This window comes from Pistacia vera, unplaced genomic scaffold, assembly GCF_008641045.1.
Source record: "Pistacia vera cultivar Batoury unplaced genomic scaffold, PisVer_v2 Contig891, whole genome shotgun sequence".
NCBI lineage: Eukaryota > Viridiplantae > Streptophyta > Magnoliopsida > Sapindales > Anacardiaceae > Pistacia > Pistacia vera.
In genome coordinates, this window is record NW_022196769.1 from 87,533 (window position 1) to 159,621 (window position 72,089).

Genomic DNA, 72,089 nt, shown 5'->3' on the forward strand with positions numbered 1-72,089 from the left:
TCTTTTCAAACTTTTCTTGGTTTTTTTTTTTTTTTTTGGGATATTATGTATACCTATGGGTAAAGGAAAAAATTGAAATGTATGTAGTTTATTGAATTCAGGCCAAATGTATAAGTCAAATTGGACTTATAATCTTTGATATATATGGGACTATGGGTTTAAGCCCAAAATTTATACTCATATAGCAAGAGAAAGGTTATTGGGTTATATTAATTCCTTAATTACAATATGCAGTATATAAAAAAAAATGATGAAAATGTGCAATTGATGATAATATTCTCCTCGTCAACTTAAATATTTTATAATTCATTAAGTAATTACGTGGTACAAACCCGACCTGTGTATTTTCTTAGTGGGCTGTCAAACACCTTTCGCATACACGTATAGATGTTAATAATCAGTATACCCAGAGTCCTTCTGCGGGTAAGTATACAACATATGAGTCATTTTTGCATTTTAATATTGTAGATGCAAAAATCTCCCTTACGGAAAGAGGGATTGATCCCGTAAGGTTGAGATCACTAGCGATATACTGCATCTGCATACGTAAGAAAACAAGCATAAAGCAGACAGAAAACACTGGGGTAGTGTTTGCCATAGGCACTCCGATGCTCAAGTCAGCAAGGCTGAGTGAGACTAGTTTAGTGAGGGTTAGGGAAAGGAAATGTTACCAAAAATCTAGTCAGAGAGACTGTGACTACGACTGTAATGCAAAGTTCTCAAGAGTGGAAACTCCAAGGTCTGAAGGTGAAATGTCTCTGTCCCTTGTGAGAGGGTTGAACTCTGTTTAAATAGTGACTATAGGGTCTTCGAATCCTGGTGGGACTGGGAGTCCTTGCAGCGGTGGTTTTTTGAAAGAGTGGAGCCTTTGGCTCCCTTATCGCAGTAGGAATGCTGAGATACGGACCTTAGATGAATTAGGATAGTGATTGACTTCTTTAGTAGAGTTCAAGTAGTACTATACTTCATAGGTGATTGTGGGCTCCAAGTTGACCGTAAGTTCAGAAGGTGTTTTAGGATTAAAAGGCCTGGGTCCAGATGGTGAAAAACTGGGAAAGTATACCGAACGGGCCTCATTTACAGAACTCTGTTATAGACCCAATCAGATTTGGGCCTGGGCTTCCCGCTTTATTGAAGGTATTGGATAAGTTCCCGTGGAGTTTCATTTTAAACTCGTTTAAAATAATTCCACCCATGATGAAAGGACGTGAGAAGTGGAAACTGCCAAAGGCAGTTTCTCATGAACCGCTCCCATATAAAAGGAAAACTTTTCCTTTTAGATGAAGTTACTCACTGTCACTCTCAAATAAATACACAAAGAAAAATACGCTTTCTCTCTCTAGAATTTGGAAAACAGAAATACACTTCGTGGTTTTCTTCCAGATTAACTTTGTTGCTTCAGAGATAAGGAAAAGAGGTATTTATACTGTGTTAATTCATTGTAGTTCATTTATATACAAATGTGATTGCAATGGTGACTATGATCTTGGGATTATGTTAGGATATATGTTATTCTATGTTATTTCCAACATTGGTATCAAAGCCATGGTTCATATTGTTTTAAATTCATACTGTTAATGTTGAAGCATGTTATTGGTTTATCAAATGCAGTTCTGATTTTGTTTTTCAAATTTTGTATTTAAAAAGTTGTCTTTCTGGTAATGATAATTAGATCATTAAATTCCTTATGAAATTATGAAGAAAATGGTTTTTGAATCATAAAAAATGGAGTTAAAATAACTTAGATATGCCTCTTTGAAGTTTCGGGTTTCGTATGGGTTAATTTCCGGGTCGGGTACCCAGTTGCAGACCCAGACAAAGGTTGAAGACGACAAGAATCGACATGTCGTTTTCGAACCAACCTTATGAATGACATGTTGTTTTTCCTATTTTACTTTTTTTTTTAAAAAAAATTCAAATCAGCGTGATTGGTGCGACTTGAACCCAAGTCTCCTTGGTTGAAGCCCAATACCCTAACCAGTGGGCTAATTTTGTTTTTGTGTTAACTATATTCACAAACCCAATATATTCCTATCCGGCCCAACCCATAACGAAAATAAAAAATTGGGTCAAGTTGACCCGTGGACTCGACCCATATGACCAAATGGGTTTGTCAAACCCAGTAATTTGTCAAACCTGACCCATAAGACCAAACGGGTCAGTCAAACCCGGTCAACACCCAACCCATAATGTCAAACAAGTCAAACGGGTCAAACTCGGGTCGGTATTGACCCGGCTGAGTGTGAAAACGGGTCGACCCGACCCGAATTCGTGTGGGCGCGTGTAATACTCTGGCGGCGCATGGGGGTGCGTGGAAGCTCCTGTTGGCGCGTGAGAGCACGTGGCCGTTTCTGGGCGGCACGTGGGGGTGCATGGAAACTCCTTCCGGTGCGTGAGGGCGGGTGAAGTATTCTTAATTTTTTTTCTGTTGCTGTAAAGAATAAAAATGCATACTTGGTATATTGTTTTGAGTCTAATTTTGTTATTAAACCATAAACACGTATATATATTATTTATCAAATATAGTCAACCTTTATTTGATAAATAAATAGTTTTTTTTTTGTATTTGTTACAGAAAAATGTTACGTTATAGACGTGCAATGGTTGCTAGAACACTCACTCAAAGGGAAAGGGTTATGAACATGATTAGAACTCTACAAACTCACACATTGATTTTAAGAGACACAGAGGATGAGTTGATGCAACACGTAAATCATTTCATTCATGTGAATGAAAAGATTCAGGAAATTGTCTGGATAGGGGGATTAAAGGAAGATGAGTCGAAATACCAAGTTCTAAGAGAGACTCTTGGTTACCCTAATCTCATTGGTCTCCTTGATATGGTTTGGACCAAGCTAAAAGTTCATAACTTTAAAGATGACAATAAAAATTATAGACGTTTAGTCAACAACTATATCAAGGAGCACATAGATTGGGGTGCAAAAAAGACAACCGGTGCATCTATAGGAGTCTCCACTCGTAAAGGAAATCACAAGAAACAGGGAGTTCCCCTGCCTAGGGTTAATTACAAATTAGATAAAGACCTTAGAATAAGGATTATCAGATCCTTCCCAGTTTTAGGAATGTGGCAGTACACTTAATTTTTTTTTGTTTTGGAATTTGTTTGTTTTAATTTTATTACAAGTTGAATTTTATTTAAATAATGAAATTGGTCTTATTTATTTATTTTTCTATTTTATTAAAATTTTCTGTGAATTTATGTTGATTTATATTTATATAATTGTGTCTAAATATATTTTTAGAATTGCAATTAATTATATCTATGATAATTGGAAATTGGAAATTTTGGATGATGATTGTTGACATTGTTAACTTTTGATTCCAAATCTAATATACAATTATTATTGGTATAATTAATTAAATGAATATGTATGTTCCGAGCATTGAATAACATGCATTATCCAACGTGTAATTTTGTTTAGAAATGGCATTTGCATCTAAGAACATTGTCGCCGAACTTAACAAAAGAGAAAAATTTAACGGCAACAATTATGAGATATGGAGCATGAAAATCCAATATGTTTTGGAAGAACAAGAGGTTCTTGAAGCTCTTACTACAACCATGGAAGAGCCTGAAGAAGGAGTCACGGCTCAACATAGACGAGACCGTGCAGCTTATGACATATGGAAGAAGAAGAATTCCACTGCTCGCATTACTTTGTTGAGCAGCATGGACAATGATCTCATGAAAAAGTACCGGGATTACGAATTAGCAAAGGACATGTGGTCCGCACTTGCTACAAAGTTTGGCGGTACGTCCATTACCAAACTCCGGTCACTCACTATCAAGTTTGACACATATAAAAAGAAGCCTGAACATACTATGAGAGTACATTTACAACATTTGTCAAACATGATAAGTGAGTTGAGAGATGCAGGTCATGTCTTAACTGATGAACAACAGGTTTAAGCTGTCATAAGATCATTGCCTCAAAATTGGGAACATATGAAAATACACCTTACCTATAATGAGGGCATCAGAAATTTAGAAGATGCCATACACCATTTGGAACTGGAAGAAGATCGCCTTAATGCTAGTAAGGCAAATACTGATGTGTATATGGCTGGTTCCAGTTCACATGGTNGTTTGGATAGGGGGATTAAAGGAAGATGAGTCGAAATACCAAGTTCTAAGAGAGACTATTGGTTACCCTAATCTCGTTGGTCTCCTTGATATGGTTTGGACTAAGCTGAAAGTTCAAAACTTTAAAGATGACAATAAAAATTATAGATGTTTAGTCAACAACTACATCAAGGAGTACATAGACTGGGGTGCAAAAAAGACAGCTGGTGCATCTATAAGAGTCTCCACTCGTAAAGGATATCACAAGAAACTGGGAGTTCCTCTGCCTAGGGTTAATTACAAGTTAGATAAAGACCTTAGGATAAGGATTATCAGATCCTTCCCAGTTTTAGGAATGTGGTAGTACACTTAATTTTTTTTGTTTTTGGAAATTGTTTGTTTTAATTTCATTACAAGTTGAATTCTATTTAAATAATGGAATTAGTTTTATTTATTTATTTTTTCTATTTTATTAAAATTTTATGTGAATTTATGTTGATTTATATTTATATAATTGTGTCTAAATATAATTTTAGAATTGCAATTAATTATATCTATGATAATTGGAAATTTGAATTTTTGGATGATGATTGTTGACATTGTTAACTTTTGATTCCAAATCTAATATACAATTATTATTGATATAATTAATTAAATGTATATGTATGTTCCGAGCATTGAATAACATGCATTATCCAACGTGTAATTTTTTTTAGAAATAGCATCTGCATCTAAGAACATTGTCGCCGAACTTAATAAAGAAGAAAAATTTAATGGTGACAATTATGAGATATGGAGCATGAAAATCCAATATGTTTTGGAAGAACAAAAGGTTCTTAAAGCTCTTACTACAGCCATGGAAGAGCCTGAAGAAGGAGTCATGGCTCAACATAGACGAGACCGTGTAGCTTATGACATATGGAAGAAGAAGAATTCCATTGCTCGCATTACTTTGTTAAGCAACATGGACAATGATCTCGTGAAAAATTATCGGGATTACGAATTAGCAAAGGACATGTGGTCCGCACTTGCTACAAAGTTTGGCGGTACGTCCATTACCAAACTTTGATCACTCACTATCAAGTTTGACACATATAAAAAGAAGCCTGAACATACTATGAGAGTACATTTACAGCATTTGTCAAACATGATAAGTGAGTTGAGAGATGCAGGTCATGTCCTAACTGATGAACAACAGGTTCAAGCTGTCATAAGATCATTGCCTCAAAATTGGGAACATATGAAAATACACCTTACCCACAATGAGGGCATCAGAAATTTAGAAGATGCCATACGCCATTTGGAACTGGAAGAAGATCGCCTTAATGCGAGTAAGGCAAATACTGATGTGTATATGGCTGGTTCCAGTTCACATGGTGGGAAGGGATTTAAACGTAAATTCCAAGGTGGATCCCAAAGAAAAGGCAATACTGATAAGGCTCAAGGGAAGAAGAGAAAGTTCTTCAAACACGGAAAAGGAAAGCATCCTGCCAGGAAGAGTAATATGGCTAAGGTGAAATGCTATAATTTTGGTAATAAGGGACATTTTGCTCGCGATTGTAGCGAGCCGAAGAAGGTAAATTACTTGTTTGCACAAGTAAGTTATATAAATGTTTCCAGTTCTGTTTTTCTAACTGAATCTCATCCTTTGTGGACTGTAGATTTAGCAGCAATAGACCACATAGCGAAAGACAGGAGTGCTTTCGTGGAGTTTCGACGAATACCACTGGAAACAAAATGGATATATGTATGTAACAATTCAAAAGTGGAAGTTAAAGGGATCGGCACATGCAAATTGATCATGCGTGGAGGTCGAATCCTATACCTACATGATGTGTTATATGCACCTGATATTCGTCAAAATTTGATTTCCGTGTTAGAATTTGTTAAACTTGGTTTTAATTTAAATTTTTCCAGTACTGGTGTCCATTTATTTTTGGACACAACATACTATGGTTGTGGTTATTTTTCTGATGGTTTTATAGTACTTGACGTTGCTTATAATAATAGTAATGTTTGTTTTTCCTTTATTACATCTTCTAATAATGATGATGTGAATGTATGTCATGCAAGGCTTGGCCATATTGGCCAACAACGAATGAATATACTAGCAAGAGAAGGCTTGTTAGGATCCTTAACAAAAGTAGACTTGACTACTTGTGAACATTGCCTAGCTGGAAAAACAGCAAGAAAACCATTTGGAAAAGCGATAAGAGCTGAAGTTCCATTGCAACTAATTCATTCTGACATATGTGGTCCAATGAATGTGAGGGCTAGACATGGGGCTGTGTATTTCATCACATTTATAGATGATTTCACTCGATATGTTATGTTTTCTTGATTTCTCCAAAATCAGAAGCTTTAGAATGCTTTCAGAAGTTTAAAAACTTAGTTGAGAATCAATTAGATAAAAAGATAAAAGTTCTACGAACCGATCGAGGACGTGAATATTTATCTGATCAGTTCAGAAATTTTTGTGATAAAATGGGAATAGAACATCAATTAACTATTCCCAGAACTCCGCAACAAAATGGTGTTGCAGAACGAAAAAACAGAACCCTACTTGAGATGATGAGGTCTATGATGGCACAAGCAAACTTGCCCATCACCTTTTAGGGTGATGCCTTATTGATTGCCACATATATCCTCAATCGAGTACCATCCAAATATATTACTACTACACCATATGAGTTATGGACAAATCGGAAACCTGATTTGAGTCTCCTAAAACCATGGGGATGTGCTGCCTATGTTCATTATCCTTCCCATAAATTTGGAAAATTAGGTGCAAGGGGGAAGAAATTTATCTTCATAAGATATTCAGAACATTCAAAGGGATACGTCTTCATAGGAGAACAAGAAAGTGGTAGCATCACTGAGTTTGAATTACGAGATGTCACATTCTTAGAAACCGATTTTCCTAAGAAGGGCGAGATAGGTAAAGATTTGTTTCTATATGAAACACAATACCAAGACAATTCTGTTGCCGATAATCAGTTAGTTATACTACATCCCAATGGGAGCAATATGGAAATTGATGAATCAGTTTCAGATCCTCCATCATTCCCTACTGGCGATCCAACTATGATAGCTGATCCAAGTGGGAGTAACACCAATCAATCTCCAATACGCCGATCAAACAGGAAACAAGTTCCATGTCAACGATTTGAGATTGAGGGGAAAATTTTTCTAGTTACTCCATAAGATGACGAAAAGCCAAGGAATGTAAATGAGGCTCTTAATTGCCCTTCTAAAGAAAAATGGATGAAAGCAATGGAAGAAGAATTGGAGTCTATGAAATCAAATCAAGTATGGGAATTGGCTGATTTACTGAAAGGATGCAAAGCCATTGGGAACAAGTGGGTTCTCAAAATCAAGCGTAAAGCTGATGGCAATATTGAAAGATACAAAGCTCGTTTAGTCGCGAAGGGGTATACACAACAAGAAGGAATAGATTATGAAGAAACTTTTTCACCTGTTGTGTGGTTTACCTCAATCCGACTTATTCTAGCTATAGTTGCTAGCATGGATCTTGAATTGCATCAAATGGATGTAAAGACTGCTTTTCTCAATGGAGAATTACAAGAAGAAATCTATATGGATCAACCAATAGGTTTTATTAGAGAAGGTCAAGAACACAAAGTGTGTAGACTTTTAAAGTCAATTTATGGCCTCAAGCAGTCCTCAAGACAGTGGTATATTCGATTTCATAATGCGATAATGTCGTATGATTTCAAAATGATAAATGAAGATCATTGTGTATATACAAAGAGATCCAATAACAAATTTGTTATATTATCATTATATGTTGATGATATACTTATAGCTGGAAATGATAAGGGATTTGTCAATGAAATCAAAGGATGGTTATCATCTCATTTTGAGATGAAAGATATGGGTGAAGCTGCATATATTCTTGGAGTCAAGATTTCAAGAGATCGCTCAAGAAAATTAGTATCTCTTTCACAAGAACCATACATTAAGAAAATTCTTGAACGATTTCATATGCAAGATTGTAAACCCATAGACAACCCTATCGCGAAAGGCGAGACTTTAAGTCGTAAAATGTGTCTGAAGACTCCACAAGAAAAGGAACAAATGAAGAATGTTCCTTATACAAATGCTATTGGAAGTCTCATGTACGCCATGATGTGCACTAGAGCCGACATCTGTTATGCCGTTGGGTTGGTAAGTAGATACCAGTCTGACCCAAGATAAGCACATTGGAAAGCAGTGAAGAGAATCTTAAGATATCTAAAAGGGACAACTGATTACTCATAATGTTATCAAGGAAATGATTTACACTTGAGAGGCTACACCGATGTTGATTGGGGATGAGATTTAGATGAAAGGAAATCTACTTCTGGATATGTTTTCTTACTAAATGGTGGGGCCATATCTTGGAGCAGTAAGAAACAATCATGCATAGCCTTATCTATAATGGAGGCTGAGTTTGTAGCATTTTCAGCTGTAGTACAAGAAGCCGTTTGGTAAAGACGGTTCATGAATCATCTGGGAATAATTAATGTTGCTATTGAACCAGTAAGAATAAACTGTGATAGTCAAGCAGCAATAGCATACACTAAGGACCCCAAATATCATGGTAAAACGAAACACATAGATATCAAATATAATTTTGTGCGAGACTTGGTGGCACAAAAGGAGGTGAACATGAAGTACATATCTACGCATGACATGGTTGCAGATCCATTCACAAAGCCTATACCAAGAGATACTTTCAATAGACATGTTAGATCTCTAGGCTTACGTAGGTGTTGAATGTACTTATACTTTGAGATTTCCCAAAATTGTTCACATTTGTCTTATCAATATTAAATAACAATATTGTCAATGCTCAATTTAGATTATTATGGAACATACATGAAGAAGTATATATATATATATATATATATATTTATTTATTTATTTATTAGTTATGAGACGATTTTAAGCTTATTATCTAGGTGATAATAGAGAGCCAAGCTTAAAAATGTTTAACATCGCCTAGAAACTAGAATTAAAATAATGTCATAATGAAATGTGACCATAAGTGATAAATGATCACTTTATCTATCTAATTGCCAGATTAGAGTTCTGATGAATTAAAAGTATGTAAAGTGAACTCAAGTTAGACTTTAGGTATGTCTGAACTAAAATCTGTACAACATTTACAAGAAAAGAGACATGCACTCCATGGGAAAGGAGGAAATGCTGTAGCATATGATTCATACCACATGTGCAAAACATTGACCAAAGGGGTAATGAAAGTCAAAATCTCAACTTTAACATTGTATGAGACTCTGAGTTTTTTTTTAAGAATAAAATCTCATAGAATACCCTTATTACTCTATTCTGTTCCTTGAAAACTTCATTTTAATGATTGCTATCTTAGAGTCTTATCAAAGGATTAAGATAAATTCAATCTGCTGGGACATTTCTAGAAAGCAAGTTAAATGAAAGTTGCAAGAATCGAGAAAAGATGAAGATTACGATTTTGAATTATCACACTATAATCACGTGTATTCATTGGTTGACCAATTATGTTTTACTTTTATGTAAAGATAGAACATAATTATGAATACAACGGATATTTATTGTAAATGAGATTGTTAGAAAAATGTGATAAGTAATCTAGGGTATTGCATACAACATACAACCTAAGTTTCACAATTCGAGAAGTTATATATTCCTAACAGATATATGACTAATGTGCTCTCGAAGTATGCATGGTCACACGACATATTTACTAAGGTATGAACCTTAAAGAAGCATAGAGAGAGATAGTCCCATCATGTGTGAGTGGGAGATATTGGATAAGTTCTAGTATTTCATTTTACTTGTTTGGATAAGTCCACCCATGATGAAGGGGCATGAGAAGTGGAAACTGCCAAAGGCAGTTTCTCATGAACCGCTCCCATATAAAAAGAAAGTTTTTCTTTTTAGAAAAGGTTACTCACTGTCACTTTCAAATACGCAAAGAAAAAACATGCTCTCTCTCTAAAATTAAAAAGAAGATACTTTACGCAGTTGATTCTTCCAGGTTTAATTTTTGCTTCAGAGATAAGGAGAAGAGGTATTTATGTTGTGTAAATTCATTATAGTTCATTTATATACAAATGTGATTGCAATGGTGACTATGATCTTGGGATTACTTTAGGATATATGTTATTCTATGTTATTTCCAACAGTTTTTAATCGATCTTTCATCTTCTCTTTGTTTAGATCTTAATTCCTATAATAATTTTGGATCAAATAGGTGAAGAAGATAGGAGGACCGAGCACTTGAGTTAAAAGCAAAGGAGAAAGTGTGAGTGGAATATTATTAAACTTGCATTTAAAATCATGTGTTGGTTGGAATGATCATATGCGTGTGCATACCCGATTGATTGAGGTTTTATTTTAGTTTTTTAGTTTTGAATTTCTAATAAATTGAAGATCTCCATGACATGCATGTGTTTGGAATTGTTAGTATGAAATTATGTTTATGAAAATATTGGATAAATTGCTATTAAAAAGAGGTGCTTATGCGTTGCATGTTACTTATAATTAGGTATGGCTTTTACATGAATTGAATGGTATATTGCATGTGCATTTCGGTTGCTGGAAAGGTGTATTAATGATATAATTTTGTTTAATTGCATTGTAAGATGTAATTGCATGTGTGGGAAGTCAGCTAATTAATTGTTTGCGGAATGGGAATTTGCGTGTAATTAGTTTTGTTTTAAAATGGAAATGCATGATTAACTTTGAATATGGCTGCTGGAAATTGGAACTATATATAATGCCCTGCTAGTATATTTATATTAGTTGGGGGTGTGCTTGGCAAGTGTCGGGTTAAGTTATTTCCAACTACTGGTTCTTTTTGGGTGTGATACTTGTTTATTTGAATCTTATCTTGTTGTGATAATTGAAATGTGTTAGTGGTTGGTTAGTTCGGATGATTTTGCAGCAGATTGGGGCTTTGAAAATTTGATTTTTTTTTTTATGTTGCTTGTTGCATGTGTATGTATACGGTGTTCACATGGAATAAAAGGTTGCTGAATATTTCTTTTTATTAATGAAATGGTTAATTTGATTGGCTATTGGGCTCTTTTACTTGTTTACAATTGGGAGTATTTTATTTGTTTTGAAACAAATGGTGTAGAATGAATTGGAAGGTCGGGGGTTAATTGTCATGTTTAGAAGCTTTGGGACCTCAAAAATAGATGATAAATATAGGGTGCAACATACTTTTGTATATTACATACTTTTTTATTGGAATTTTATATCATATTATACTTCATATATGCATAAGACATGCATGATGCATATTTGGAATGAAATTGTGGATGCATGATTATTATTATGTTTGACTCCCGGATTGGAAACTGCACCCATTCCCCCTCCAGACATCAGCTAGTATTTGATATTTATCTTCATGCGCGCATTGAGATGGTCCGTCCTACCGAACGATTGGGATATCCTACTAGGACAAGACGGACGCCTGACAAGCTCTGGGCAGGATTACACCAGGCGGTTATTGGCCGGTGTGGGATTTTGGACGCCCTGAGGGTAGACTGTGGGCGAGATTATATTTGATACCATATCATGACGCCCCGAGGGTAGACTGTGGGTCAAGCATGGTTATCGAGTGATGCTTGTACCATCCCGAGGGTAGACTGCGGATGGTGCCACCCCGAGGGTAGATTGCGGGTGGTGTAGCTTCATGTCTGAGGTAGAGACTAGTTTAGATAGTTATGATCCAGGCCCCTAAGTGCTAGTAGGGTGGTGATAATTGATTTATTTTATATGATAGTGGTGTGTGATTTCATGGCATCCGAGAATAATATATACTATTTGTTGCTTTATCATGTAAGTGCATTAGTGTTGTGTGGCATACAACTAGATTATTCATGCATGTTTTCAAAGTTAAAGTTATTTTCGTATAAAATATATTATCCGCTCACTGGGCTTCCCAGCTCACTGTTTTATGTTTCCTCCCCCAGGATCGTAGATCAGGTTTGTGTGGAGCATACTCTACACTTTAGGTTGGCCTTGACGCATGATGATCTGCATCTTTTACAAACTTTAGTGGACTCTGATACTATGTTTCTTTTGTAACTTGATTTCAGTTCCCGCTTTTATATTAATTATTTGTGTATTTCCACCTTCTAAACCTTAAACATGCAAATGCACTACTTTTCACTTTCGTCTATAAACGGAATTGTTTTATGAATGTTTTTTTTTAATATAAAGCATTCACCTTCCTTTCGGGATCCTGAGTCTCCTGGAGCGCCCGGATCCGGTGGGATAGGGATACTCGGGAGGGGGCATGACAATGAGGCTCAACCGACTAAGGATCCAAGTCATAACCCGAGCATCCTTAATTTCCCATTTAGATAAAGCCTCGACACCTTGAGGTGCGGGAGCACTCCCATCAATAAGACTCCACAATTCTGTTCCTTTAACAAATAATTTAAATTGAAACTCCCAAGTAGAATAATTTTTGCTAGTAAACCTAATATGGAACGATTCCAACTTATCAAATGACATGATGCAATCAAGAGACAAAGAGAATATCCCACCAGAAAATTGTAACTTGCACCGTGAAAAAAAAAACCACAAAGAAACACGCACCAGAAAATCTATTGCACTGAAAAGAAGCACAACCATGGACGACAACAGAGATCTCTGAAAGCCACAACTAACAAGAAATCAACACTAAAGGCGCCGAAAACAAGAGACCATACCATAAAACACCACAGACGGCGTCGAAAACAAGAGCCCAGAACTGGAAAATGCAACCGATGGTGCCAACAGCAAGAACCGAACCAAAACACCCACTTTTGATATCGACAGAAACCCAAGAACCAAAAAATAGCCACAGATAGTGCCGAAATCAACACCTAAACACCCTTAGAGGGAAAAAAATTGCAAAACAGGCAAATAATGAAACCTGCTCTTGATACCATGTCAGAAACTAGAGAGAAGAAATATATGAAGAGAGGTTTTGGAAAAAGTGCTATCTGACTTTCAGCCCCCTTTCTCTTATCAACGTAAAAGTCCTATACATGGAAAAATGGGTCAAATGCTATACCCAAAGAGCCCCTAACTGATCCATATTATTTAGCCTATATACATAGTAATATATCTATACATCTAATATTAATAGAGAAGTCCTAAATTATATAAATCCCTAAATTGTATACGGTAACAAATGCTAATAGCAAGTCCTATTATATTCACGATCCATTCCTCCCCCGCCAAAACCAATCCAACAAAAATCTCAATCATAAACAAACCTGACGGTGAGTCCCCTATCCTGGGAGTAGTTGGCTCTACTCCGAGGAAGTTGGTGCATCATTAGGGCAAGCCTTGGGCAATTGAAAGCCACAGAGACCAACATTTCCTTTAAAAGGCATTTCCAGTTTGTGAATACTTGATCGAACCACCAAAGTTGTTGGATTGCAGGATGAGTATTCCTGCCAAAATGGGAATGAACATTTTTCCCAACTTTTAGTACTTCCAGATTTCGGCAACTAGACAATGATCCAATATTCGTTGGTCCTCAAGGCAGTGCTGGCTAGAAACTAAACTAGAGCGATAGCAAAATCCAAGGAACAAGTTTGAGAGCCAAAATTTCCAGGAACATTGAAGTGGATTGCCCATTTGAGGGCTAATTTAGTTTCAAGAAAACAAAATGAAAGACAATATAGAAAACGAAGTCTTCTCCTGAAATGTTGTTTTCAATCATATAAAAAGTTACCGCTTACTCTCACGCCGCCGAAAAGTTGAGACGACTTACGACTTTGTTTTTACTTTCTAGGTTTCCTTTTTAACTGTTAGTTTGTCAAAGACTTAGTAAAATGACCAATATGTTGAAGCGTTTTGAATGTAACACTTTTATATTGCAGTTTGTAGCCGTCTGATTTCCCTAAGGCCATCGCAAACGTACACGTAGGCACTGGCACTGTCCCTCCCACCAAACTATGCAACCAACTGATCTTATCTCATAACTGTCCATAACCACCACAGATTTCTATGTATTCCTCCTAATATTTCAGGAATATTCATCCCTTTTCTCATTTCACCTCGACACAGCATACAGAATCTAACAATGCTCCTACGTGGCATCATCTCCACTCCCCTCCCATCTCTCCACCTCAAAAAAACAAATCGAAACGTCTGCGTCTCAGCTCAAACTACTAGTATCAACAAATTCTCCATCTCCGACCAAGAACTCGAATCCCGTGGCTTCATTCTGCGCCGTACCATCTCCGACCTCAACCTCGACCACCTAAACTCGGTGTTCGTTGCCGTTGGATTCCCCAGGCGGGACCCAGAGAAAATAAGACTGGCATTAGAACACACGAACTCTCTGTTATGGATCGAGTACAAGAAGACTCAGAAACCGGTGGCGTTCGCTAGAGCGGCAGGTGACGATGTGTTCAACGCAATAGTTTGGGACGTGGTGGTGGACCCGTCGTTTCAAGGGATTGGGTTAGGGAAGGCCGTGATGGAGAGATTGATAGAAGAGCTGTTAGCCAAAGGGATATATAATATAGCACTGTATTCTGAGCCCAGAGTGTTGGGGTTTTATAGGCCGTTAGGATTTGTAGCGGATCCTGATGGGATTCGAGGCATGGTTTATTCTAGAAAAAACATATAAAAGAAATCATAATCTCTCTTTTTTAATTTTTCAAAACATTGGTTTTTGGTGATTCAATAATCTTAATCAAATAAGACAGGCTCATGATTGACCTCTCTTTTCGTTTTGTGAAGTGTGTTAGTTTGGTGGTCATGTTTATAACAGTGACTCAAACTGGTTGATTGGTGCATCAGCTCAAATCACACCAAAGTCGAACCAGTGGGAATGAGTGTGATTGAAATCTGTAAAAGTACATTAGGACAGAAGGGAGATGTTTCAACTGATTGATTATCTTTCTAAACCATTGCACATTTTCTAGCCTAGGATTTTCGGTTCCTGGAGCAGATGCAGGGGCTAAAATTCCAGAAATACCAAAACTTGCCTAAAGAAAATTGTATCGACAGATTGAAACAGTTGAACTTTAGATACTTTTATTATTGAACACTGTGAGGGTTTTCTACATTCTACATTCTGATACAGCTTCTAATACAAACCACTGCTGATCACATTGAGGAGATTTTAATTCTCCAACTATTACTCATCGCAAACTGCCAAAAAGAAAGTGCTCCCGGTTCCATGTTTCTGTTCTCCTGCCCAAAACAATTAATCAGAAACTGAGGTCACTAGTTTCTCTAAATAATCAATGTTGTATATTGTGAAAACAAAAATAATTGTTAGGAAATGCATGTAAAGTATACACTGCATATGAAAATCACACGGCTGATAATCCACAATAAGCTTCACTGAGAAATTTAAACAGACGGGTACTGTGGTGAATATGCATGATCACTACAAGAAAGTATGGAGGAGGGTGAGACTGAGAACTGAAAAATGCTTATAGACTCAAAAAATTTGCAAAACATAGTCTTAGCTAACTTTGTATTCATGATTACCTCTAATTCAAATTCAGATTGGACAGATGAAAAATCAACATAACAGTAATGTCAGAGAGCCCAAGCAAAAATTGATTACATGCTTGAGGAAAGATGACAAAAGATTTCACTAAAACTAACGGAGAATACATGTACTAGATTCAATAAGTCATACATTGGTCATAGAAAATTCTAATTGAGACAAACATTAGGATCCAAAACCAATTGAGTTCAAGACATGATCACAGCAATTTTTTTAGTCCTATAACAAAATTCGGATTAATACCCACCATTGTTTCTACAAATAAAGTGACAATTGTTGGCGAAGAATATGGACCTAAACGAACCGACAATCAGCACCGAAAAAATTAAGAGTCTAAAACACTATCATAAGAACATTATTGAACAACCCAGTTGCTTATTAACAAAGAAAAAGCAAATGATCATTCATATCATGTTGATGGAGGTGAATTTGGAGAGAGAAGAAGCAATACCTCCACATATGGATCAAGAAATGGCCTTGGCGTTGTGCAAGAAAGCGATCGAGCATAGAATGGAAGCAATGAAAGCAAAAATGCCAAAACCAATCATCAAAGAAATCCCTGCCACTACCAAATCCAACACAGACTGCACACTTAACCCCATGAATAGCATTATGTTTCCTCTTTTATGGTCCTGAAATATGTGACTAAAAGACTTAGAGAAAGTAAGGAAAGGAAAATTTGAAGTGAGTTTTTTAGCTCGAGTATTGTGTTGAAGTTGCAAGCGGTTAGTTGAGTAGAAAGTTGGGATAGAGATTGAGCAGTAGTCTCTGGTACATAAAGACGGTGGAGAGAAATAGGATCAAGAGGCGAAAGGCAATGGAGACCGATTAAAATTACCGTTACTGTCCTCGTAGTGGGCTTGGGCCTCGTTAAGACCACATTCTGGATATTGTAAACTGTAAAGAACGAAAAGCTTTAGATAGATATACTTTTAAATTTCTATTTATTATTTTATTTTATCATCCATAGAGAGATATTACATGTATTCTATTGATGCTCAATTTCCACAAGGATGCCTGACTTCAACACTTGGTTAATTATGTAGAGCATTTTTTAAGATTAACGTACAATTCTCTTTATTCTTTAAGGCAATGTGGTGAGCATTTTGCTTAATTTAATTCTTGAAAATTAAGTTTATGCATTAACAAGTTTTTGTTAAACTTTACAAAGGGTCTTACACTCATTGTTTTAAAAGCCGGACCGGAGAGCAACCCGCTCAGCTTCCCGGGTCACGGTTCAATCGGTTGGACCGGTGACATTATCACACATCATGATGACGTCAACACATTTTAAAAAACCTGATTTTTTTTTTTTTTTAGATTTTTATTTTTTAATAAGACAATAACAACTTAATTACAATCCAACATGATTCAAAGTTTAAATTCAACAACAATCCCAACATAATTTTAGTATTTAACAACAATCCAAAGTCCAAATCCAAACATGATGTTGTATTTATATATTAAATGACAAAATACATAATAATTAATAACAAAACATTTGGTGCAAGCTAGAAAATAACCAAATAAGCATCCAAAGCCTATATCATTTTCATGGATCGTTGGTGGTGGACAAAGCCCTATGAATGTTGAACATTCTGGGGTTGAACAACTTGTATCATCAATGCTTTGTACTAAAATTCCCTCTCTTTTTGATCAAGTGCTTTTCAAAATTCTCAAAGCTTTATGGAGGGGACTCATTTCAATATACAAAATGTGGGATCATCACAACTCATAACTCGTCAACTCTTTTACGCTTTAACCCTTCTAAGTGCAACTTCTAGGACCTAATATATACTGGAACCCCTTTGCCAACTTTAAATCAAATTTTTGGTTTCGTCCTTGTTGATGGCCATCGAGAATATTTAGAGGACCCATTTGGTTTGGTTGAAATGCTTTTGGAATCAGTTTTACAAGAACACTTTTGTGACTAAATTGAAGTGAGTTGATTAAACAATGAGAATGGGCAGACACGACATGTTGTCAAAGAGCACAATGCCACTGAAATGGTTGTCATGAAAATAACCAAATAAGATTGGCTAATGTGTTTTTTACCTGGATCGTTGACGAGATGAGGAATGAAGCTGTCGTCGTCGATTTCGGTGAGGGAGGAAGACGTCGTCGCGATTTCAGAGACTGGAGTTGCTATCGATTTTAGCAATGAATGGGTTTGATTTCAACAAGGAATGGTAGCGATTTTAGCAAGATTGAGTTTTGATTTGTGTGGGATTTCAGATTTTCGCGATTTTGTTCAAATTTTTTCAGAGTTTTTCGCGTGTAGATGAACTGAGGAACAAGAAACTGCGCAGCACAAAGGGAGAAAGTGATAAATTAGGGTTTTTTTTTCATTTTTCAGATTGGGCCGGTTTTTCTTGCTGTCAGGTTGGACCGGCGGTCCAAAACTGTTCACGCGGTCCAATGATAGGTTAAAACGGTTAATTGCGTAATGGCGGGTTTTATGATGACTCGAACAGGACACATGACCCATTCACGGTCCAACCAGTTGGATCGACCGGTCTGGTTTGGCTTTTAAAACAGTGCTTACACTTCTTCAGCAAGATCTCAATTAATGGATTGAAAGAAATGAAGTCATATAGTGGTTCTAGTAACTGGTAAATTCAAGGGCGAATGACAAGTTCCCACCCAAGGTTTGGCCTAATGGCAAATTCCCACGCAAAAGGTTTCAAAACGACAGTTTCCCACCCAGCCATCCAATTTTTCCGTTATTTTTAACTACAAAAGGATAGAACAGTCATTTCAAAAAACAATTAAAGTTCTTGTGCTTACTCTTCACAACAAAATGGTGTTGTGGAAAGAAAGCATATACATATCTTACAAGTGGCCAGGGCATTGAAGTTCCAATCAAATTTACCACATTCACTTTGGGGGTCATTGTGTTAAAACAATCGTTTATTTGATTAATAGATTTCCTACCATAGTGTTGCAAGGTCTTTCTCCTTTTGAATTTTTTTTTGGCAAATCTCCTTCATTATTCTACAATTCTTCCTCCTAAGGGTAAATTTTCTCCAAGATCCACCCCATGTGTGTTTGTAGAATATTCTTTAGAAAAGAAAGGTTATTTACTGTACAATTTGGATACACATGCTATTTAGGTTACTAGAGATGTTGTCTTTTCTGAGCATATCTTTCCATTCAAATTACCCACTACTAGTAAGACTGTTTTTCCCTCAGACACTTTCTTAGAAACTGACTCATCTAAACCCTATCCACAATCTGGACAGTTCTCTACTCCAATCACAGAACCAGATGTGTCCTCTAGTTTAGCACCTATAGTAGACTCATTTACTACACCAGTCAACCTTAATCCTGCACCTGATTCTGCCAACCTAGGAGCACCTCCTCCTATGTCTTTAAGAAAATCACAAAGAGTCTCCAAACCACCCATTTGGACTACAGATTTTCACTTTCCTACACTTCCCTCTTCCTTACAAACTCATCTAGTCAAGTAGCCAATTTCGGATTGCCTTTCCTACGACCATCTTTCAACTCAATACCAAGTTTATCTTAGCAAAATGTTCACTTTGACTAGACCTACCAGTTTTTTTCAACCTTCCAAAGATAGTAACTGGATTGAAGCTATGTCTAAGGAGATCAAAGCCTTAAAAGATAATCACACCTGGTCCTTGATTCCTTTGCCTCCTGGTAAGCATCCAATTGGATGTAAGTGGGTGTACAAATTGAAATATAATGCTGATGAAACCTTAGAAAGGTATAGGACTAGATTAGTAGCCAAGGGTTTTACACAACAAGCAGGGATTGATTATGAGGTAACATTTTCCCCTGTTATGAAAATGGTAATGGTGAGGACTATTTTATCTCCTACTTCCATCTATGATTGGCCATTGTATCATCTTGATGTAGATAATGCTTTCTTACAAGGAGATTTAACTAAGGACATTTCTATGACTTTGCCTCAAGGATTTCATAAGCCTACTGCCCCAAACATTGTCTGCAAACTGAACAAGTCATTATATGGCTTAAAACAGGCTTCCATGGCCTAGAATTTTAAGCTTACTACATTAAAGAGGTTTCTCTCAATCTAAGTCTGATTATTCTTTATTTGTTAAGAAGCATGTTACTTAAAGAGCAATGCTAGTTTTACAAAGACACATACAAAGGGGGCATACAAAGACAATCCCCACCCTTGATTTTCATGATTTCTCTCTCTCTCTCTCTTTTTCCGTTTTTTCTTTGTTTTTTTCTTCTTACTGATGTCACTTTGTAGCCCTCTTTGTATGGGTCTTTGTAAGGATAGCATTTTTCATACTCAAATGGTGGTAGTTTTAGTCTATGTAGATGATATAGTAATTACAGGCATCAGTTCAGAATTGATAGCTCATACCAAGAAATTGCTTCATTCTCATTTCAAGCTTAAAGATTTAGGTCTATTAAGATACTTCCTTGGTTTAGAGGTAGCAAGATCAGCTAAGGGCATCACTGTTTGTCAAAGAAAGTATGCTTTAGAATTGATTTCCACTACTGGTTTATTTGGAGTTAGGCCTCTTGATCAGCATCAAAAATTTACTTCATCAGATTATGACAATCAGTTTGCTATTTCTGGGGATCCTCTACTGCCTGATGCTACCATTTATCAACAACTCATTGGAAAGCTTCTTTACTTGTGTATGACATGTTCAGATTTGAGCTATTCAATTAGTTTATTAAGCCAATTCATGCATGCTCCTAAGGTGTCTCATATGTAGGTTGCCTTGAAGATTGTTAAGTATATTAAACATGCTCCTAGTTTGGGGTTATTTTTCCCATTTGATAACACAAATTAGCTTAATGCTTACTGTGATTCAGATTGGGCCTCCTGTTTGATTAGCCGGAGATCAATTATTGGTTTTTGTGTATTTTTTGGGAAGTCTCTTTTGTCTTGGAAGTCTAAGAAGCAAGTTATAGTCTCAAGGTCTTCTTCAGAGGTAGAATACAGGGCCATGGCTTCTGCTGTATGTGAAATTGTTTGGCTCCAGCAATTATTTTCTGATATTGGTTTTCCTAGTTCAGCTCCTATCCCTTTTTTTTGTGATAACCAGTCAGCCTTGTATATAGCCTCTAATCCCATGTTTCATGAACGTACCAAACATATTGACATTGATTGTCATATTGTTCGCGAGAAGATACAAGCTGGTCTTATTCAAACTAAATATATTCCTAGTAATGAGCAGAGGGCTGATATCCTTATTAAATCTCTTGGCAGTCATTTACATCATCATTTCCTTTCCAAGATGGGAGTGCTTAATCTTTATCACTCACCACCTTGAGGGGGGGTATTGAAGATATATCAGTTTCAGCTTCAGTCCAGCACATTAGTTTGACTTCCAGCTCAACATACTAATTTGTAGAATTGGTTAAAATTGTTGTGTTAGTTTACTGGTGTAATAGTTTGTTACGGTTAATCATAGTCAGTTGAGCTGAGTTAGTACTCAAGTAAAGTGTACCCCATTTATTTGTAATTTTTCCAGATCTTGAATGAAATTCTTCTTCATTGAACTCTCTATAGAAAAGTTAATAAAGATATTTAGGTACTCAAAATTTTCCAGCTGCCTTGGATGTTCTCATCGTCTCAGATAGTAATTGAAAGGATGAAGGAATGAATTTGCTGTGATTTTTGTTATTATAGAGTGGGAAAGGTTGAACAATTTTCTAGTTCCAGTAACTTATCTTCCCACTGTCTTACTCCCCGGATCTCCCTATAAGCGGCCAAAATTTTAGATTGATGCAATTGAAGTTGATGACTTTCCCTGTCCCCTGTATAGACCAAAATAAATCATCCTACCCAATCTATCTTCTTTTGCTCTCAGCTTTCAGGACACGTTACGTTCATCTCATCTCATATAGCTAGCATCATATCGATGTCAGCACCAGTTTGACGATGAGAATTATAGTTAAGGAAATCATGAGGCAATTATTTTTATTATCTATACATGCATAAACATTACACTTTCAGAACTGAGTTAAGAAGAGAACCAACTTATCTTGGAGCATTTACCTTCTCAGACCAGACTTCCTTTCTCACAGGGAATCTTCCCACTAGTTAGTTTATGTAATGGTAACTGTCCTCTTGTAGCAAAGAAACTGAAGTCTAGACGCCCTAAAGCTAGTTTGGCATTGATCATCCACACCATTCTTTTTTATGAAGAAAAGCAGCATAACCCTTTTATCATCTGATGATTCCTCCTCATTATGAAGGGATGACACAGAGTTGTTATATCCTGCCTGCAAATCCAATCGTCTGACACTGAATGAGTGAAAATCGAAATTCATTGTAACTTTTCTTGATGTTGATGTGGTAACTTTGTGGCCGAATCAAGAGTTGATTGAGTGTGCATCCTTTGTTGGTAAGTACGCATAATTTATTTGGCGGAGAGAGAATTAGATGAGGTTGGGCATCGGTTTCCTCCCACGAATTTGTTCATTAGTGGACAGCATTTGCTTGGCAAAAAGAGCTGGGTTAGGTGAGGTTGGCATAGATTTTCTCCTTTGTTCAACTGTGGGCAGCATTTGCTGGGAAAGGAGAGAGTTAGCAGAGGTTGGAAAGGGTTTTCTCTTTTGAATGGTCTCTGATTCCTTAATGTCGACTACAACAGCATCAGATGTCAGAAAAGTCTTCGCCACAGATGCTGCATGCTCCAGACAACATCTAACCACCTGCTCCAACATCAAATGAAATAAGTATTCAAGTTAATTTATAAATTAAAAAAAGTGCAGATATGTACATTCAACATGCAGCCAAAGTCTTTGCATAATACTTGGGGAAGGCTTTATTTGCCTCAATTGAATTCTTAATGTAATTTCATAAAGCTTAAGCTATTCACTGCTGCAATAATTTGCGATTCTCGCATACAATCTACATATTGGAAGGTATACAGATTTTGATGTTAGAGCACTTCAAAGTCTTTTAAAGGTGCAACCATAAGGGGACCTAACATTACTTGTCCAACCCTTGTATTACTATGTCATAGGGCTAGCTATCTGTGCATTTTTTGCATAAATAATCTCATTTCTGATTACCTTAGACGGATCAATAATTCCTGCTGCCATCAAGTCTTCATAACAGTTTTTTGCAGCATTGTAACCGTACCTAGGATCATCATTAGATAGGACCTGCATAATGTAACAAGACACAACAGAGCATTTTGTTGCTATCAGATTCCACTGAAAGGAGGGGGAAAAAAACCAGAAATATTTTCGTATCTCATTTGATTGGTCAAAAGAAATGAAGTCATATGGTGCATGGATGTGCCGACCTTCTCAACAACAACATTGCCATTGACACCAGCATTTTTGGCTATTAATCTCGTGGGATAGCACAATGCTCTCTTGAAGATCTCAGCTCCAATCTGCATGGAATCCAAAGAAAGTAATCAGAATAATTTTAAAAGATCAATCAATTCAAGATTATACAAGTAATAGACTTAGAATTTTGAAACAAAATAGTGAATTAATTAATTACCACAGATTTTGAAAATTTTCGTTACTCTAAGTAACTCAAAAGATGATAAATCAACAATTTTCTTAGGCCTAAAGCTAATTAACTTGTATATTTTAGAATAATGACGGGAATATCTAGATTTAGAATGAGTAAAAGAAACTGGGAAGCGTGTTACCTTTTGTTCTTCATTTTCCAAAAGTTCTTTTATACTTTCCACCTTTGTCGATAGCCTCAAGAGGCTACAGCCACCACCTACTACAACACCTTCCTCAATTGCCGCCTGTAGTATGTGAAGTTAGAACTTAGAAGCTTACTAGTTGCTATTACTAATTTGGAAATCAAACACTTAACAAGAAAACCTAGTAAGTAGCTACCTTGGTTGCATTTAGAGCATCTTCAATTCTGAGTTGCTTATCCTTCAACTCAACTGCTGTTTGTGCTCCTACCTATTGTTTCAATGGAATGATGTGAAACACATCAACTTAAAAGGAAGTATGGTCTCAAGATTTCCACCGTATCAAGATGATAACTGTTATATATACTAGTCACCTGAAGAATAGCAATCCCGCCTGATAACCTTGCTATTCTTTCTTTCAGTATCTTTTTCTGGAAATTTTCTTCAGTATTCTGCAAAAAGAAATTGTAATATTGGTATCTGATAGAAAGCAACAATCAATTTAATTCCTCCAGTGTTGTCTTCCTAACCAGTAAATGGATCACATACAGCTTTAAGTCATACATAAAATTTATATGTTTATGGTGGTAAGAAATTGTCATTTAAGATTAAAGCATAATGGTTACATTGTGCTCCCCTCCCTTCCAGCAACATGATTCAAAGTTTTTTGAAGGGAAGTTTTCTTGTTCCAGAAGTGAGATATTTTTTCAGGTGGATGTGGAGAAATGGCGAACCGTAGGTAGGTTCCTAGCTATTATTATTATTGTTTGGGAAAATGAAATAGGGAATGAAGACATGACAACTTTACTTGCTTAGTTGAATCAGGTTTTAACAGAGCAAAATTGCATGCCACTGTGCTTAAGTTAATGAATGACTCCATTTGTGTGCTTCTGTTGAAGATTGCAAGTTTGCAACTGATGCTGCATTAGAACTTCTGAAAGCAAATTGGCCAAGTAAAGTATAGATTAAAGATATTAGAAGCACCTCAACTAGGCCTCGGATTTCAGATACCCTGTTCTCAAGAGCTGCTCGAGTGCTCCCATCTGTAACTATTAATGTAGAATCCTGGGTAATCACCACCTTAACAGCAGTACCCAGGACCTCCTTCCTAGCTTTATCTAGTGTCAGCCCCATCTCATCCCTGATCACAGTTCCTGCAAAAAATATAAATAAAAATGTAAAAGAGCGTAGTGCTATAATAAATCAAAAACAGTAAGGGGATTGAAGAAATCCATCAGAAAATACTGCTGTTTGAAGAATATAAATAAATTAAAAAATGATTCTCCAAATTCATTCTTATAACCAAATTCCCATGATTTAATCATCAAAACATCACAAGGTAACATAACAAGTCTTAGTTACGTTTAGTTTTGGGTACTGTTCCATTTTTTATCAAAATCAAAATGAGGTTCATACATTTGACATTAGATGTCTGAATAAATGCAAAGTATGCAGGTCAGGTGCATAATTTGGGAGACTGAAAAGTTAAAACTCCCTTCAATAAAATGGTAATACATATTTGCTTGCTGTTGTGACCGATAATTCAATATATCTAAAAATGCCAATGAAAAAGACACATCTAAATTTGGGAATCTAATCTACTACCTCCAGTCAAGACAGCAATGTCATCTAAGCAGTGGCTCTTCCGTTCACCAAAGGCAGGAGCTTTGATAGCTGCTGCTTTCAGCACACCTTTGAGTTTGTTCCTAATTAATAGAGCCAGGGCTGGCTGCTCAATGCCCTCTGCAACTATCACAACAGGATACTTCTCTTTCACTGCACTGTCCAGTATCTTAAACATGTCCTTTGGATTTGTGATTTTTTTGTCAACCAAAAGTAACTGCAACCAATGAATTTCACATCCTCTAATTACCCTAAAGAAAAAAATGCTGCACTATATAAAATTACAAGTTCATACCTTGCAATTGTGGAACTCCACTGTCATCTTTTGTCGATCTGTTACAAAATAAGGTGACAAATATCCACGATCAAAGTGCATTCCTTCTACAATTTGTAGACTGTTTTCAGCACACTTCCCTTTTTCAATTGTGACTACACCCTTTCTTCCCACTTGTTGAAGAGCATCAAAAATCATGTTACCTACTGTATAATCATTCCCTGCACTAACTGCAGCAACATCTGCAAGCTCATGATCCTCAACCTGCCAAAATTTGATTCCTCAAACAGTTGATTTCAAAAAAATAAAATAAAATTACAGCTATCTTACTCCTTGCAGTTTGTTGAATATACTTCTTGTTTGTTCCCAATGCTTTCTAAATTTTTTCAATCTGTTTTGGACCTTAAATTTTCTAAGCCAATTGAGAGAAGTAATCAACTTATGTACCTCTCTTGACATCAATTTGAGTTCAGAAACAAGGGCCTTTGAAGTCTTCTCAATCCCACGAGCAATTTGAACAGGATTCATGCCAGCTGCAATCACCTAAAGCAAAGCAACAAATTTTATTAAAATAATTGGCAAAGATTGACACGAAGAACTTCTCACTTATCAAATAGGAAAACAGAAAGTCTAATAAAAAATATTATCATCCTAAAAGATACTAAATCCCAAATTAGAAGCTCCTAAAGAAGGTAAACAACAGACTTCTTTTTCCTGAATAAAATTGGAGATAAACTTACAGCAGGCAAATAGCGGTATACGGCAAATAGCAGTATACAGCATATATGATATATTGGTCTTTGACCATCAAAATGAGGATTTATTTTGTTCGAAGTGAGTGTCTACTTGTGACTTACAGCAGACAGTTCATACCTTTACACCTTCAGTGATTAAACCCTGAGAAAGAATTATAGATGTAGTGCAACCATCACCAGCAAGGTCATTTGTTCTGGCACCAGCTTGTCTAACCAATTTAACTCCAACATTCTCCAAAGGGTCTTCCAATTCAATCTAAATTTAACAAGTTAGATGAGAAGTAATTAATTAAAAATGTCAAAATCATAAAGGAGAAATTTCCCCTCATTAATCACCTTATTCCTACCACTGTTTCAAGGCAGATCTATATGCCAACCTGAACGTTCAAATAAGGTTGAAAATTGTTATAATCTTTTAATCGTCTAGAAGAAATAGTTTTTCCATGGCTCTTAAGATGAAGAACCAAAACTTATTACCTGTTTTGACACAAGTTCTAATAGAAAGGTTACAATTAATAAAGAAAAAGTAAAAAACAAAAAACAAAAAAGAAGGAAACAAAGTGAGGAAGGGTGGTTTTGGATAAATTTAGGAGTAGTTTTGAGTGCTCTTTGCTCCACAATGGCCAACCATGATATATCATGGAGAATTCTTGAAAGTTGAAACTTATAATCAAATTTTAGGTATAAAATTTAGCCTAACTTGAATAAAAATTGGTGTTTTTGATTCATATTAAGACATGGAAGAATTTTGCATCACTTTGTACTGAAGGAGGCAAAAATTTGTAAAAGACCACACAAGCAGTAAGACACCGCCAAATCAAAGAAATTTACATGCCCTGTGATAGGTTGCTTCGATGATACTAGGGTTTATCATATATTTGCACAAAAATAGACCAAGTAGATAAATAAGCAGAGAACTGTTTGCTGATGGTCAGTAATAATTTTCATCCAAATTCTTTAGAAACTTTGAATAGCTTTTGGCATCGTTAATAGCAGGCTCCTAAGATGCAAAAAAACACTTTAATTTTTCAGTTCTATTCGAAGTTCGAGCGTGTGAATTCATCATCCTAGTAACCAAAATCCTAATTCCAATTAAGATGCATAACCAAGTACACAACATAAAATGGCGGAAACCAAAGAAATTAAAGTGCAATGTACTGAAATATTAGACTACAACACCTGTTTGAGAACAGTTTCTCCATCATTAACAATCTTGGGAGGTCCATACTTGTTCTGCAACACTACATTCCTTCCCTTTGGACCCAAAGTCACCCCTACAAGCTCTGCCACCAAGTCCACTCCTGTCTGCACCAATCAATAACACATTAACACAACACAACACAACCCAACAAAAATTAAAAAGAAGCATTGTCAAATGTGAAATGTAACCTGGAGTTTCTTAGTAGCAGAACCATCACGGTTAAAGTAAACCTCTTTGGCCATGGCTCTTGGGGTTAAAATGGAAGGTGAAGAAGAAGAATAAGAAGTCTCTTTGGGCAGTGTTGTATTGGTGAAAGATATTGCAGAAATTGGAGTTGGTGAACATGAACATGCCATGGTTGTTCCAACGAAATATCTGCTTAGTTTTTTTGGAGATTGGTTTCAAAGACAGTTGATTTCATATTCATATGTTTTGGATAAGAGAAAGAAAGAGAGATATTTAGCAGGAAAATTAAAAAAAAAAAAAAAAAATCTGGGAAGTTGTTTTGGCGCTATTCCGCCAGTAAACTGTATTTCAAGTCTTTGTAGACTGTTTTGGGCCTCTATCTGTACATCTGCCTTTGGGTTATCCAAATTCTTTGATAGTTATTGGATGAGTTTTCTTACATTTTTTAAGACAAATTATCTATAACAACTTTTTTACTTAAATTCAGACATTAATTATTAACCGTTTAATATATCAATCAAGAAACTGGAGAGGGAAGTTGAAGGTTATTACATCTTGCGTTAACTTGGAAATTTCTTTCAACTAATAAATTAATGACGATTAATTAGAATAAAATTTATGTTAATAGGATTGGCCCTTATGAGATGAGCCACCCCAACCCAGCACAACGTTAATTATTTATAGGCTATTCAACTTTAATATCATGAATCTTTTATAATATACTAACAATAGTTATATTAACACAAATTTAATTCCTTTTCTTGCTTTCTAGCATGGGATTAAAGGTATTCTGGAAAAAGCTAATGAAAATTCTGCCAAGTTAATCATTTTGAAGCATTAATCTTTAATTATTATAGAATTGTTGATGTTTTCACTTTTAGTTCTATCATTTTTATCCATTTTCAAACCATATTAATAAATACTAAAGTCATAATTTTATTTAGAGTAAACGACTTTTTCCCACTCAAGGTTTGCCTTAATGACACTTTCACACCAAAAAAATTTCAAACTACCATTTTCCCATCCAAAGTTAATATTCCGTTATTACTCAAAGCCGATTTTGATCGATACCGACAATGAAAATTCTTTCCGTCACCACCATTTGAACCTTCGGTCTCTTCTCTAAAAACCCCTCTTACTCGGATATCTGATTTCTCGCTAATTGTCAGCCACCATAAAGCTAAGGTTTTTTATTCTTAGCTGAGCTTCGGCTAATTCCGAAGGAAAATGTTCAATCGATCATTACCATTCAATCAACCGGCCTCCACTTTACAAAACCGCTCTTACCTTAGCTCCTGATAACTCGTCGAATGCCAGTCGAGGAAGTGAAATGTATTTTGGGTATTAACGAAATATAAACTTTGGATGGGAAAGTGGTATTTTTGAAACTTTTTGGGTGGGAAAGTATCATTAAGGCAAAGCTTGGGCGGGAAAGTTTACTCTCTCATTTAAGCATGCAATTTAATTTCCAAAAAGAAAAAAATTATTATATATAGAGATATTATTATACAATAAGTGGTGGAAAGAAACGTTACTGTAACTGATGAAACACGCAGTCTAAATTATAAGAAGTGTAGAATGTGTAGTGCAGGAGAAGATTGGAAACAAAATCGAGGCATGACAAAGAAGCGCATTATATCACAATCCCCAAACAATCTTTATCAAAAACCAAAATCTCCTTTTTGCTGTCTTTATTGCATGTATAATGGTCTAATTTTTATCCCTTTTTCTGTGTTTCTTTTTCTTCTTTTTTTGTGGGGAAAAAAATAAGCTGAGCAGAAAATAAAGATTTTGATTTTGATGAACACTTCAAACTCAATACACTGTGTAACTATAGGATAATATATGCTATTTAAACTATCAAATGCACTGTCAAAAATTAACTGAGAGGAAGAACCCAACAAATGATTCCCATAATTGAACTATATACATAAACGCATTTTAATTTTGTGTAATAAAGGCAATAAAAGTATATCAAATCTTCCTCACGATACAAAAGTGTTTTGATCAAAATCCAATCTCAAAAGTTGTGAATCTCATATGTGATTCTTCACTCATGATAGCAGGATAATGAAAATAGAATCCATGTGTGATGTTATCATTTGTAATATAAATTTTGGAAACATAATCATTCAATTCTACCTCTTAAGTTCAACAATATCCCAGATTTGCTGCTTTACTTTAGAAATTAATTCAACCTTATGTACAAACTGCTACCTTCTCTATCAAAATTAAGCTTGCCAAAATTACAACTACAATACCAACTAACTTTAGCAACAAAAAAACTAATCAAATAAGGAACCTCATAATCACTATTCAACTTCTTCCTCTTCTACTTTTCCTGGATGCAATCTCTTCTTCCCACTGAGAGCAACCCCAAAGAGCTTCAAAGTACTCTTGGGTTCCTCAGTTACAGTCACTGAAGATGACTTAACCACGCCTTGATTTACAGTAACCAGTTCTCTGAGCCTAGGTTCTGCATAATTTTGAACCGTTGATCTTTGAGCATAGTCATACGGAACAACTGGTTTTACATGATTCTGAATGAAGAAGATAATGTCATTGTAGAGTTTCTTCATGTGAGTGAGTTCAGATAAAAGCACGTAGTTCCTTCTGCGCAAACGTTGATTATCTTCAGTGAGTGCTGTCAGAATATCGGTCGGAGGTTTATAATTTGGTGATGGCAAAGGAGAGTCTACCCAACAAAAATTTTCCTGATCGGGTAATTGGAGAAAATGAGTTGGATTTTCATGGTAGTTTACTTGTTGGTGATAATTATGATTCTGGGGAGTTTTTCTTCTGTGAATCTCTGATAGTAAATGCTTCGCTCCTTTTCTGAAATATTCATTTACAAACTCCCATCTATCTGCAACTATCTTTCTGAAACCCTGAAAATGTATATAGTAATTAACCATTAATTAAGAAAATATAGCAAGAATGGAAGTTGCCATATTGAGTTTAAAAAAGAAAAAAAGAAACTCATGTTAATTTCAAATGAATGAATGCAAAAGTAGAGATATAGTGGAGAATATATAAAGATAGCTGTATAAAAGACTAATAATTCTTACATAGGTGTTAAGCTGCCTAACGAAGCTTGAGAAATTGTTGTGCTTGAAGTAGTTGGGAAGAAGATCTCTAGCAAATTCAGGAGGTCTCCAAACAACAAAAGTGGTTTCATCTGCACCCCAAGACACAATGTGGTCAGTGAGAGGATCATCAACAAGTTGGTATGTTTTTGTAAGAAACGGAGCAGGAACTGTCTTCTGAGACTCCACTGAGAACACCATTTCTTCACACCTACCAGTACTTTCAGCTGTGAAAGCCATTACTATTAATTTGATAATTTAAAGAAGGAAACGATATATGCTTCTTCAAGTACTTATTCTGAAACTAAAATATATTTAACTCCAAATAGTTGAATTAAACCTTCTCTCTCTCTCTCTCTCTCTCTCTCTCTCTCTTTCCACCTCTCACTATCTCATTATAATTTTCTAACTTTATGAAACAGAAACATATGACCATGTCACTAAATTAAATAAAAGCTCTTCTTTTCACTGTTTTCTAACCCTAAGAAGCATATGACTATGTCAGTAAATAAATTAATAATGAATAATGTGTTGAATTACTTTAATGATGTTAATAATTAAGATCCAATGAGATATTAATTATCTGTTGATTGTTCCTTTGGCAACTACTAGTAGTAGTAGTGGGTTGATGCAGCTTAATTGATAAAATCATACATTTAATCAACTTTTTCCTTGATGATCAGGGTGCTCCAATCCTTTGGTATTTTGTGGTGATCACAGTTCTGTCCTTTTATGCTAAAGGGTTGTGCCAGTTTTCAGTTCAGTGTACTCAAATGAGAAGCAGCTGATGCTTCTACTGTTCATAGAGAAAACAAAATTTTGGAAAAGCTTTTGAGTTTTGAGTGCCAAAATTATAAGCGGCTAACAAGCCTTTAAACAAATTAAGATCTTAATTTGGGGTTTTGCTAAATATATTGTTGTGATAGTTTCCAAGATTTTCTAATCTAGAAAGAGCTGAAAGCCGGAAGCTTGTGATAACATCATTTGCTCATTCAAAGCTTACTTTGACAGTCATATATGACGAAAAGCCCTAACTCAAGAAAAAAAATATTAACATTGGTAATTGAAAAAACTCCACACATATAGCTGCAGTGATCATTAGAGTCACCATACAATAGGTTCTTAAGAAATAAAAAAAATTAAATAAATCACATTGATGAATGACAACTTTTTCATTCGTTTTTAATTTTATGCATTCTATTAACTGGAGCATGAACTTATTCTTCTATAATTAATGACCTTCTTGGGAGAGCATTACTATAAGAATATGTTTTTAGTTAATTAATTAAGTCGAATAGCACAATTACATCCCCATTTCACATTCCAATGTTGTTTATCCACAAGAGGAGTAACGTAAAGCATAATTGTCAATGGATAAAATTATGCAATAAATTGATATAATACTGGAGACCTGGTCACTGAAAGAGAAAGAGAGAAACATGCAGAGACATATAAAAACATATGGTTTCTTGTTTTTTTTTTTTATGGAAGGGGATCTGAAAGGGCGTGCATGATTCTGACATTTATCTCCCAAACTTAAGCTGCAGATTTTAAAAATTGAATACATCCTGTTCCTAAGATGTTGAATAGAAGAAAATTTTGGAATTAGAATATGATTATTAAGTAATCAATTATTCGTTCCACTCAAGTAATCAGTTTCTACTGTTTATATATAACGTTTTAAGTCACGGGTGTGCCTTGGAATTTACAAAGCAATAAATCAACAAAAGGACAAGAATGTTCCTAGCTACTTCCGACTAAAATAAATAATATCATAATCCACGGCTAAATTTAGGTCAAACAATGTGAAATTTGTGTTCGTGATCAACGATAGAACTCCTCTTTCTAATGAAGAATTGTTAAATATGGAAGCTTGAAACAGCATCGTTTAAGTAACACTAATACGGCGTCGTTTTAGGCGTATTAATTTGGGCAAATGCAGACCACATGATTCGTTTCAGATTGAACGGCCAGGATCACTCACAGAGTCAAACCATATATAAGCGCATGATTCATTCAGTCTTGAGAAAAGAGAAAACGACAGTGGCTAGGGTTATATTGAGTTGGTTATTTTCTCTGTGTTAGGGTTGAGATTTCATTCCAGATTGTGAGTATCAGTCGAGTGATTAGGGGCTTTAATCATTCAGGTGAGAGTGTTGTTCTCTCGGGTTTGGGATATTCATAGGGTATCTTGTAAGGCTGAATGCTGTTGTAAACGGGTAGATCTGGTGAGTGTTGAATCTGTGTAATCTTGACTGGTTTCTGGTAATCGAAGTGCAGTGTTTTCACTTTAGTTCTATCATTTTTATCCATTTTCAAACCATATTAATAAATACTAAAGTCATAATTTATTTAGAGTGAAACGACTTTTTCCCACTAAGGTTTGCCTTAATGACACTTTCACACCAAAAAAATTTCAAAATACCATTTTCCCACCAAAGTTAATATTCCGTTATTACTCAAAGCCGATTTGATCGATACCGACAATGAAAATTCTTTCCGTCACCACCATTTGAACTTCGGTCTCTTCTCTAAAAACCCCTCTTACTCGGATATCTGATTTCTCGCTAATTGTCAGCCACCATAAGCTAAGGTTTTTTATTCTTAGCTGAGCTTCGGCTAATTCCGAAGGAAAATGTTCAATCGATCATTACCATTCAATCAACCGGCCTCCACTTTACAAAACCGCTTTACCTTAGCTCCTGATAACTCGTCGAATGCCAGTCGAGGAAGTGAAATGTATTTGGGGTATTAACGAAATATAAACTTTGGATGGGAAAGTGGTATTTTTGAAACTTTTTGGGTGGGAAAGTATCATAAGGCAAAGCTTGGGCGGGAAAGTTTACTCTCTCATTTAAGCATGCAATTTAATTCCAAAAAGAAAAAAATTATTATATATAGAGATATATTATACAATAGTGGTGGAAAGAAACGTTACTGTAACTGATGAAACACGCAGTCTAAATATAAGAAGGTGTAGAATGTGTAGTGCAGGAGAAGATTGGAAACAAAATCGAGGCATGACAAAGAAGCGCATTATATCACAATCCCCAAACAATCTTTATCAAAAACCAAAATCTCCTTTTTGCTGTCTTTATTGCATGTATAATGGTCTAATTTTTATCCCTTTTTCTGTGTTTCTTTTTCTTCTTTTTTTGTGGAGAAAAAAATAAGCTGAGCAGAAAATAAAGTTTTGATTTTGATGAACACTTCCAACTCAATACACCTGTGTAACTATAGGTAATATATGCTATTTAAACTATCAAATGCACTGTCAAAAATTAACTGAGAGGGAGAACCCAACAAATGATTCCCATAATTGAACTATATACATAAACGTATTTTAATTATGTGTATAAAGGCAATAAAGTATATCAAATCTTCCTCACGATACAAAAGTGTTTTGATCAAAATCCAATCTCAAGTTGTGAATCTCATATGTGATTCTTCACTATGATAGCAGGATAATGAAAATAGAATCCATGTGTGATGTTATCATTGTAATATAAATTTTGGAAACATAATCATTCAATTCTACCCTTAAGTTCCACAATATCCCAGATTTGCTGCTTTACTTTAGAAATTAATTCAACCTTATGTACAAACTGTACCTTCTCTATTAAAATTAAGCTTGCCAAAATTACAACAACAATACAAATTAGCAACAAAAAAACTAATCAAATAAGGAACTCATAACATATTCAACTTCTTCCTCTTCTACTTTTCCTGGATGCAATCTCTTCTTCCCACTGAGAGCAACCCCAAAGAGCTTCAAAGTACTCTGGGTTCCTCAGTTACAGTCACTGAAGAGACTTAACCACGCCTTGATTTACAGTAACCAGTTCTCTGAGCCTAGGTTCTGCATATTTTGAACCGTTGATCTTTGAGCATAGTCATACGGAACAACTGGTTTACAATGATTCTGAATGAAGAAGAAATGTCATTGTAGAGTTTCTTCATGTGAGTGAGTTCAGATAAAAGCACGTAGTTCCTTTGCGCAAACGTTGATTATTTCAGTGGTGTGCTGTCAGAATACGGTCGGAGGTTTATAATTTGGTGATGGCAAAGGAGAGTCTACCCAACAAAAATTTCCTGATCGGGTAATTGGAGAAAATGAGTTGGATTTTCATGGTAGTTACTTGTTGGTGATAATTATGATTCTGGGGAGTTTTTCTCTGTGAATCTCTGATAGTAAATGCTTCGCTCCTTTTCTGAAATATTCATTTACAAACTCCCATCTGCTTAGTTTTTTTGGAGATTGGTTTCAAAGACAGTTGATTTCATATTCATATGTTTTGGATAAGAGAAAGAAAGAGAGATATTTAGCAGGAAAAAAAAAAAAAAATTCTGGGAAGTTGTTTTGGCGTTATTCCGCTAGTAAACTGTATTTCAAGTCTTTGTAGACTGTTTTGGGCCTCTCTTTGTACCACTGTTTTAAAACCCGAACAAGAGAGGGCAACTCGTTCTGTTGCTCGGGTCACGGTTCAACCGGCCCAACCAGTTGGCCGGTGATGTCATCACACAGTATGATAATGTCAGCACATTTAAAAAAACCTATTTAAAATCGATAATTTGTGTAAATAATAACCAGTTATTAGAGAAATTAAAATATGGCAAAATACCCAAAAAGAAAAATTAAAAAAACCATTGGATTCTAAAATACGTCTCACTACCACTAAATCAAAATCCCCAATTCCCTTTCAAATAACAAACCATAACCACCACCACTCACAACTCCATTGCCAATCTCAACCATTGTCTATCCTCTTCCACCACCACTCTCAGTCGAAATCCCCATTTCCCTCACAGCGAAATGAGAAGGAAGAGAATAAAACTACTCTCAACCGCTGCTGTCCCCTCCCTTCCCAATCAGTCACACCACCGTCCTCTTCCTTCACAGCAAATGATGCCACTGTCCACTCCCTTTTACTGTGAGTGACGCTATCATTCTCTTCCCTCGCCGTGAGCAATGTCGTTGTCCTCTCCCCTTGCAGTGAACGACGTCGTCGTGCTCTACCTTCACTATGAGAGACGCCACAACACTGTCGCCCTTTACCCCTCCTCAGCTCGATTTCCGGCGAGGGAGGAAGATGTTGTCGATTTCCGGCGAGGGAGTTCAGTTGTGATTTGGTTTATGCCGAATGGTTGTGATTTCAGACTTAAGGAGTGGAGTTGATTGCAATTTGAGTGGGATTTCAGAGAGAAATTTTTGAAGACAAGTTGAGAAATTTGAGAAATTTTAGTAGAGAAACTAAGAAAGAGAAGAAGCTAAGAAACAGAGAAAGGAAATCAGTGGAATGGGCTGCGCGATAGTGCGTTTGCGTAGGGTTAGGGGTATTTGAAATCATACCGGTTTATCCGCCGATCCGGTTGGACTGGCGGTTCATTGACTTTATCTGAGTTTTGACCGAGTTAAAGCGGTTTAATGCATAATAACGGGTTTAATGTTGACTCGAACTGGACACGTGACCAGTTCCCGATCTAACCGGTTGGACAGGCCAGTCCGATCCGGTTTTTAAAACAATTCTTTGTACATCTGCCTTTGGGTTATCCAAACTCTTTGATAGTTATTGGATGAGTTTTCTTACATTTTTTAAGATAAATTATCTATAACAACCTAATTTTTTTTACGTAAATTCAGACATTAATTATTAACCGTGTAATATATCAATCAAGAAACTGGAGAGGGAAGTTGAAGGTTATTACATCTTGCGTTAACTTGGAAATTTCTTTCAACTAATAAATTAATGACGATTAATTAGAATAAAATTTATGTTAATAGGATTGGCCCTTATGAGATGAGCCACCCCAACCCAGCACAACGTTAATTATTTATAGGCTATTCAACTTTAATATCATGAATCTTTTATAATATACTAACAATAGTTATATTAACACAAATTTAATTCCTTTTCTTGCTTTCTAGCATGGGATTAAAGGTATTCTGGAAAAAGCTAATGAAAATTCTGCCAAGTTAATCATTTTGAAGCATTAAATCTTTAATTATTATAGAATTGTTGATGTTTTCACTTTTAGTTCTATCATTTTTATCCATTTTCAAACCATATTAATAAATACAAAGTCATAATTTTATTTAGAGTAAACGACTTTTTCCCACTCAAGGTTTGCCTTAATGACACTTTCACACCAAAAAAATTTCAAACTACCATTTTCCCATCCAAAGTTAATATTCCGTTATTACTCAAAGCCGATTTTGATCGATACCGACAATGAAAATTCTTTCGTCACCACCATTTGAACCTTCGGTCTCTCTCTAAAAACCCCTCTTACTCGGATATCTGATTTCTCGCTAATTGTCAGCCACCATAAAGCTAAGGTTTTTTATTCTTAGCTGAGCTTCGGCTAATTCCGAAGGAAAATGTTCAATCGATCATTACCATTAATCAACCGGCCCCACTTTACAAAACCGCTCTTACCTTAGCTCCTGATAACTCGTCGAATGCCAGTCGAGGAAGTGAAATGTATTTTGGGTATTAACGAAATATAAACTTTGGATGGGAAAGTGGTATTTTTGAAACTTTTTGGGTGGGAAAGTATCATTAGGCAAAGCTTGGGCGGGAAAGTTTACTCTCTCATTTAAGCATGCAATTTAATTTCCAAAAGAAAAAAATTATTATATATAGAGATTATTATATACAATAAGTGGTGGAAAGAAACGTTACTGTAACTGATGAAACACGCAGTCTAAATTATAAGAAGTTAGAATGTGTAGTGCAGGAGAGATTGGAAACAAAATCGAGGCATGACAAAGAAGCGCATTATATCACAATCCCCAAACAATCTTTATCAAAAACCAAAATCTCCTTTTTGCTGCTTTATTGCATGTATAATGGTCTAATTTTTATCCCTTTTTCTGTGTTTCTTTTTCTCTTTTTTTGTGAGAAAAAAAATAGCTGAGCAGAAAATAAAGATTTGATTTTGATGAACACTTCAAACTCAATACACTGTGTAACTATAGGATAATATATGCTATTTAACTATCAAATGCACTGTCAAAAATTAACTGAGAGGAAGAACCCAAACAATGATTCCCATAATTGAACTATATACATAAACGTATTTTAATTATGTGTAATAAAGGCAATAAAAGTATATCAAATCTTCCCACGATACAAAAGTGTTTTGATCAAAATCCAATCTCAAAAGTTGTGAATCTCATATGTGATTCTTCACTCATGATAGCAGGATAATGAAAATAGAATCCATGTGTGATGTTATCATTTGTAATATAAATTTTGGAAACATAATCATTCAATTCTACCTCTTAAGTTCAACAATATCCCAGATTTGCTGCTTTACTTTAGAAATTAATTCAACCTTATGTACAAACTGCACCTTCTCTATTAAAATTAAGCTTGCCAAAATTACAACAACAATACTAACTTAGCAACAAAAAAACTAATCAATAAGGAACCTCATAATCACTATTCAACTTCTTCCTCTTCTACTTTTCTGGATGCAATCTCTTCTTCCCACTGAGAGCACCCCAAAGAGCTTCAAAGACTCTTGGGTTCCTCAGTTACAGTCACTGAAGATGACTTAACCACGCCTTGATTTACAGTAACCAGTTCTCTGAGCCTAGGTTCTGCATAATTTTGAACCGTTGATCTTTGAGCATAGTCATACGGAACAACTGGTTTTACATGATTCTGAATGAAGAAGATAATGTCATTGTAGAGTTTCTTCATGTGAGTGAGTTCAGATAAAAGCACGTAGTTCCTTCTGCGCAAACGTTGATTATCTTCAGTGAGTGCTGTCAGAATATCGGTCGGAGGTTTAATTTGGTGATGGCAAAGGAGAGTCTACCCAACAAAAATTTTCCTGATCGGGTAATTGGAGAAAATGAGTTGGATTTTCATGGTAGTTTACTTGTTGGTGATAATTGATTCTGGGGAGTTTTTCTTCTGTGAATCTCTGATAGTAAATGCTTCGCTCCTTTTCTGAAATATTCATTTACAAACCCCATCTATCTGCAACTATCTCTGAAACCCTGAAAATGTATATAGTAATTAACCATTAATTAAGAAAATATAGCAAGAATGGAAGTTGCCATATTGAGTTTAAAAAAAGAAAAAGAAACTCATGTTAATTTCAAATGAATGAATGCAAAAGTAGAGATATAGTGGAGAATATATAAAGATAGCTGTATAAAAGACTAATATTCTTACATAGGTGTTAAGCTGCCTAACGAAGCTTGAGAAATTGTTGTGCTTGAAGTAGTTGGGAAGAAGATCTCTAGCAAATTCAGGAGGTCTCCAAACAACAAAAGTGGTTCATCTGCACCCCAAGACACAATGTGGTCAGTGAGAGGATCATCAACAAGTTGATGTTTTTTGTAAGAAACGGAGCAGGAACTGTCTTCTGAGACTCCACTGAGAACACCATTTCTTCACACTACCAGTACTTTCAGCTGTGAAAGCCATTACTATTAATTTGATAATTTAAAGATGGAAACGATATATGCTTCTTCAAGTACTTATTCTGAAACTAAAATAATTTAACTCCAAATAGTTGAATTAAACCTTCTCTCTCTCTCTCTCTCTCTCTCTCTCTCTTTCCACCTCTCACTATCCATTATAATTTTCTAACTTTATGAAACAGAAACATATGACCATGTCACTAAATTAAATAAAAGCTCTTCTTTTCACTGTTTTCTAACTCTAAGAAGCATATGACTATGTCAGTAAAAAATTAATAATGAATAATGTGTTGAATTACTTTAATGATGTTAATAATTAAGATCAATGAGATATTAATTATCTGTGATTGTTCCTTTGGCAACTACTAGTAGTAGTAGTGGGTTGATGCAGCTTAATTGATAAAATCATACATTTAATCAACTTTCCTTGATGATCAGGGTGCTCCAATCCTTGGTATTTTGTGGTGATCACAGTTCTGTCCTTTTATGCTAAAGGGTTTGTGCCAGTTTTCAGTTCAGTGTACTCAAATGAGAAGCAGCTGATGCTTCACGTTCATAGAGAAAACAAAATTTTGAAAACTTTTGAGTTTTGAGTGCCAAAATTATAAGCGGCTAACAAGCCTTTAAACAAATTAAGATCTTAATTTGGGGTTTTGCTAATATATTGTTGTGATAGTTTCCAAGATTTTCTAATCTAGAAAGAGCTGAAAGCCGGAAGCTTGTGATAACATCATTTGCTCATTCAAAGCTTACTTTACAGTCATATATGACGAAAAGCCCTAACTCAAGAAAAAAAATATTAACATTGGTAATTGAAAAAACTCCACACATATAGCTGCATGATCATTAGAGTCACCATACAATAGTTTCTTAAGAAATAAAAAAAATTAAATAAATCACATTGATGAATGACAACTTTTTCATTCGTTTTAATTTTATGCATTCTATTAACTGAGCATGAACTTATTCTTCTATAATTAATGACCTTCTTGGAGAGCATTACTATAGAATATGTTTTTAGTTAATTAATTAAGTCGATAGCACAATTACATCCCCATTTCACATTCCAATGTTGTTTATCCACAAGAGGAGTAACGTAAAGCATAATTGTCAATGGATAAAATTATGCAATAAATTGATATAATACTGGAGACCTGGTCACTGAAAGAGAAAGAGAGAAACATGCAGAGACATATAAAAACATATGTTTCTTGTTTTTTTTTTTTATGGAAGGGGATCTGAAAGGGCGTGCATGATTCTGACATTATCTCCCAAACTTAAGCTGCAGATTTTAAAAATTGAATACATCCTGTTCTAAGATGTTGAATAGAAGAAATTTTGGAATTAGAATATGATTATTAAGTAACTACATTATTCGTTCCACTCAAGTAATCAGTTTCTACTGTTTATATAACGTTTTAAGTCACGGGTGTGCCTTGGAATTTACAAAGCAATAAATCAACAAAAGGACAAGAATGTTCCTAGCTACTTCCGACTAAAATAATAATATCATAATCCACGGCTAAATTAGGTCAAACAATGTGAAATTTGTGTTCGTGATCAACGATAGAACTCCTCTTTCTAATGAAGAATTGTTAAATATGGAAGCTTGAAACAGCATCGTTTAAGTAACACTAATACGGCGTCGTTTTAGGCGTATTAATTTGGGCAAATGCAGACCACATGATTCGTTTCAGATTGAACGGCCAGGATCACTCACAGAGTCAAACCATATATAAGCGCATGATCATTCAGTCTTGAGAAAAGAGAAAACGCAGTGGCTAGGTTATATTGAGTTGGTTATTTTCTCTGTGTTAGGGTTGAGATTTCATTCCAGATTGTGAGTATCAGTCGAGTGATTAGGGGCTTTAATCATTCAGGTGAGAGTGTTGTTCTCTCGGGTTTGGGATATTCATAGGGTACTTGTAAGGCTGAATGCTGTTGTAAACGGGTAGATCGGGTGAGTGTTGAATCTGTGTTTAATCATTGACTGGTTTCTGGTAATCGAAGTGCAGCGAGCTCATACCTTTCTTGAGCTCAACGTGGATGTAGCTTATCCATAAAAGGATAAGTGAACCACGGTAAATCGTGGCTTGTTCTGTGTGTTTGATCTTTGTGGGATTCTTGTGTTTCTTGGTTTGATTGTGTTGCGTTGATAGATCAGTTCTTGCTATTAAGGTATAACAAGAATTTTAATAAAACTCCACCAAATTTGTTGTGCCAAAAATACATACTAGTGTCGGTATCATTAATCAGAGTTTAACATACACTTAAAGATAATGTGGTATTAGTTATCAAAAACTCAAACCGCCTCCAAGAGATATTTTATATCAATCCTATCATATTTTAAGATAAAGATTAAAGAGTGATCTCCACGTTTTAAGACAACTTGCAAAAGCACTCATTACATTGACTTTAAAAGTATAAATGAGCACCCCTCTTTGTGAAAAAGAGGCTGGCTTGGCATATGAGAGCTAGACAAACATTTGAGCCTTATTATTTTTTCTCTGTAAACAAAGCATTTCTCCATTCTTTGTACACCTTACATGTAATATCAAAAAAATAGTCAGAGAATAATAAAATAACAGTGGATGTAAGATTTGCTTTAAGCATCTGAGCTATTATAAAAATCTCGCTTGTCAATCTATTATTTATGTCTTTGCAAACATATATAAACTCTACACCATAAACACTTCTCATGAATCATTCACATGTAATTTGTAAGAACAACTTAACACTTTGCACGTGCGAGTCATTGGTGTCAAAATCAAACATCAACAGTTTGGCGCTAGAAGGAGGGCATGATTCACATAAGCTCTCCATTTTTTTCCAACAAGCCTCAAAATCTTCATGTTATAAAATGTGAAAATTTGAGCCTGATAAAGTCTGAATCTGGCAATGTGATAAACACAAGAGTTGTAACCCTTTGAGTTAGCGTTCCGATGGTCTAAGAATCATCCAAATCCGAGGTCTACAGCTTAAGTTATCATCAAAACTACTAAAACCTGTTTCACATCAGAGCTCTTAGATCACGTGGCCAGATCGCACGCATTAGAGCTCTCAAATGGCATGGTCAGCTCACACGTATCAAAGCTCTCAGATCGCATGGTCAGATCGTAGATCGCACGCATCAGAGCTCTTAGATCACGTAGCTTGATCGCATATCACACGCATCAGAGCTCTCAAATTGCATATCGCACGCATCAGAGCTCTCTGATCGTGCTTCCGAGCACTCAGATCGCACGTTCAAGATCGTTGAGATCACACGTTTAGATCATTTAGATCGCGTTTCCGAGTGACTAGATCATGCTTCCGAGCACCCAGATTGCGCTTCCGAGCACTTAGATCGCTGATCTCGAGTTCTTAAATCAAGCTTCGACGCTTTCTGATCAAACTCTTTGTGCTATATGTTTTCTGATCGAACTCCTTGTGCTCTTAGATCGCAAAGAGCTCTCGAGTTCTCAAATCAAAGCTCCTTGCACTTCATATCGAGCTCCTTGCACTTCAAATAAGCTCGCTCATTCGCTTGAGATCGCACGTTGTGGATCGTTCAGATTGCACACCTCAAGCTCTTAGGTTGAGCCCTTATCAAATTGCGATGAACTCCTAGCTCTCTGATCGTGATCAACTCCTAGCTCTCAAATCATGATTCGCTCTTAGCTCTCAAATTGCGATTAGCTCTTAGCTCTGAGATTGCGAATAGCCTCAGGTTACGTTCTCAACTATAAGATCATGATTAGTTCTCAGATCTCAGGTCGCAAGCAGCTGCCAGTGTTAGAAAAAATGAGTAGAAAACTCAAAACAACCCTGAAACATGTCAAAACGGTGGATTTTGGCCCCCAAAAATGGCCCTAATCGAGTTCCCCAGTTACCATGACGTAGATCTCGGAATGAGCATTCCATGGATATCTTAGGGCTCCAAAACTCCTCCCGGATAAAAAGTTATAGCTGTTTTAAGTTGGCTTATCCGTTTAAGGCCTCTAAGCCGTGCGTTTGGGCTTCTAACGTCAGCTCTCTTTAGAAATTCATCTACTAGACATTTTATGTCAGTTATCAGATTACGCTCAACTTCGGATCGCTCTAAGCTCTCAGATTGCAGTCCTAGCTCTCAACACCCAATTACGCGAGGCATAGTTCGAGCTCTTTAGTTCGAGACTGCAACCTATAGTGCGGCAACCATTTAGATCTAAGACATGAGTTTTTGAAGTGCAATTACACACTACAAAAACTGGGGGGGTTCTGTTGTGCCAAAAATGCACACTAGTGTCAGCACCACCAATCATAGTTCAACAAGAACATAAAGATAAAGTGGTATTAGCTATCAAAAACCCAAATTGCCTCCAAGAGATATTTTATATCAATCATATCCCATTTTAAGATAATGATTAAGGAGTGATCCCCACGTGTCAAGACAACTTGCAAAAACACTCATTACAATGACCTCAAATGTATAAATGGACACCTCTCTTCGTGAAAAATAGGTTGACTAGGCATATGAGAGCTAGACAAACATTTGAGCTTTATTATTTTTTCTCTGTAAACAAAGCATTTCTCCATTCTTTGTATGCCTTATAGGTAATATTAGAAAAATAGTCAGAGAATAATAAAATAATAGTGGATATAGGATTCGTTTTAAGCATTCGAACCACTATAAAAATCTATCTTGTCAATCTATTATTTATATTTCTGCAAACATATATAATCTTTCCACCATAAACACTTCTCATGAATCATTCACGTGTAATTTCTGAGAACAGCTTAACACTTTGCATGTGCGAATCGTTGGTGTCAAAATCAAACATCAACAAAATTTAAGAAGCCTTTGTAATTAATTTCAAACGTTTAAAAAATATATTTAAATTACATTGAATCTTAATAATTTAAAAAGTTTAGATCCAATGAGCTAATTCTTATACATAATAAATATAAGATGTTCTCCATCCATAAAATTGAACTAAATCTATGGCAATAGTAGCGACATAGAATCCAGAGGTTCAAATTTGGAATAATTAATGGAATAATATATAGTAAAATCTCTCTATAGTTATAATAGTGGGATCAAACTAATTTATTACTATAAGGACGTTATAACTTAATAGAGGTATAGTTACAAAAATTAATATTTTGATTTCTTATTTTATAATTCATGTTTTAATAGTGTGCATTAGGATTTCAATTAATTGTTTTAGTAGTATTGGTATTAGTATTAGTATCACACAACTATTCTGTTCCTACCACTAGCTAGCACTTCCAAAATCCAGTTGTCTGATGCAGGCATCATTAGAAATTTCAAAGGTTATTATAGTCAACGTTTTAATCGCCTATTTTTGAAATGGATAGAAGATTATGTGTTGGAATCAGAAAAGAAAAGCATCCTTAATAAACCTGTAAATGTAGTTGCTGCATGGTTAATTGATGTTAAGACATAGACAATTGTCAACTTGTTTTAAGCACTGCAAAATTAGGATCTCCGGTGTCGATGAATTGCAAGTTATAAATGAAGTGGATATGGAGAATAAAAGACTCATTGCAGAATTGAGTGATCAGATTCAACAACTTCACTACACTAATTGGATGCATTAATGTCTTCCTCGATCATCCAAATAAGCAACAAGTCGTATATGCTTTAACTGAAGAAGAAATCATTGCTGCAATTGGACAAGAAGAGATAGGCAATAATCCTGAGGATGATAGTATAGAAATACAAAAAGTTATGTGCCATGAAGCTCTAAACATGCTTGAAAAGCTAGAAATATTTTGGTTTCAACAAGAAGATGTCCATGCTAGCGAATTATTACATACCCGCAAGTTAAAAAGTGTCGTAACAACTTTAAAGCATAAATCACTGTCCCAAACAACTTTAGATAAATATTTTATTTCATTTTAAACCTTTAATGTAATGTAGCATATTTTTTTTTTGCAATATATAAATAATTATTACTATGTGGAGACAACTTTCCTTAAGACGGGAATTAGAAAAATTATAACTTATTACAATATGGAGTTTATTCTTATTTATAACTATCCCAAATTGGGACTAGAATTTTTTATGATTATGTAAAGTTTATTCCTATATAGAATATCACTATAGAAAGGTTTTACTGTATGAGAAAGATTCTTTACTGTATGAGAAAGATTCTATTCCAAAGATGACCCATCTAATTAACACTATTTCTATCTTTAATCTCCATGTGACCCACTACTTGCTTTTTATTTTTCAACAGAGATAGATAGATTTGTCTCATATTAGCACAAATCTAAATGCATAACATGTGAATATGGGCAACAAACATTCAGGAACAATATTTTAAGTTAAAGCAACTATATTTTTTTACTATTACAGAGAAAAAAAAAAAAAAATGTATAAGACCAAAATTGGATACATGTTTAAACATATACAAAGTTTATTGCTTTCAAGAGTTGAAATCTATACAGTCATTAACCATAATCACTGAGGATTTTGTAATAATACAACTCAACCCAGTAAAAGACATTTCAATAAAGGATACTATGAATAGAGGAAATGTAATAATGGATAATTCTGGATTTGGAGAAATCATGAAATATCACATGCAAAGGATCTAGGCCAAACTTTTAACTAATAATGAATTTGTAATACTTAAAAAAGAAAAAAGAAAGGATTTGCATCTTGGTTTTTAGCATCATTGCATCTCATGCACCTGTCTGTGTTTTACAGTATGACTAAAGGAGAGGTTGATATATAATATTGATTGAAATTCTAATCATGAAGACATTGTTCTTTGTCAGTGACAGTGTTTTGGTCTACCAAATTAAATTTCTGGTAATATTCAAGTGTACTTTTATATTTACCTTCTGAGAGTGTGTGTTCGAAGATGCTTGAGAATACCAAGAGTCATTGGAAGAAGCAATAAGGTTATCTTTGTTTATGAAGCTTTTTAATGTAATTGAAAAATGTAAAGATGGGAAAGATGCCCTTTGGGATGAGATGTTTTGAAAGACAAAATATGCTTTACAGAAGAACATCTTCTTTTCACCACAGGAAAGACAATTGTATGGGCCAAGCTGATCTGCAAACCATTATAAAATTCAATGATCGATGCTTTGTGTAGTGTCAAATGGAAAGATCACTTTTATTTGCTTTCACTCATTTCTTTCTCTCCCTCTCCTCATGTCCTTATATCATTTTATAATTTTGTTTAGGAAAAGAGTAATATTATACATACAATATTTTTATATAACATTTCTCACACAATATAATGTGATAAAATTAAGATGATTGGGTGAAAATTTATTTTTAATTTAAAATCAGCCAATGATATTTTGTTACATTATATTATATGAAAAAAATTGTATGTGTAGTATTATGTTTACGAAAATATGGTAAGATAGATCATGTTTGTTTATTTCATTTGCTTTAATAATTAAATGAAAATATGTAAGTAGTTATGATCGATTTTCAGTAAATTTTGAGGTGGTTTATGGATTTAAATAAAGTAGTGATAAGCTGTTGTGTACAATTGTTCGTCGAAATGGGTTCTTAATTATATATGTTTATCATAGGAAGTTTGAATGAAAATAACAATAGAAAGCATATGCCAAATTTAATGGAGAGATGAGGGATATGTATCTACCATAAATTAGGTTTTCAAAACTTAAAGTATGATATCTTGTTTAGATTTTAATGATTTTCACAGAGCATGTTAACGTATCTTCCCTTCTAAAAAACAGGTGCATTAATGCACTCTAATTTCTAGTTGGAATCGAAGTACTTTGGGAAATTATTTTACGGTGTTGAGAAAAAAACTTTCAGTATACTGGAATTTTTTTTTTTTTTTCTGAGTATTTAAAAAAATTCCAATATCAGATAATTTCAAATATTGATACAATATTTTTTCCAAGGACTCAAATTTTCTAGAATTTTTCTAAGTCTATGAAAAAACTAAGCCTACGAGTTCCAAGCTATAAATGGGCAAAAGGGGGTAGTGTTGTAATTAGAAATGTTTCATAGTTGATATAAAAAGAGATTAAAAGTATTGATTATTGATTATTTTGTGTTAAGACCGATGAAAAGGTTCATCGGCGTAATTCCCCATTCATCAAAGCAATGTTTTGAAAACCGGACCGAGAGCCGACCCGGCCAAACGGTCGGTTTCCGGTTCGAACGGTCGGACCGATCGGTCCGACCGGTGACATCAGCATGATGTCATGCTGATATCAGCATACTGAAATAAGCAAAAACGCAAAAATGGCAAAAAATTCAGATTCTCCACCTAATTAAAGTTTAAAAACCATCAAAACCAAGATGAAATAAGCAAAAACGCAAAAACGGCAAAATATTTAGATTCTCCACCTAATTAAAGTTTAAAAACCATCAAAACCAAGATGAAAAACAGAAAAAGTGATAGACTGGAGAGTGGAGGAGATCGCGAATGTTACTGCAAACCAAGATGAAAAAGTGATAGACTAGAGAGTGGAGGAGATCGCGAATGTTACTGCAAACCAAGATGAAAAAGTGATAGGTTGGAGAGTGGAGGAGATCACGAATGGCAGACTGGCAGTAGCAATCCAAGATGAAAAACTAAAGAAGGTGCAAGACCGCAAGAGTGCAAGATGACTCTGTATCTGATCTGTAGCTCAAAACTCAAAAGCAAAATAGCAAATTGAAAAATGAAAATTAAATTTGTTAAAGCCTGACACTTTGACTTTGTGAGTTTGTGTGTGCGGCTGTGAGCAACTGAGCATTGAGCAACTGTAGTTTTTAATTTTTAAAATTTTTTTTTCTCATTTCATGTGTTAAACCGGATGGGGGTGTGGACCGAAAATTTGTTAAATACCGGTTGAACCGTCGGTTTGCTACAGTGAAACGGTCCAACCGCGGTTTGAAACTGTTTGACTGTAAATTCCGGTTATTTGCTCTCTTTAAACCGGAAATACAAGCAGGTGGCGGTTCGACCGCTCGGTCCGATCCGAGTTTTAGAACCTTGCATCAAAGCCGGCCGAGCAGTGTCTTTTGTCTGTGGTTTTTTGTTTTTTTTTTTGTAATATTTGGCAAACCAACCTTCTATTTAATTTTCATAACTTTTGTATGATTATATACAAAATATTTGGATGAGGAGCAATATTACGCTGACAAACGAATCTCATAACATTTCTTTCATAAATCTAATGTGACACTCCCACCACGCCCCTAAGCAATGTCAGAAGGCGGGAAAAGATTATGATCACTCTTCTAATAATAAAGATAGACCGACAAACGAATTATCTCACAAACTTTCTTTTACAACCGTAACGTAACAATTGATTTTTGTTTGGGGGGCGGTGGTGGGGATGGGGTGGGGCTGCTCCAAGGACGGCTTGGATACCAAAATCTGGAATAAAAGCTTCCTACAATCTCTTCTGAAGTAGACAAGTTAGAAAAAATCTAGTTTCATTAATTGTGCCCATCCAGGCCATTCACCATGTTATTAGTTATAAATAGCCATATCATGAATTAATAAGCAAGGAAATATTTTATACTTAATTGCATATTAACCCTTGGACCTTCCTACAAAGATGGTAAGTCCTAAGCTGCATGTATATTTTGATACCATAGAAAATCATTAATCTTAATTTTCATATATATACTGACTTTTAATCTGTTTCTTCTCCAATTAGGATGGCAAGATTTCTGAAATTTCATACGACTATAAGAGCAAGAAAAAGGGTGGATACAGAGCTTGCAGTTTCGTTTTTGGTAAGATTATTCTCAAGGTTTGCAAATTATATATGTAATTAAAGATGTAACTAAATTTGAACTTGATTATATAATTAATTTGTAGCTTTGGGGGCCTTCGAGAATATGGGGTTCGTAGCTAACATGGTCAGCATGGTTCTGTATTTCAAGTTTGTATGCAATTTGACATATCCACCTCTTCAAATACTCTTACCAACTTCATGGGTTCATTATGCCTGCTCTCTCTCTTTGGAGGCTTCATTTCAGATACATACATTAACCGACTGTTTACAATTTTATTATTTGGGTCCTTGGAAGTAATCGTAAGTTAATCAATTTGTCCCCTCATCTATTTATAACAGATTAATTATATATTTTTCTCTCTTATAATTACTTTGATTATAAATGCACTTAGGGACTATCGCTGGCACAATCCAAGCTTATTCAAAAGATCTGCATCCTGATCCTTGTGGCAAGTCAAGTTGTGTCAAAGGAGGAATATCTTTTATGTTTTACGGCTCACTTTGTCTATTAGCAATAGGTGCAGGAGGAGTTAAGGGAGCTCTTCCAGCACTCGGTGCTGACCAATTTGATAACAAGTATGGGAAGAAAGATGGAATGCTTGCCAGTTATTTTTAACTGGTATTTACTAAGTACAACATTTGGAGGCATGTTTGGTGTCACTGTGATCGTATGGGTCAGCATGAATAAAGCTTGGTATTGGGGTTTTTTCATGGGCACAATCACTGCCATTATTGGGTTCATCGCTGTTGTCCTCGGGAAGCCTTACTATCGCTTCCAACCGCTCGGAAACAGCCCTCTTGTGAAGATAGCACAGGTCCTTTTCCATCTCTCCCTCACAGTCTCAGTAACGCCGCGCACAAATTTCTGGTAATGTTAATCATTTTTGTTGGTGTTACAGGTTATAGTAGTTGCAATCCGAAACGGAAGCTTGACAGTACCAGAAAATCCTGATGAGCTATTTGAGATCAGCGATAAAGATAGAGATCCAGGTAAGATTTTGTGATACTCAATTGAACAAACTAGTTATGTAACAAATTAATCATTTTTCATTCTTACTAGGGGACTGGACAAAGCTGCTGTTCTTCATCAAGGCACTAGTTCACAGCCGTGGAAAGTTTGCACAGTTACTCAAGTTGAAGAAGTTAAGATACTAATAAGAATGATATGTTGAGATTGTGGAGCCAAATTTAATTCAAATTAGAGTTTGATTAGGACATGAGTTTTCCTAATTTGTGTTTAAGTAGAATTATTTTCTTTTAGGAATACAATTGGAAATATGATTATAATTGTATTAGGAATTAAAATATAATTCCTATTAGGATATGGGATTTGAGTCCTATTAAGAATTGTGTCTCATGTATTACCTATAAAAATGGGTTAAGTCCTAGAGTTAGAAAACACAAATTGAATAGAAGACAAAACCACAATCAGAGTGAGAGCCACCAAATAGGGTTTAGTGAGTGAACCAATTTGTTAAAGAAATAAAGCTTTGTTGTAAATAGAAAGATTTTATTAATCTTTTCACTTAATGAAAACAAAAAGCATGTTGCCTTTATACAGATTCCTTTAACTATGACTAACTAACTGCAGTTACAAAACCAACTCTAGTTAGTTTTTTAATTTGAAAACAATTCATCATTTAACATCCTCCCTCAAGCTAGGCAAAACCTTGTCTTAGCTTGCTTAACAGAGAAAAACATAACTGATGTAGTAGAACCCAGTAGAGCAGCAGCTTCATACAGAACACAACTTCAAGACAGCAGATGCAACGGCAGAAAGAAATCCTGAAAGTGCAACAGCAAACAACAATGCAAATCTGCACACATCTTCTAGAAGAATACAGCTGTATCAGTCCAGAAAAAAGAACAACCGTGCAACCCAGCAAACATCTTCCAGAAGGAGACTGCAGTAGCAGTCCAGAAAAATTGCAGTAGTGCAAACAACAAACATCCAGAAACATGCAGTAGTGCAAACCAGCAAACATCTTCTAGAAGGATACTGCAGTAGTAGCCCAGAAAAATGCAGCAGAATTTACTCAACATTATTGAAAAAAAAAAAAATAATACAACTTCAACTAGTCAGCATCCTCCCTCAAGCGAAAAAAAGGAGAAGCTTTGATGAGTTTGGCCCGAAAAATATTAAACTGAGTAATAGGTAGCGACTTAGTAAAAATATCAGCAAATTGATGATCGGAAGAAATATACTGAATAGCTAAGGCTTTTGAGGCAATCTTTTAGTGAATAAAGTGAAGGTCAATCTCAATATGTTTGGTGCGAGCATGTTGAACAGGATTAGAAGCAAGTGAGGCAGTGCTCATATTATCACACCAGAGAACTGGTGTGGAATGCATCAATGTAACACCAAGCTCTTGAAACAACTGCTGCAGCCAAATAACTTTAGTGGCCGCTTGAGCAAGAGAGCGATATTCAGATTTAGCAGAGGAACGAGCAACAACATGTTGCTTTTTAGAGTTCCATTGAACGAGATTGCCACCAAGGTAAATACAATAATTGCTAGTGGAGCTACTATCATCAAGGTTACTAGCTCAATCGGCATCAGAATACCTTTCAATCATAAGAGGAATAGTAACCTGGAGATGTAAGTCAAAGTGAAGAGAATCTTTAAGGTAACGAATGAGACGTTTACAAGCTTGCCAGTGCTGAACCTTAGGGGCCTGTAAATATTGGCTCAACTTGTTGACAGTGAAGGCAATATCAGGCCTAGTAATGGTGAGGTACTTAAGAGAACCAATGGTACTATGATACAAAGAAGGCTCACTAAATAATTCACTATCATTCAAAGCCAACTTACAATGAGAAACCATAGGCGTAGGGCAATCATGAGCTTTAGAAAGGTTGGTTTTGCAAACTAAATCCTTAATGTATTTGGCTTGAGTCAGGTAAAGACCTGACTCATCACGGTAAACCTCAATACCCAAAAAATAACTCAAAGAACCAAGAGTTTTGAGGGAAAACTTACCATTCAAATGTGAGAGAAGCTACGAAATAAGTTGAGGATCATCACCAGTGACCAAGATATCATCCACGTAGATCAACAAATAGATAATATGAGCAGAATCTAAGAAATAGAACAGACTGTTGTCAAAGACTGCTTTCCGAAAACCCCATTCGAGTAAGTCAAATTTGAGTTTATCAAACCAGGCATGAGGGGCCTGTTTCAAGCCATATAAGGCCTTGGATAATTTGCAAACATAACCAGGATGATGTGGATCAACAAAACCAACTGGCTGATGCATATAAACGACTTCCTGCAAATCACCATTAAGAAAGGCGTTATTGATGTCAAGTTGCTTGATATCCTATTGATGAGTTACAGCCAATGTGAGAATCACACGCACAGTAACAGGTTTCACAATAGGGCTGAAAGTTTCAGTAAAATCAAGACCAAGTTGTTGTTGAAATCCTTTTGCAACAAGACGAGCCTTGCACCTTTGAACTGAACCATATGCGTTGTATTTAACTTTGAACACCCATTTATTTGAAACAATATGCATATCAGGAGAACGTGGAACCAAAGTCCAAGTCTAATTACTTTGAAGTGCGTCAAATTTAGTTGTCATGGCAGCAAACCAGTGAGGAGAAGCAAGAGCTTCAGCAACTGAAGATGGCTCATGAGGATTTATACAAGTGGAAGCAAATAGAGCTGCCGTAGAGGAGGGACATCGAGCTGTTTGTGATCGTGTTTTCATGGCATGAAGTCTTTGGACAGCAAGAGGATGAATATTTAATTCAATGTAAAAATGAACTTCTAAAGGAGGAGAAGTACGTGGGGGCAGATTATTTGATGGTGATAAAGTAGATGAGACAGAATGAGACTCATTCAGTGATGCATGTGAGGGAGTAGGTGTAATGGATAAAGGTGAAGACACAAGACTTTTTGTAGTTGACGTATGGTAAGGAGTAGAAATAGTAGGTGTAGAGGCCTTTGTATATGGAAAAGAATTGACAATAGGCCAAAAAGAGACAGGTGCAAAACACGTTTCAGCAGAAGAGGAAACTGTATTTAATGTATGACTGAGATTATGAAAAGAGTCAGAAAAAGGAAAATAGTGTTCATTAAAGGAAACACTCTTGACAATATAGACCCTGCCAGAGGAGTGAAGACACTTATATCCCTTATGAAAGAGGCTGTAGCCAATAAAAACACAGCAGGAAGTATGAAAATCAAACTTATGACGATTGTATGGACGAAGATAGGGGTAGCAAGCACATCCAAAAACTTTCAAAAAGGAGTAGTTTCGTTTTTGGTGAAACGGAACTTCAAAAGGCATGTGATGTAAGGTAACAGTAGGCAGACGGTTGATCAAAAAAACTGAAGTCTGAAAAGCATTCCACCAGTATTTGAGTGGCATAGAAGCTTGAGCCAGTAATGTTAAGCCAATTTCAACCAAATGCCGATGCTTTCTCTCTGCCTTACCGTTCTATTGATGCGAATATGGACAGGACAACCGAAAAAGAATACCATGTTGTTTTAAGTAAGAAAAAAGAGCTTGATACTCGCCACTAGAATCTGTTTTCAAACACTTCAAAGATGTACCAAATTGACGTTCATCCATAACATGGAATTCCATAAAAGCCAATTTTGTCTCAGACTTAGCCTTTAAAGGATAGATCCAAGTAAAATTATTGTAATCATCCACAAAATGAACATAGTATTTATAACCTTCAATAGAAGCAAAATGCGTTGGTCCCCAAACATCCGAATGTATAAGTTCTAAAGGGTGCATACTCTTGCGAATTGAGCTGGGAAAATTAGTTTGACACTATTTACCAAAACGACAAGAGGCACAAAATGAAGTAGATACAGTAACTGGTTTATCAAACTGAGATACAATTTTATGAAGAACAGCCAAATGAGGATGGCCCAATCTTTGATGCCACAAATCACCAATCTTATTACCATGTAAATGTGAGAGAGATACACAAGCAGCAACAATAGTATCATCATGATTAGAAGTAGACGAACTCCATGTATTATGAGAAGAATGAGGCTGATATACAAGATGAATTGTAGGATGAGGCAACGAGGTGGAAACCTGTGTCAACAACGGTGGAGCTGAAGTCTGTGATGTGAACAACGGAGTTGAGAGAAGAGCTTTATGAGACAGGATTCCACGAAGATCCAGGAAATACAATCCATCTTTAAGATATCCTTGAAGAAGAATTGCTTGAGTTTTCTTGTGCTTAATAAGACAAGAACCAGATGAGAATTCAACCATAACAGGATTATCTTGAACAAGATGAGAAATACTGATGCGATTCTTAGTAATCTTGGGAACAATTAATACTCTTCGTAAGGCTAAGACAGAACCAGAGTATGTGCAAGATAAAGAACTTGAACCAATACCAACAATATCAAGTAAATTACCATTACCTATAGCTAACTTTTCAGATCCTGTGTAAGTGCCATGAGTTGAAAGTTGTTGCACATCAAAAGTAATATGATCAGACGCACCACTGTCTAAGTACCAAGAATTATCAGCAACAGTAGCTGGTGTAGCATGAAAAGCAATGGAGGGATTAGGCACTTGGTGACATGATGAAGAGAGTGGTTGATAAGACTGTGGTGCTAGCTGATAAGTGTGAGAGTATTGCAAAGAATTATGCTGATAAGGTTGTTGATACAGTTGAGAAGTTGGATAAACTGGTGGTGATGCAGAAAAGGGAGTAGCCATTGAGGGAGCAACAAAAGCCTGAGGACCATTTCATGGAGCAGTAGAGAAAGATGATTGAAATGACGGTGGTGGAAAATTAGTTCGAACAGGTTGGGGACCTTGGAAACTTATGTCAAACTGATGATAACACTACATTACAACATGGCCAGTTTTACCACATAGCTGGCCAATAGGTTTGCCACGACCAGAGCCATTTTTGCCCCGACCTCTACCATTATTAGCTACAGCTTGATGACCATGATTTTGAGGAGCAAACTGTTGCGAAAAACCATTAGAAGAAGACGGATTTGTTGCTGCATAAAAAGCTAACGAAGGCATATTTGAGCTTTGAAGATCAATAGAGTAGGCTGAAGTTTGACGAGCAAGCCTATTCTCATAGGCTTGAAGTTCAAATTGAGCTTCTTCTAAGGTAAAGGATTCACACCGAGAAGTGAGAAAGGTTAAATTTACCACAACAACATCAAACTCAGGGCCAAGACCACTGAGAATGTAGAGAATAAGTTTAGAATCAGAGAGCTCTGTTCCTGAAGCAGAAAGTATATCAACAGCATCTTTCATTTTCTGGATATAGTCACGAACAAGCATTGAGCCTTTTGTAGTAGTCTGAAGCAAATGATGCTGATGCTGATGCATGATCTAAGATTTGGCTTGAGTCGAGTTCAGTTTCTCTAAGCTGGACTAGATCTCAGATCCATTAACACACTTCACCACATGCCGCATCATATTTTCAAAAATAGAAGCAAGAAGCCAATTAACAATCAACTGATCAAGACGACACCAGGCAGCAAAAGCAGGATTTACACAACTAAAGGCCTTGGACGCAGTTCCAGAGGTTATGACTTCCAGTGGTGGAGATCTAGATCCGGTCAGAAAATGTTCCAAATCAACGCTCGAATAGCGGACAATACTTGCGATCACCAGTACACATAGTTCTTTTGATGAAGCTTGATCGTAATCGGTGGCAAGGTTGTTAGATACAAAGACATGGCTGCAGCAGTAACAACAGTGGAAGTGGAACCAGAGGTGAACTAAGGAGGAGGCGCATTGGTCTCATCTTCGTGCTTTGAAGGTGTGTGAGGTTTTTCTAAAACAAAAGTATTGTTTGGTTGCCGAGAATCTGCGGGAAAATGAGATGGAAAATTTTCCATAGCTCTGGTACCATAAAGAAATAAAGCTTTGTTGTGAAGAGAAAGATTTTATTAATCTTTTCACTTAATGAAAACAGAAAGCATGTTGCCTTTTATACATATTCCTTTAACTATGACTAACTAACTGCAGTTACAAAACCAACTCTAGTTAGTTTTTGAATTTGAAAACAATTCATCATTTAACATATGTGAGGCTTGAGATATTCTTGTAATTTTTCTTTTTCTTCATAGTGAAATTCCGCAGCGGCAAAGTAGATGTAGCTCTCATACGGAGAGTGAACCACTATAAATCTTGTGTTTGTGTGTGTCGTTATTTTGTGTCATTTGTTTGTATTATTTTTCGCTTTCAGGTATTTAGGATTTATTAGTATTCAATTAAATCCCCCCAACAATTGGCATTAGAGCAAGGTTCAAGGAAGAAAGCGATGGTTGGAGAAGAAGGAGGATCTGCACTTGGGATCAACAAGTTTGATGGAACAGATTACTCATTCTGGAAGATGCAAATTGAAGATCATCTATATGGCAGAAAATTACATCTACCTCTCTTAGGAGAAAAACCCAAAAAGATGTCAGATGAAGATTGGGCACTCCTTGTAAGTATTAGGAGTCATTCGATTGACATTGACCAAGAACGTGGCAAGTAACGTGGCGAAGGAGACAACCACAACAGGGTTGATGAAGATCTTGTCTGATATGTATGAGAAGCCTTCTGCGAATAGCAAGGTACATTTTATGAAAAAAATTATTTAATCTTAAGATGATAGAAGGTGCTTCTATGACAGAGCATATGAATTATTTTAATACAATCATTAATTAATTGTCGTCTATAAAAATTGATTTTGATGAAGAAGTTCATGCCCTAATTCTTATGGCTCCCTACCAAATAATTGGGAGCCTATGAGAGCAGCAATTAGTAATTCTACAGGTAGTGCGAAATTAAAACTCACAGATGTCAGAGATAAAATTCTCGTTGAGGAGGTTCGCAGGAAAGATTCAGGTGAGATAACGTTGAATGCTTTGAATGTTGAAACAAGAGGCAAGGGCTACGATAGGAATTCAAACCGAGGCAAAGGAAGATCAAAATCAAGGAATGGAAGAAGCAAGTCCAAGTTTGGGAAAAAAAAATAGAGTGCTGGAATTGTGGCAATAAAAGCCACATACAGAGGAATTGCAAAGCATCAAAGAAAGAGGTGAATAACAATGATGCCGCCACCAATGCTATAACTGAAGAGATACAAGATGCTTTACTTTTATTTGTTGATAATTCTATTGACTCTTGGGTTTTAGATTCAGGAGCTTCATTCCATACCATTGCACACCGTGAAATTCTAGAAAATTATGTGGCTGGAAATCATGGAAAGGTATACCTAGCGAATAGAGAACCTTTAGAAAATTTAGGTATAGGTAATGTCAGGTTGAAGATGACAAATGGATCTATGTGGAAAATCCAGAAAGTAAGGCATGTACCAAAATTAATGCGCAATCTAATATCAGTTGGGCAACTTGACGATGAAAGGCATAGTGTGTCCTTTCTAGGTGGTGTATGGAAAGTTACTAAAGGAGCCATGGTGGTTGCTCGTGGAAATAAAACTGGAACTCTTTACATGACTTCTAGTTGCAGTGATTCAGTTGTAGTCGTAGATGCTAGTGTTACCTGGAGTTTGTGGCATTGTAGACTTGGGCATATGAGCGTGAAATGAATGAAGGAGCTTCAATCAAAGGGAAAACTACCAGAGCTGAAGTCGATTGATCACAGTTTGTGTGAAGGTTGCATCTTTGGCAAACAAAGAAGAGTAAGTTTTTCCAAAGTAGCAAAGGAACCAAAGGTAAAGAAGTTGAAGTTGGTTCATACAAACGTGTAGGGACCCGCTCCTCTATCATCCCTTGGAGGCTCAAAGTATTATGTGACGTTCATTGATGACACAAGCAGAAAGGTATGGGTTTATTTTTTGAAAAATAAATCTGATGTTTTTGATACTTTTAAAAAGTGGAGAGCCATGGTTGAAAATGAGACAAATCTAAGGGTGAAGTGCTTGTGATCCAATAATAAGGGAGAGTACATTGATCAAGGGTTCAAAAAATATTGTGCCAATAATGAGATCAAGATGGAGAAGACCATTCTTGCAACTCCTCAACAAAATCGTGTCACCGAAAGGATGAACATAACCCTAAATGAGCGTGCAAGAAGCATGACATTGCATGCTGGACTACCACGGACATTTTGGGCTGACGCAATCAATACTACAACCTACTTGCTCAATAGAGGGTCTTCTGCACCGCTAAATTGCAAGATCCTAGAAGAAGTTTGGAGCGGCAAAGAGGTAAATTATTCTTTCTTAAGAGTGTTTGATTGTTTAGCATATGTTCACATTGACTCTACTCTTAAAAGTAAGCTTGATGCTAAATCTAACAAATGTTTTTTCATTAGTTATGGTGATGTCGAGTTTGGTTATCGTTTCTGGGATGATTATAAGGAGCAAAGACGTCATATTCAATAAAGAAGTGATATACAAGGATAGACTCAACATGAAGTTAGAAAGTCCAAACACTGAAGTAAAGAAGCAAGAGGTAGTTCATTTGAAAGACTTCCCAATGTATGGCATACAGGACAATGACCAGGAAGATCAAGATAATATAGCTCAAGAAGTTGAACCACAAACGCCTGTGTTTGAACCTAGAAGATCTTCCAAGACTATAAGACCACCACAGAGGTACTCCCCTTCTTTGCACTATATTTTACTAACTAATGGTGGTGAACTAGAGTGTTACGAGGAAGTAATGCAAGTTGATGACTCAATCAAGTGGGAGCTAGCTATGAAAGATGAGATGAACTCATTATTGACAAATCAAACCTAATAGTTGATAGAGCTACCACAAGGGAAGAAGGCATTGTAAAACAAGTGGGTTTATTGGGTGAAAGATGAACATGATGGCAGCAAACAATATAATGCAAGATTGGTCTTGAAAGGATTTCAACAGAAAAAATGCATTGACTACACTGAAATTTTCTCTCTAGTTGTCAGGTTGACTATAATAAGAACAATACTTGGGTTAGTGGCAAAAGAAGACCTTCGTCTTGAGCAGTTAGATGTACAGACAACGTTTCTTCATGGAGAACTAGATGAAGAAATTTATATGCAGTAGCCATAGGGTTTTAAAGTACAAGGAAATGAGAGAATGGTTTGCAAAGTGCAAAAGAGCCTATATGGGCTAAAACAGGCGCTTAGACAGTGGTACAAGAAGTTTGATGGGTTTATGTGTAGTAACGGTTTCCTCAGATGCCAAACAGACTATTGCTGTTATTTCAAGAAACTTGGTAACTCCTATATCATCGTATTATTATATGTAGATGACATGTTGATTGTAGGGGCTTGTAAACAAGAAATAGACAAGCTAAAAAGGCAATTGGCAAAAGAGTTTGCTATGAAGGATTTGAGCACTACAAAACAAGTCCTTTATATGAGGATTACTAGAGATAATGCCAAAGGTTTCTTGAAGTTGTCACAAGAAGAGTATGTGAAGAAAGTACTTAATAGGTTCAACATGGGTGGAGCAAAGCCAGTAAGTACCCCTTTGGCTAGTCATTTTAAACTATCCAAAGATCAGTCACCTACAACAGAACATGAGCGAGACTACATGGCCAAGGTACCCTATGCATCAGTGATTGGCAGACTTATGTATGCCATGTTGTGTACAAGGCTAAACATAGCACATGCAGTGGGAGTTGTGAGTAGGTACATGAGCAATCCAAGAAAGCAACATTGGGAAGCAGTGAAGTGGATTCTTAGATATTTGAAAGGTACTACAAATTCAGCATTATGCTTTAGGAAGTCAGATTTAGAGCTACAAGGTTATGTGGATGTTGATAGGCTGGTGACATTGATAACCGGAAGAGTACCATAGGTTATGTCTTTACATTAGGTGGTATAGCGGTCAGTAAGGTTTCAAAGTTATAGAAGATTGTTGCTCTTTCTACTACAGAGACAGAGTATGTTACTGTGTCAGAAGCTAGTAAAGAGCTAATATAGTTACAACGGTTCCTAGAAGAATTGGGTCAAAATTATGAGAAGAGCGCTTTGTATTGTGATAGTCAAAGTGTAATTCACTTGGCAAAGAACCCAGTTTACCATGCTAGGACAAAACATAGAATTTCGTTACCATTTCATACGATCAGTTTTGGAAGAAAGAGTTATAGCTCTCGAGAAGATTCAAAAGAGTAAAAATCCAGCTGATATGTTTACGAAGGTGGTTACACTTGAGAAACTGAAGTTGTGTACAATTTCGGTTGGACTTCTCGCTTGAAGAAAGAGAAGTTGATGCCGCTACTGATGGAAGTAAAGAATTGAAGACATGCTGAATTAGTCTCCAAGTGGGAGATTGTTGAGATTATGGAGCCAAATTCAATCCAAATTAGAGTTGGATTAGGACATGGGTTTTCCTAATTTATGTTTTAAGTAGAATTATTTTCTTTTAGGAATACAATTGGAAATATAATTATAATTGTATTAGGAATTAAAATATAATTCCTATTAGGATATGAGATTTGAGTCATATTAGGAATTGTGTCCCATGTATTACCTATAAAAAAGGGTTAAGTCCTAGAGTTAGAAAACCCAAATTGAATAGAAGGCTAAGCCACAATCAGAGTAAGAGTCACCAAATAGGGTTTGGTGAGTAAGCCAATTTATAAGGCTTGAGAGATTCTTGTAATTTTTCTTTTTCTTCATAATGAAATTCCGCAACAACAAAGTAGACGTAGCTCTTATACGGAGAGTGAACCACTATAAATCTTGTGTTTGTGTATGTGATTATTTTGTGTCTTTTGTTCACATTATTTTTTGCTTTCAAGGATTTAGGATTTACTAGTATTCAATTAAATCTTAAATCCTCTCAACATGATGCCCATTTTAGCTAGTACAACTATAATGAACACATGTTTGGCACAATTGCAAACATTCTCAGTGCACCAAGGATATTTCATGGATCCTTGTATTTTCGGAAAGAAGTTCCCTTCAGCTTCAATTTTCAATTCGGGTGATTCCTTTAGTTTTTATGGCTGTCTTGATACCCGTCTACGAGTTTCTGGTCATCCCAATTGCTCGAAAGATTACTGGCAATCCATCAGGGATCACACAGCTTCAACGTGTGGCAGTGGGTCTTGTTCTCTCTATTATTCCCATGACAGTAGCAGGTTTTGTTGAAGTAAAAAGAAGAGATCAGTCAATCAAGAATCCTTTTAAGCCAATCAGTCTCTTCTGGCTTTCATTCCAATATTCGATTTTTGGACTCGCAGACACGTTTACAATTGTTGGATTAATGGAATTCTTCTACAAAGAAGCGCCATCGAGCATGAAATCACTCTCGACTTCTTTTGCATGGCTATCACTATCATTTGGTTACTTCTTGAGCAGCGCCTTTGTGGACATTATAAACTGTGTCACCGAGAAGATAACTCTGAGCAAGAAAGGATGGTTACATGGGGATATCTTGAATGACAATAATTTGAATCTTTTCTACTGTTTCCTCGCAATTCTCAGTGCAATCAACTTAGCAATGTTAAAAAAAAGCATTAAAAAGAACTGAAACAAATGAAAGGAAAAATAATGCTCAATTCTTGTTATTCAACGTTTACATCAATGTGTATATATATACAACTTGTAAATAACTGTTTAACTAACTCTAACTGAAAGCTAACAAACTCTAACTATAACTTTCCAGCTCAGCATTCAGCGTAACTAACTTCCACAGCTCAGCGTAACGAACTTCCACAACTCAGCTTCTCCTCTTGTCAACTTGCTTCTTAACAAACTCAACACTCCCCCTCAAGTTGACACTTTGTAGATGTCTTTAATGCCAAGCTTAGCAATCAATTTCTCATGCTGCTGCACACCTAGGCCTTTAGTCAAAATATCTACAATCTGGTTTCCAGTTGCAATATATCCTGTCCGTATAACTCCTTGCTGAATTTTTTCTCTTGTAAAATGGCAGTCAATCTCAATGTGTTTGGTCCTCTCATGATACATTGGATTGGCTGCTATTTGCAATGCAGCTTTGTTATCACAATACAGCAACACAGGTTGTATTCCTTCTACTCCTAATTCATCCAACAAACCAATCAGCCAAATTATCTCAGATACACATGCTGCCATGCTTTTGTACTCTGCTTCGGCAGATGATCTGGCTATAGTACTTTGTTTTTTTGACTTCCACGATATAAGAGATTCTCCAAGCTTGACACAATACCCACTTACTGATTTTCTGCTCATCTGACAAGCTCCCCAATCCGAATCACAATATGCAGCAAGCTCCATTTTATTGCTTGATGGTAATAACAAACCTAATCCAAGATTTTATATAATATACCTAACGACCCTTAATGCTGCTTCCAAGTGGGACTCCTTAGGTGCATGCATGTATTGACTAAGTGTTTGTACTGAAAAGGCTATGTCAGGCCTTGTCATGGTCAAATAAAGCAGTCTTCCAATCAACCTTTTATAAATGGATGAATCCTCTAACAACTTGTCCTCTGATGCAGGTTGAAATTGTTGATCATATTCAAATGAAGTGAGCTTTGAATTCTTTTCAAGTGGAGTCTTTGCAGGCTTTGTATTGGCCAGTCCAGCTTCTGATATGAGCTCTAATGCATACTTTCTTTGACTCATAACCAGACCTTCCTTTGATCTAGCAATTTCGATGCCAAGGAAGTACTTTAGCTCACCAAGATCTTTTATCTTAAGCTCTTTTGTAGAACAGATTTCAAGTCAAGCAGCATCTTATGATCATTACCAGTGATTAAAAGATCATCTACATAGACCAGTAAAATTACTATCTTGCTGCCATTCCTTTTAGTAAATAGGGAATAGTCATATTTGCTCTGCTGATATCCATGCTTGATTAGTGCGTCTGTCAGCTTGATATTCCACTGTCTGCTAGCTTGCTTTAATCCATACAAGGATTTGAGCAATCTACAAACCAATGGCTCCCCCTGATTGCGAAAACCTTTAGGTAACTCCATGTAAACTTCTTCAAAAAGATCTCCCTGTAAAAAAGCATTATACACGTCCATTTGCATAAGTGGCCAACCATGAATTGATGCTAAAGCCAAGACACTCCTGACAGTTACCATTTTAGCAACCGGACTGAATGTATCAGTATAGTTAATGCCTTCTTGTTGGTTGTAGCCTTTGGCTACAAGACGTGCCTTGTATCTCTCAAGGCTGCCATCTGAGTGGTACTTAGCTTTAAAAACCCATTTACATCCTATGGCAGATTTGCCTGGTGGAAGAGGAACCAAGGTCCAAGTTTGGTTAGCCTCTAAGACAGCAATTTCTGTCTGCATAGCAGCCACCCAATAGGGATCACGAACAGCCTCTTCATACGTAGCAGGTTCATGGATACGAGAGATAGTAGTGAGAAAGCATTGATAGGAAGGTTGAAGGTGCTTGTAAGAAACATAGTTGGTGATTGCATAATGAGCAGCAGGAGAGATATAATCAGTGAGCCAGATAGGTGGTTTGATAGTCCTAGAGGATCTTCGGAGGACTGGAGGTGATGATACAGTAGGAGAAGTATCATGCGTGAAAGAGTCTGATGAATTAAGTGGCTGTGGTGAATTGTCAAGTGAAAAAAACTGTTGTGGTGCATCAAATGGTAAAGGTTGGTGAGATAACTCAAGGTCCTCAAGATGTACAGGTGAAGGAGAATGATAAGGAGGCAAAGCGGCTGAAGAGGACTGAGAAAGGAATGGAAAAACATGCTCCACAAACTTCACATCTCTACTTACAAAAAACATGCGAGTTTCCAAATTCAGAAGCTATATCCCTTTGGGTTGCTGAGTATCCCATGAAAATGATGTGGAGTAGCTTTCTGGGCAAATTTTCGGTTGAGGAAAGATGAGTGGCATAACTGATACAGCCAAACACCCTAAGATGATCAATTGACGGTGGTGTTCCATGCAACATTTCATAGGGAGATGGTTGCCTAAAACAGGAGATGATATCTGTTCACCAAATAACATGCAGTGAGAATCATTCACCCCAGTATTGCAGTGGAATTCTAGCTTGGATTTTCAAAGACCTAGCCACATCCACAGGTGCCTGTGTTTGCGTTCTGCCACCCCATTCTGTTGAGGGGTGTAGATGCAAGAGCTTTGATGGATGATGCCCAAGGATGTGAACAACTCATTACAGCAGTGTTAAAAAATTCTCCCCCATTATCTGATCGAATGAATTTGATAGAAGCAGCAAAATGATTCTGACCAGCAAAAAAAAATTTCGAAGATGAAGTATGGTTTCTGACTTATGTTTCATTAAGAAAATCCAAGTGATCCTTGTATGATCATCTACTATAGTGAGAAAGAACCTATGATGGTCAACGGTGGGATGAGGATAAGGGCCCCAAACATCCATATGCAACAAATGAAAAGGATGAGATGCTCTATTATGACTTGACGTAAATGGCAATCTGACTTGTTTAGCTAAGGGGCATATTCTGCAATCTGCTAACACTTTATATCATCTTGAGTAAACTTTATTGAAGGGAAATATTTCAGTTTAAGAATAGGCACATGACCAAGCCTTTTGTGCCACAATTCACCAGAAGATAACAACATTTATGTAAAGTAGGAAGATCTTCGGGCACTGCAGAAATGTGAAAACCTTGGAGACAGCAGATGGATGTGAGGCATAGCTGGTGTTGCATGGTGTTTGAAAGGCAACAAAAAATATAAACCTTTAGCTTCTCTACCAATCCCTTTTACCTTCCCACTGAAGAGGTTCTGAAGTATCAAAAGTCAGAAAAAAAGAGATGTAACAAGACAAATCTCTTGCATCTTTGCAACTGAAATCAAGTTGAATTTGAAATCTGGATGTAGAGAACATTGGTGAGTTTCTGGTCAGAAGCAAGATAATGTGATCCAATATGAGAAACTTTAGACATATGACCATTAGGCATCGTACTGATGTAGAAACATGTGAAGTTGCTAAATCTGATTAGATCAATACAAGGGAACATGATACAGCTCCTGTGTCTAGAATCCAGGATTGTTTTTACCTAATGAGGATAAAAAACACTTTATACCTGCCATGTTTACCATTCCTTTTGCTGTAGAGTAGTTGGATCCTTGTTCAAGAGTTTGAGGATCTCTTCATATTGTTCCTCAGAGAAAACTGAGCCGCAGATCCTGAATTGTTGGGCTCAGCATATTAGTAGATGGAGCTGAAGTAGTTATAACTGAAGATTGAGTTCCTATAAATTTCTTTTTGGTAAACTTAAAATCAGGAGGATAGCCGATAGCCTATAACAGTTTTCCTTCTTATGGCCTTTCACATTGCAGTGCTCACAGGTAATATTCCAGTTTTTTTTCCTCTAGATTGTTGCTGTGACGATGATGATGAGTATAGGACAGTGGATTCCAAGGAGTCTGATGTGATGGATCCTGTTGCCGTTTGACTCTCTTCTGTCACAGCATGGAATAGGCTTGGTTGATACTAGGCAGTGATTCACATTAAGATCTGTCCTTTGCTTGCACATATGTCTCATTCAGTCCCATGAGAAACTGCAGAAGTTTTTGATTCTGCATATGTTCTACATACGTTTGACATCTCACATTCACATGTAGGTAGCTGTATGATAGATCCATATTCATCCATAAAAGCTTGAGTTTAGTATAATAAGTGGATATAGTTTGAGGTTCCTTGTGTTAAAGTAACATGTCTCGATGCAGTTGAAAGATTCTTGAACCATTGATTTTGTCAAATCTCTCCTTTAAATCTTGCCATACTAGATGTGAATTAGAAGCATGGATTATACCACTCAGCAATTCTTTACTTACAGAATTCATAATCCAAGAGACACAATGGCATTACATCTATCCCACTACTGTTGCAAGCTAAGTGAATTTGTATCTCTTTTACAAGTTCCATCAATAAAACCTATTGTTTCTTAGCAAGCAATGCAATTTTCATTGATCGACTCCATAGTGAGTAATTCTATTCCAATGAGTTGAAAAGAGACTAAGCTAGAACCTGGAGTGTCCGAGGGATGCAAGTACACAGGGATGATTGAAGTCCACTGTTGATGAACTTTGATTATTCTGAGATCCAGTTCCAGTCGAGATGCTGCCATTTCCTTCAGTTCCATTGATGGTTTTTGTAAAAACGAGATTTGCTCAAGAGTTTGAGTGAGGAAAAGCAAATTAAAAAATTGAAAGATTTGACAAAATAGAGCTGATATTTGAATCAGATCAGCACCAGATTAGGTAAATTTGATGATTGAATAAGAATTCAAGCCTTAGATCGGCTCTGATACCATGTTAAAAAACATTAAAAAGAACTGACAAATGAAAGGAAAAATAATGCTCAGTTCTTGTTATTCACGTTTACATCAATGTGCATATAATACAACTTGTAAATACTGTTTAACTAACTCTAACTGAAGCTAACAAACTCTAACTATAACTTTCCAGCTCAGCATTCAGCGTAACTAACTTCCACAGCTCAGCGTAACGAACTTCCACAGCTCAGCTTCTCCTCGCAATTGTCAGTGCAATCAATTAGCAAATTACCTTTATTGGGCGTCATGGTACAAATACAAGGAGAAACCAAAACTCACGCAAAGGATTAATTCATCTCAAATTTCATTTCGGGAGTAATATAATTTTGTTTGATGTGCTGGGACCTACGGCTATGTATATTGCCAAATTTCTTGAATAATATTTCCATAAAAGATCCCAAAGTTTTACGGTTGTCCAGGATTCAACTATGTATCTTAAAAGATTACTATCCCACACCTCCCCTTACGTTTAATCTTAAGTCCCTCACACCCTAAAGGTGTGAAAAACTATCTCTAACCTCCCTTCACATTTGAAGAATTATCTGATAGCTCCCCTCATTGGCTTTAATTGATAAATTTCTTATGTTTGGTCTACTTCTTTTATCCTCTATGAAATCAGTTAATGTCACACTCATCCACTTTGTTTTATAAGTATTAAAAACACTCTTGTTGTAAGTGATATGTTATGGTATCCATTTTACCCTTCCATCACTTACTAACTCAACAAATTTGTTAAGAATAATACTATATAAAATATTCTTATATAATATTGTTTATACAACATTATGTGACAAACGAAGATTATGTGAAAGTTTAATTTTAATTTAAAATTAACTAATCATATTTTATCATATAATATTTTATAAAAGTGTTATATGTATAGTATTACTCGTAAATTGATTCGTTCATGGGCTTTAATTTACAATGCGGAGCCAACCCAATTGCGAGGGGGTCGCATGTGAATAGAAGTCTTAAGTGATGTCATTGATTAAAGAGATATTATATTATTTCCAAGTAGCAATAATATTGTAGAGAATCCAAGGAGAATTTAATTGATTTATGTAAGGTGGTCAACACCAACATCATGGTCAAAAGGCCTCGATAAATCAAGCAAAGTGACTCACGATCATTAAACAATGTTTTGTTTATTAATTAAAAGAAGCTTCGGTGTTTACCCCTTAAGCTCTTATGTTTATGATCTTTTAATGCCATTGAATTCTTAATTATTGTGGCATTCCGCAATGCCAAGAGTTGTTGACATTTGGCTTATTTTTTTACATTTAACCTTTTTATATCTGTCGGTTCTTGGTGCCTCATGACCTTAAATCTTATTTCATGCCAAACTTATGCATGTACATCCCCAAGATTTTGATTTAACAGTCAATCCCATAGTTTCAGAAACTATCATCGATACACCTTCTTTTTTCCTTTTAATGCTAAAATGAGAGTTTTTTTTTTTTTTTTTTTTTTTTAGAGTAAACGCTTTTTCTCACCCGAGGTTTGCTTTAACAACACTTTGCTATCCAAAAAGTTTCAAAATACTATTTTCCCATCCAACGTTTATATTCCGTTAATACTCAAAATACATTTCATTTTCTTAACCGGCGTTCAAGAGTTATCAGGAGTCAAGATAAGAGGTTTTTTGTTGAGTGAAGGTCGATGGATTGAATGATAGTGACCGATAGAATATTCGCCGCCAGAATCAGTTAAAAATCATTTAAGAACAAGAAACTTTAGCTTTACGGTGGCTGGAAATCGGTGATAAATCAAGTGTCAGAGTAAAAAGGGTTTTGTAGACAGGAGACTGGAGGTTTAAATGGTGGTGACGGTGAGAATTTTTGCCATCGAAATTAGCTTTGGATAGTAACAAAATATTATCTTTGAGTGAAAAAAATGTATTTTGAAATTTTTTAGATAGGAAAGTATCATTAAGGCAAACCTTGGGTGGGAAAAAGTAGTTTACTCTTTATTTTATTAGACTATCATCAAAATTATTGGTGTTCGTAATAGTTTTTTTATAACTAAATAGAGCTGATGGTAATTGCTTAGTTTTATTTATATTCATAATGCTAAATGCGAGAGTTTTTGGAGTATATGTTAATTTTAATATTTTAAATAAATATCCAAAAACTGAGAGTCTGTGAAGATGATGAACGGATGTCCATAACATGCATGTGCATGTGTTAGACTTGGAACTTTGACACGTACAGCTAGCTCCTCATCACACAATTACAGAAACCATGCATCCATCGTCGTCATCATGGAACCATTTACTGCATTAAAAAGAGGCTAAGAAAAAAACGCTTCTCGATGCTGTCTCTAATTGATGATGTTTCCTAGGAAAAAAATCAGGCAATTGACCCAAGTGATTATTGCCATTTGCCAATCTTTTGACTTTTTAGTTTCCATAATTTCAATCTTCAGTCATGGAATCTCTCTCCCCGCGCCCCCATTATTTCGCATCGATATCAACGCTACTTAACCTTATTGTCTGCCTCCATAAATATAACCTCAAGAGTCGAGGCCACTATCTTGAGTTGAGTATTGGTAAAAATGTCTCACAGTTTCACTTTCTTCATCTTGGCTTTTCTTCTGTTAACAAGTAGTGAAGGCAGACTTATTTCATCCACTACTGGGAAATCATCATCTGTAAGAAGTTAACATTGTTTTTCTTAATGTTTTTGTTGATTGTCTTGCAATCAGATCGATGCTCATTTGTTCTATTTATTTATTGGTTTTTTTTTGTAGGAGGAATCAAGCATCGATGATATTGACTGCACAGGGCCAGGAAGTGAAGACTGTATGATGAGGAGGTCCATGGTTGACCACACCGACTATATCTACACCCAGGACATCAATCAACCCTGATTTTAATTACTTTGTTTTTACTTCTTAACTTTGGTGTGAGTTTTGTAGTGTCCATGATCAACGGTAGAATTACAAGTTTATCAAATTTTGATGAGAAGAAATTGACTGATGTTATATTGGTTCATATATCTAATTTGCATACCCATCAATTCAAGATTAGAGCAACAAAGCCAACCCGAAATTTGCAAACACTTAAAAGACTTCATTCTGTTTAATTATGTTCAATATAATTTTAACCATCTTTTGGCCGTAAAATCAAGTATGTAACTGCAGATAGATGGTAAGGGTGAAATGGTGGTAACAACATCGCCGTTAAGGCGATCTTGACAGTACAATTTACAAATGATCATTACTGAAGATTTAATACCAAATCTTGCCCATCAATCTCATTGATCATAGGCTGAAAACTTGAAATCGTTTTGCTACCAGTTCAATTTTTATTAACTTTAATTTGTATATCAATTTACAAGTTGTTAATTGTATTATTATATTTGGGCTTAAAGTCAAATTATTATATTATTATATTTGGGAGACCGACATTTTCTCACCCCAGGTTTGGCGAAACGACACTTTCCCACCCTTCAAGTTTCAAAATGACATTTTCCCACATTTTGTCAGGTTCTTTTAGCGTTTTTTGTTAATATTTAATTGAAAAGACAAAAATACCCTTAAATAGTTTGTTATAAATTAAAATTTAGTTAAGTGAAAATCTTTACTCGATTATTTATTAGTTCAAGTGTAAATATATATTTTTCCCTTTGTTTATTTAATTAATTAGGAATATTGATTTTCTATATTAATTAATAAAAATGAAAAACATTATAAATTTAATAGATTATTGAATAATAGTGATAAGATATTGATGACATTATAAATAAATAAATATTAAGGTTATTTAATCTTAAACAATTCCATAGCATTACTCTTAACTTTTTAGGTCGGGCTAAATATTTTTTCTTTTTTGACTTTTTGGTTAATTAAAAAATAATAAAAAATTTATAAAGTCAAATATTTAAGGGTATTTTCGTTTCATAACAAAACCTCATGAAGGGTGGGAAAGTGTCATTTTGAAACTTGAAGGGTGGGAAAGTGTCGTTTCACCAAACCTTGGGGGGGAATATGTCGTTCTCCCTATTATATTTGGGCTTAAACCTGCCGTATAGTTTAGGGTTTCCTAGTTGTTTTTGTGTCTCATATCATTAAATTAGTGGGATTATCATTCTTGAACAGTATATATGTGTATTATTTCAGAAATAATAAAGTAAACTATTTTTACAAAAAATTAACTTTGTATCAAAGCTTCCTGTTGTGCGATTGGATCCCTAGTTTTGGTCACCTTCTGCGGCCGATCTCCTCAGATCCGCTGCCGATCTTGTTGATTTTCTCAAATGAATTCAGATCACAGGGGCCTGTTTGTAAGTTTCAAAACGTACAAAGTTTTATTTGGGGTTGTGTTGTAGGATTAGAAACTTGTAGGGCTGTTTTGAAATTTGTGTTGCTTGATTAGAGGTGGAAAAAATGGGCCGGGTTAGGCGGGCCAACCCTAACCCAGCCCGTAAAAAAGAGGGCTCAAACCGGCCAGCCTTAATGGCGGGCCGGGTTGAGCCCAACCCGCCAGCAACCCCCGGGCGGGCCGGGTTACACAATGGTAACCCGACGGCCCGCCGGGTTGCTAATTTGTCCTCTTTGCAAGAGGCCCGCAACCCGGCGGGTTGCTGGCGGGTTGGCATAGCCAACCCGCTGGTTGGCTGTTGCCAACGGCCAACCCGCGGGTTGGCCCAAAAAAAAAAAAAAATTGTAAATCTTTTTTATTTTTTTCAATTACACTTTTACCCTTGAAATATAGCCGTTTTATAGCCGTTGGAGGGGTCTTTTTCGTCATTTTCTTTCCCTATTTTTTTTCTATAAATTGGCCCTAAACTCTCATATTTTTCTCACAACTCAAATTCTCTCATTTTTCCATATTCTCTATCTCTCAACTCTCAAGTCTCAATTATTCATTTATTCTCTTAATATTTTGTTATCAATTTGCTCTTATTTTAATTTTATTAGGTTTTGCAATTTTCAATTCATATTTCCAATTTCCATATTCCAAATCTCTTTCTTTATTTTTATTTCTTCTACATCATTTTTTTTTCAACTACAAGTCTACAATGGATAGATATTTCTCTCCCATCAATTTCAATGAGGAAGAAAACTATTATCCTAGTCCTAGTCCCGCGATTTTACTATGAATGCGGAGATTCAAATAGTCCCGTGTCAATCCCAGTCTCAGAATCCGATACACCTCAAAATATGCGTCGATTTCAACAGCGCCCGGTGGTTCTAGAAGTCGTCCTCGTAATCGTCGTCCTCGTCCAACTTCATCTCAAGCGAGGCGGGATCATCAACTGCCTGCGAAAGCGAAAACAGACACACACATCAGACGTTTGGGCGCATTCGACAAGTTTAGAGACAGAAAATGGCGTTCAAGTCAAGAAAGCAAGATGCAAATATTTGTGCAAATGTTTATAAAGCTGATTCAAGTAATGGTACTAGTACTTTAAAAAGGCATGCTAATAAAACATTAATCAACATGGAAATAGAGAAAGCAATCAAACTCAAATAACTAATATGGGTACTACTTGGCGTTATAATTCGATGTATATAGGGAACAGTTAGCTTTATATATTGCTGCATCTGATCAACCTATTAATATGGCAGAAGATAAATATTTTGAAAGATTTGTTCAAAATTCTTTTTTCCAGGATTTAAAAGTTATTCTAAAACTGCAACTAGAAAGATTTAATAAAATTGTTTAAAAAAATGAAATTAGAATTAAAAATAAATTTCATACTTGTCATATTAGTGTGGCTTTAACTGCTGATATTTGGAGTGGTAGAGCTAAACAAGATTATATTGTGTGACTAGTCATTATTTGATAATGAATTTAAATTAAATAAATCTTTATTAGGATTTAGATTAATGAATGTGGATCATAGTGGTTTAGAATCTATAATAAAATTATGAAGTTTTAGAAGATTATGTATTATTGATAAAGTGATAAGTTTAACTTTAGATAATGCAAGTTCTAATAGTAAAGCTATAGAATTTTTTCAAAATAATTATCTTTTATATAATAATTTGAAGTTTTTTCACCAACGTTGTGCATGTCATGTTATAATTTAATTGTGAAAAGTGGTATGAAAACAATTAAAAAAAATATTGATAGAATTAGGGAATCTTTAGCTTGGATTACTAGTAGTAATAAAGAAATGCTGAATTTCAAGAAGCTTGTATAAAATCAAAATGTCTCCTAGAACTTTTGCATTAGATATGTCTGTTAGATGGAATAGTACTTATTTAATGCTTGATTCAGTTTACCTTATGCTAATATAATTAGTTATTTGTAGCAAATAATAGAGGTCTCATCATTGGTAGAAAATGATTGGAAGATAGTAAAGTATTTCATTCTTTTCTCAAATGTTTTTACCAAGCCACTTTACAACTTTCTGGTGTGTATTATC

The 72,089-nt window shown here is 35.7% G+C and overlaps 4 protein-coding genes and 2 pseudogenes across 5 annotated transcripts; 2 read left to right on the plus strand and 4 right to left on the minus strand.

The window, feature by feature from the left end:
• Positions 1-14,105: 14,105 nt before the first annotated feature.
• LOC116119522 (serotonin N-acetyltransferase 2, chloroplastic-like) lies at positions 14,106-14,924 on the plus strand. Its single transcript, XM_031405463.1, has one exon. It carries the CDS (start codon positions 14,181-14,183, stop codon positions 14,730-14,732), a length of 552 nt encoding a protein of 183 aa, XP_031261323.1. The 5' UTR covers positions 14,106-14,180; the 3' UTR covers positions 14,733-14,924.
• A 135-nt stretch (positions 14,925-15,059) lies between these two features.
• Positions 15,060-16,456, minus strand: LOC116119523. 2 transcript variants are annotated; one of them, XM_031405464.1, is made up of 2 exons: positions 16,078-16,446; positions 15,060-15,301 (listed from the first exon to the last, which is right to left on the minus strand). In XM_031405464.1, the coding sequence occupies exon 1, from the start codon at positions 16,235-16,237 to the stop codon at positions 16,091-16,093; it is 147 nt and encodes a 48-aa protein (XP_031261324.1). In that variant the 5' UTR covers positions 16,238-16,446; the 3' UTR covers positions 15,060-15,301; positions 16,078-16,090. The 2 variants fall into 2 exon arrangements, with proteins under 2 accessions (XP_031261324.1, XP_031261325.1); XM_031405465.1 differs by lacking the exon at positions 15,060-15,301 and adding an exon at positions 15,351-15,920 and having other exon boundaries at positions 16,078-16,456.
• A 5,073-nt stretch (positions 16,457-21,529) lies between these two features.
• Positions 21,530-27,526, minus strand: LOC116119526 (chaperonin 60 subunit beta 4, chloroplastic-like). Its single transcript, XM_031405467.1, has 13 exons — positions 27,299-27,526; positions 27,089-27,214; positions 26,028-26,165; positions 25,602-25,697; positions 25,176-25,418; positions 24,863-25,097; positions 24,242-24,411; positions 23,632-23,709; positions 23,457-23,528; positions 23,258-23,362; positions 22,898-22,990; positions 22,662-22,754; positions 21,530-22,298 (listed from the first exon to the last, which is right to left on the minus strand). Exons 1-13 carry the CDS (start codon positions 27,464-27,466, stop codon positions 22,023-22,025), a joined length of 1,893 nt encoding a protein of 630 aa, XP_031261327.1. The 5' UTR covers positions 27,467-27,526; the 3' UTR covers positions 21,530-22,022.
• Positions 27,527-29,608: 2,082 nt separating this feature from the next.
• On the minus strand, positions 29,609-30,622 carry LOC116119509 (heat stress transcription factor B-4b-like). Its single transcript, XM_031405452.1, has 2 exons — positions 30,365-30,622; positions 29,609-30,184 (listed from the first exon to the last, which is right to left on the minus strand). Exons 1-2 carry the CDS (start codon positions 30,620-30,622, stop codon positions 29,609-29,611), a joined length of 834 nt encoding a protein of 277 aa, XP_031261312.1.
• A 7,277-nt stretch (positions 30,623-37,899) lies between these two features.
• LOC116119510 lies at positions 37,900-38,788 on the minus strand (annotated as a pseudogene).
• A 9,568-nt stretch (positions 38,789-48,356) lies between these two features.
• LOC116119511 lies at positions 48,357-66,034 on the plus strand (annotated as a pseudogene).
• The last annotated feature ends 6,055 nt before the right edge of the window (positions 66,035-72,089 follow it).

Excerpts from the sequence above, each read along its gene's own strand:
- LOC116119522 (XM_031405463.1), top strand. The coding sequence starts at position 14,181 with ATGCTCCTACGTGGCATCATCTCCACTCCCCTCCCATCTCTCCACCTC.
- LOC116119523 (XM_031405464.1), bottom strand. The coding sequence starts at position 16,237 with ATGCTATTCATGGGGTTAAGTGTGCAGTCTGTGTTGGATTTGGTAGTG.
- LOC116119526 (XM_031405467.1), bottom strand. The coding sequence starts at position 27,466 with ATGGCATGTTCATGTTCACCAACTCCAATTTCTGCAATATCTTTCACC. Across the intron at positions 24,412-24,862 it reads CATTGCTGTCTTGACTGGAG|GAACTGTGATCAGGGATGAG; the intron begins GTAGTAGATTAG and ends TATTTTTTGCAG. Across the intron at positions 22,755-22,897 it reads GCAATGTTGTTGTTGAGAAG|GTCCTATCTAATGATGATCC; the intron begins GTCGGCACATCC and ends TACATTATGCAG.
- LOC116119509 (XM_031405452.1), bottom strand. The coding sequence starts at position 30,622 with ATGGCTTTCACAGCTGAAAGTACTGGTAGGTGTGAAGAAATGGTGTTC. Across the intron at positions 30,185-30,364 it reads TTAGGCAGCTTAACACCTAT|GGTTTCAGAAAGATAGTTGC; the intron begins GTAAGAATTATT and ends ATACATTTTCAG.